Here is a 72,089-nt window from a genome sequence, read left to right as displayed (position 1 = left end):
TCTTTCACCTCCTCTTCCGAAAGTTCCAAATGTAAAAGCAGTGAGTCGTCAGTGGCTGCTCACGGTCAGGAACAAGTCGCTTCCTTGTGTCCTTCACCCAAAGCAAAAGTGAAGGGTGCGGCAGGCGACGCTACAGTTTACTCCATGGAGCTCTTTACACATACCGTGCCAGGGTTAGAAAGGGAAATAGTTCACAGCCCATTACAAGATGAATCGGACATGGAGTGCACAGATGCACAGCCACAGCTAGACTATTATGCTGTTCCATTGACTCAGATCACAACATTGCCCTCGCAGTGTACTGAGCCAGAATCTGACCCTGATGAGATTATGGTGCCCCGTCCCGAACGCTATAGCACCTTACAGGGTGTCACAGAGGACGGTGCACAGAGCATTGAAGAGGAGGTGATAGATGACCCAGTTGTTGACCCCGATTGGCAGCCATTGGGGGAACAGGGTGCCGCTGGCAGTAGCTCTGAAGCGGAGGAGGATGAGCCGCAGCAGGCATCAACATTGCAACAGCTTTCATCTGGCAGGCCCGCCTCAGGCCCAAAACGTGTGTAAAAAACCACAAAAGGTGTAGGACAGCATTGCAATCTGGTGACAGTAGCACGGCGTGCAAAGCCTGAAAAGGTATTCCATAGTAGGACGAGTGCAGTGTGGCAATTTTTTAACCAAGATCCGAATGATCAGTCCAAAGTTATATGTAAGAAATGCTCCAAGACCTTTAGCAGAGGGAAGAATCTACAAAGTTTAAATACAACGTGCATGTGTAGACATCTAACCAGCAGGCACTTGGAAGCATGGACTAACTACCAAACTTCCCGTACCAATGATGCATCTGCTCATATTGAAGTTAGTCAGCAACGCAACATTGCTTCCCTCACTGGAAGCCCACCGGTTATGACACCACCAGTAACAAATGTGGAGGTATTGTCGCAAGGCCAAAGCAGTCAGGGAATCACAAGGTTCTTGGTTGGAAACACTGTAGGTAGGCCCACATCAAAAATACCATCACCAAGCCTCTCTCAATCTGCCATGTCCACCACCACCCCCGCTAGCTCCACCATATGCAGCTCTCCAGTCCAGCTCAGCCTACAAGAGACTCTCGATAGGAAAAGAAAGTACTCTTCCTCTCATCCGCGTACACAGGGTTTGAACGGCTACATTGCTCGACTAATCTCGTTAGAGATGATGCCGTACCGGTTGGTTGAAAGCAAAGCTTTCAATGCCCTGATGGCCTACGCAGTACCACGCTATGACCTACCCAGTCAACACTTCTTTGCGAGAAAAGTCATCCAAGTACTCCACCAACATGTCAAAGAACGCATTGTACATGCACTGAGGCAATCGGTCAGTAGAAAGGCGCACCTCACAACTGATGCATGGACCAGTAGGCATGGCCAGGGATGTTACGTGTCCATCATGGCACACTGGGTTAATGTGGTTGATGCAGGGTCCACAGGGGACAGCCATAGTGGCACAGTTCTGCCTAGCCCACGGTCTAGGAAACAGTTGGCTGTAGGCGTTTGTACCTCCTCCTCCAGAAGCGAAAGCTCGTCCACAGAGCTCAGTCACACGAACACTCCATCCGCAGCTGCCAGTGTTGCACCCGTGGTGTCCCATTATGGAACAGCTAGTGGTAGGCTGTGTTGGAAATGAAGTGTTTGGGCGACAACAGACACACCGCGGAAGTTCTGGCCGAGTTCTTGCAGCAAGAAACTCATTCATGGCTGGGCAGTGTACATCTTGAGGCAGGCAAGGTAGTCAGTGATGACGGAAGGAACTTTATGGCTGCCATAGCCCTTTCCGAAATGAAACATATACCTTGCCTGGCTCACACCTTGAACCTTGTGGTGCAGTGCTTCCTCAAGAATTACCATGATTTACCAGCCCTGCTCCTGAAGGTGCGCAGACTTTGCTCGCACATCCGCCTGTCGCCCCTACACTCCAGCCGTATGCTGAACCATCAGCGATCGCTGAAGCTTCCCCAGCACTGCCTAATAATCGACGTTGCAACAAGGTGGAACTCAACACTGCACATGCTTCAGAGGCTGTGCGAACAGAGGCGTGCTGTAATGTATTTGTGGGAGGATACACATACACGGGCAGGCAGTTGGATGGCAGACATGGAGTTGTCAGGTGTGCAGTGGTCGAAGCTCCAAGACCTCTGTCAAGTCCTTCAGTGTTTTGAGGAATGCACATGGCTGGTCAGTGCGGACGACGCCATCATAAGCATGAGCATCCCACTAATGCGTCTGCTGGTGCAAAGTTTGATGCACATCAAGGAGCAGGCGTCTGCGGCCGAGGAGGAGGGAAGCCTTGATGACAGTCAGCCATTGTCTGGTCAGGGAATTCTCCGGGACGAGGTGGCGGATGAAGAGGAGGAGGACGATGATGGGGCTGAATATCTATGGGAGGAGGATGCTTCTCACGGGGCAATAGAAACTGGTGGCTGTTGTGAATTCCGCTCTTGGGCTCCCTCCGGTGGTTGTAAGTAGCACTTTTGTGAATTCTGCTCTTGGGCTCCCTCCTGTGGTTTTAAGTGGTATAGCTGCTTCTGGGATTTAGTATCAGCAGCTGCTTCCACTGATCTTCTTTCTGCTCGGCTATTTTAATCTGGCTTTATCCCTCAATCAATGCCAGTTGCCAATTGTTCTTGCCTGGAGGCACGGCTCTTGGATTTCCCTGACACTCTGACCCGTTCAGCAAAGCTAAGTCCTTGCTTGTCCTTTTGCAGTCCACTTTTGTGGACTTATTGTTCAGCACATTTATGTTTTGTTCATTTGTCCAGCTTATCAGTATGTATCTATTTAGCTAAGCTGGAAGCTCTGGGCTGCAGATTTTGCCCTCCACACCTTTAGTCAGGTGTGGAGATTTTTGCATATCTCTGCGGTGGACTTTTTCTAGTTTTTATTACTGACCTCACAGTGTTTCTTTCCTTACTGTCTATCTAGCTAGAATTGGCCTCCTTTGCTAAATCTTGTTTCATACTACGTATGTCATTTCCTTCTCCTCTCACAGCCAATATTTGTGGGGGGCTGTCCTATCCTTTGGGAATTTTCTCTGAGGCAAGATAGCTTTCTGTTTCTACCTTTAGGGGTAGCTAGTTCTCCGGCTGTGACGAGATGTCCAGGGAGTGACAGGAACATTCCACGGCTACTGCTAGTGTTGTGTTAAGATCAGGGACTGCGGTCTGTATAGTTACCACCTGCCCAGAGCTAGTCGCATGTCGCTCCTAAATTACCAGTCTATAACAGGTGGCATTGCAAGGTCAGGTACAGGGTTTTTGCGGGCCACAAGTGAGGTAGATTTTCAAAAAAGTGCTCCTCAACCCAGCACAAGCAGTGAATTGACACCTGGAACTTTGGCCCACATGGCAGAGTATGCCTTGCGTACCCTAAAACGGGACCCCCGCATTATCAAAATGATGACCGATGACGATTACTGGTTGGCCTGCCTCCTGGATCCACGATACAAAGGCAAATTACAAAATATCATGCCACATGACAACCTTGAGCAAATATTGGCTACTAGGGTTGAGCGAAACGGGTCGATCATTTTCAAAAGTCGCCGACTTTTGGCTAAGTCGGCGTCTCATGAAACCCGATCCGACCCCTGTGCTTGTCGGCCATGCGGTACGCGACTTTCGCGCCAAAGTCGCGTTTCAATGACGCGAAAAGCGCCATTTCTCAGCCAATGAAGGTGAACGCAGAGTGTGGGCAGCGTGATGACATAGATCCTGGTCCCCACCATCTTAGAGAAGGGCATTGCAGTGATTGGCTTGCTGTCTGCGGCGTCACAGGGGCTATAAAGGGGCGTTCCCGCCGACCGCCATCTTACTGCTGCTGATCTGAGCTTAGGGACAGGTTGCTGCCGCTTCGTCAGAAGCAGGGAGAGCGTTAGGCAGGGTCCACTAACCACCAAACCGCTTGTGCTGCAGCGATTTCCACTGTCCAACACCACCTTCGGTGTGCAGGGACTGTGGAAGCTATTTTTTTTTTTTTTTCCCCTCAGCGCTGTAGCTCATTGGGCTGCCCTAGAAGGCTCCGTGATAGCTGTATTGCTGTGTGTACGCCACTGTGGAAACCAACTGCTTTTTTCAAAGCACATATCCTCTTGTTCCTTCCTTTCTGCACAGCTATCTTTTTTGTTTGTCCACACTTTTTATTTAATTTGTGCATCAGTCCACTCCTATTGCTGCCTGCCATACCTGGCTTACATTACTGCAGGGAGATAGTAATTGTAGGACAGTTTTTTTTTTGTTTTTGTTTTTTTTTTGTGGGAGATTAAGATTGGCATTTCTGCTACAGTGCCATCCCTGTGTGTGCCATCTCTCACTGAGTGGGCCATAGAAAGCCTATTTATTTTTTCCGTGATTTGTGTTCTAAAATCTACCTCAACACAAAAACACTACATCAATCAGTGGGAGAAAAATATTGGCCTCAGTCAGGGCTTGTGTGCCACTGCTGTGTGTGCTATCTCTCATTCAGTGGGCTATAGCAAGCCTATTTTTTTTTTTTTTTTTTAATATTATTTGGTTTCTAAAGTCTCCCTGAAAAAAAAAAAAAACCTAAAAAAACAGTGGGAGAGTAATATTGCCCTTTCAGCTTGTGTGCCAGTCTTGACTCCTGGGTGTGCCACCTCTCTCCCTCTCATTCAGTGGGCCATAGAAAGCCTATTTATTTTTTTTTTTAAATATTATTGGGTTTCTAAAGTCTCCCTGAAAAAACAAAAAATACATAAAAAAACAGTGGGAGAGTAATATTGCCCTTTCAGCTTGTGTGCCAGTCTTGACTCCTGGGTGTGCCACCTCTCTCCCTTTCATTCAGTGGGCCATAGAAAGCCTATTTATTTTTTCCGTGATTTGTGTTCTAAATTCTACCTCAACACAAAAACACTACATCAATCAGTGGGAGAAAAATATTGGCCTCAGTCAGGGCTTGTGTGCCACTGCTGTGTGTGCTATCTCTCATTCAGTGGGCTATAGCAAGCCTATTTTTTTTATTTTTTTATTTTTTTAATATTATTTGGTTTCTAAAGTCTCCCTGAAAAAAAAAAACAAACCTAAAAAAACAGTGGGAGAGTAATATTGCCCTTTCAGCTTGTGTGCCAGTCTTGACTCCTGGGTGTGCCACCTCTCTCCCTCTCATTCAGTGGGCCATAGAAAGCCTATTTATTTATTTTTTTTAATATTATTTGGTTTCTAATTCTCCCTGAAAAAAAAAAAAAAAACCTAAAAAAACAGTGGGAGAATAATATTGCCCTTTCAGCTTGTGTGCCAGTCTTGACTCCTGGGTGTGCCACCTCTCTCCCTCTCATTCAGTGGGCCATAGAAAGCCTATTTATTTTTTTTTTTAAATATTATTGGGTTTCTAAAGTCTCCCTGAAAAAACAAAAAATACATAAAAAAACAGTGGGAGAGTAATATTGCCCTTTCAGCTTGTGTGCCAGTCTTGACTCCTGGGTGTGCCACCTCTCTCCCTTTCATTCAGTGGGCCATAGAAAGCCTATTTATTTTTTCCGTGATTTGTGTTCTAAATTCTACCTCAACACAAAAACACTACATCAATCAGTGGGAGAAAAATATTGGCCTCAGTCAGGGCTTGTGTGCCACTGCTGTGTGTGCTATCTCTCATTCAGTGGGCTATAGCAAGCCTATTTTTTTTTTTTTATTTTTTTTTTAATATTATTTGGTTTCTAAAGTCTCCCTGAAAAAAAAAAAAAAACCTAAAAAAACAGTGGGAGAGTAATATTGCCCTTTCAGCTTGTGTGCCAGTCTTGACTCCTGGGTGTGCCACCTCTCTCCCTCTCATTCAGTGGGCCATAGAAAGCCTTTTTTTTTTTTGGTTTTTTTAATATTATTTGGTTTCTAAAGTCTCCCTGAAAAAAAAAAAAAAAACCTAAAAAAACAGTGGGAGAGTAATATTGCCCTTTCAGCTTGTGCGCCAGTCTTGACTCCTGGTTGTGCCACCTCTCTCTCTCTAATTGTGGGCCATAGAAAGCCTTTTTTTTTTTTTTTTTTTTAATATTATTTGGTTTCTAAAGTCTCCCTGAGAAAAAAAAATAAATAAATTAGGTGGGAGATTAATATTGACATTAGTGCTTGAGTGACAGTCCTGCGTGTGTGTCATCTCTGTGATTTTGTGCCACAGAAAACAGAGTGTGTAACATTGTGCCTGATTTTCCTTGTGGTCTCACCAACCTGTTAAGGGATATTGAAATCATACTGAAGTTATAGCTCACCGTGTAAGTTGTTTGACAGCAACAAATAAAGTTACTTTGGTTAAGATTTTAAAACAATGAGGAAGTCTGGTGCAAGAGGTCGTCGTGGGCGTTCATTGTCAGCTGGTAATGATGGTAGTGGTAGTGGAGCATCAGGTGGTCGTGGGGATAAAAATATTCCACCTAAGTCTGGAGCTGTGGAGCCAGTTTCGTCGTCAGGCTACACAAGGCCTCGAACGCTCTCTTTTCTGGGAGTAGGAAAACCGCTTTTAAAGGCGGAGCAGCAACAGCAAGTTTTGGCTTACATTGCAGACTCAGCCTCTAGCTCTTTTGCCTCCTCTTCCGAAACTGGTAAATGTAAAAGCAGCGCGTCGCTTGTGGATGTTCACGGTCAGGGACAAGTCGCTTCCTTGTCCTCCTCAGCAAAAACTACAACAAGAGAGAAGGATGCAGCAGGCGACACAACGGGTCACTCCATGGAGCTCTTTACACATACCGTCCCTGGCTTAGAAAGTGAAACATTTAACAGGCCATGCCCATTACAAGTATATTCTGACATGGAGTGCACTGATGCACAGCCACAGCCAGAGTACTATGCTGCTCCTTTGACTCAGACCACCACATTGCCCTCTCAGGGTACAGATCCACAATCAGACCCTGATGAGACTATGTTGCCCCGCCACGAACGCTATACCACCGACCGACACAGTGACACAGACGAAGTTGCACACGAGCTCGAAGAGGAGGTAATAGATGACCCAGTTATTGACCCCGATTGGCAGCCATTGGGGGAACAGGGTGCAGGCGGCAGTAGTTCAGAAGCGGAGGTGGAGGAGGGGCCGCAGCAGGCATCAACATCGCAACAGGTTCCATCTGCCGGGCCCGTATCTGGACCAAAACGCGTGTCAAAGCCAAAACCTGTTGGAGCACAGCGTTGCCATCCGGTTAAAGCTCAGTCTGCAATCCCTGAAAAGGGATCCGAGTCTAGGAAGAGTGCAGTCTGGCATTTTTTTAAACAACATCCAACTGATCAGCGCAAAGTCATCTGTCAAAAATGTTCAACTAGCTTAAGCAGAGGTCAGAATCTGAAAAGTCTAAATACTAGTTGCATGCATAGACACTTAACCACCATGCATTTTCAAGCCTGGACTAACTACCAAACGTCCCTCAAGGTTGTAGCACCCTCGGCCAATGAAGCTAGTCAGCAACGCAACATCCCTTCCGTCACTGTAAGGCCACCATTTTCCGCACCACCGGCAGTATCTGTGCAGGTTTCTTTGCCAGCCAAAAGCAGTCAGGGTCAGGGAATCACCAGTTTTGTAGGAGGAAATATTGCATCTAGGGCACCGGCGGAAACAATACCGTCTCCAACCGTCTCTCAGTCTGCCATGTACACCGGCACACCCGAAAGTTCCACGATCTCCAGCTCTCCAGTCCAGCTCACCCTACATGAGACTCTGGTTAGAAAAAGGAAGTACTTATCCTCGCATCTGCGTACACAGGGTTTTAACGCCCACATAGCTAGACTAATCTCGTTAGAGATGATGCCCTACCGGTTAGTTGAAAGCGAAGCTTTCAAAGCCCTGATGGAGTACGCTGAACCACGATACGAGCTACCCAGTCGACACTTTTTTTCCAGAAAAGCCATCCCAGCCCTGCACCAGCATGTTAAACAGCGCATCGTCCATGCACTCAGGCAATCTGTGAGTACAAAGGTGCACCTGACTACAGATGCATGGACCAGTAGGCATGGCCAGGGACGTTATGTGTCCATCACGGCACACTGGGTGAATGTGGTGGATGCAGGGTCCACAGGCGACATCAATTTAGGGACAGTTGTGCCTAGCCCACGGTCTAGGAAACAGTTGGCTGTAGGCGTTCGCACCCCCTCCTCCTCCTCCTCCTCGTCCTCCTGCAGAAGCTACAGCTCTTCCACAGAACGCAGTCTGCCAACCACTCCATCGGCAGATGACACTGTTGCACACCAGTTGTCCCATTATGGGCCAGCTACTGCCAAGCGTCAGCAGGCTGTATTGGCTATGAAGTGCTTGGGCGACAATAGACACACCGCGGAAGTTCTGTCCGAGTTCTTGCAACAAGAAACGCAGTCGTGGCTGGGCACAGTAGATCTTGAGGCAGGCAAGGTAGTGAGTGATAACGGAAGGAATTTCATGGCTGCCATCTCCCTTTCCCAACTGAAACACATTCCTTGCCTGGCTCACACCTTAAACCTGGTGGTGCAGTGCTTATTGAAAACTTATCCTGGGTTCTCCGACCTGCTCCTCAAAGTGCGTGCACTTTGCTCACATATCCGACGTTCGCCTGTACACGCCAGCCGTATGCAGACCTATCAGCGGTCTTTGAACCTTCCCCAGCATCGCCTAATCATAGACGTTGCAACAAGGTGGAACTCAACACTGCACATGCTTCAGAGACTGTGCGAACAGAGGCGTGCTGTTATTTATTTGTGGGAGGATACACGGGCAGGCAGTAGGATGGCAGACATGGAGTTGTCAGGTGTGCAGTGGTCTAAGATACAAGACATGTGTCAAGTCCTTCAGTGCTTTGAGGAATGCACACGGCTGGTTAGTGCAGACAACGCCGTAATAAGCATGAGCATCCCCCTAATGCGTCTGCTGATGCAAAGTTTGACGCACATAAAGGAGCAGGCGTCTGCACCAGAGGAAGAGGAAAGCCTTGATGACAGTCAGCCATTGTCTGGTCAGGGCAGTGTACAGGACGAGGTAGCGGGTGAAGAGGAGGTGGAGGACGAGGAGGATGATGGGGATGAGTATATTTTTAATGCCGAACCTTTCCCGGGGGCACAGGAATTTGGTTGCGTGTCACGGCCGGGTTCTGGTTTTTTGAGGGACACAAGTGACGTAGATTTGCCTGCAACTGCCCCTCAACCAATCACAACCGGAGATTTGACAACTGGAACTTTGGCCCACATGGCGGATTATGCCTTACGTATCCTAAAAAGGGACACACGCATTACGAAAATGATGAACGATGACGATTACTGGTTGGCCTGCCTCCTTGATCCACGCTATAAAGGCAAATTGCAAAATATTATGCCACATGAGAACTTGGAACTAATATTAGCAACCAAACAATCAACTCTTGTTGACCGTTTGCTTCAGGCATTCCCAGCACACAGCGCACGTGATCGTTCTCACACGAGCTCCAGGGGGCAGCAGACTAGGAGTGTTAGGGGTGCACACATCAGAAGTGGCGTTGGACAGAGGGGTTTTCTGACCAGGTTGTGGAGTGATTTTGCTATGACCGCAGACAGGACAGGTACTGCTGCATCAATTGAAAGTGACAGGAGACAACATTTGTCCAGTATGGTTACTAACTATTTTTCATCCCTTATCGATGTTCTCCCTCAACCGTCATTCCCATTTGATTACTGGGCCTCCAAATTAGACACCTGGCCAGAATTGGCAGAATATGCATTGCAGGAGCTTGCTTGCCCGGCAGCAAGTGTCCTATCAGAAAGAGTATTCAGTGCTGCAGGTTCAATATTAACCGAAAAAAGGACTCGTCTGGCTACCCAAAATGTTGACGATCTAACATTCATTAAAATGAACCACAACTGGATTTCGAAATCTTTTGCCCCACCTTGCCCGGCCGACACCTAGCTTTCCTATGAAAAGCTCTTGCCTGTGAATTACTTTTCTAATGTCTAATTTGCTGCAGCTGATTGTACAGCATACGACATGTTTACACCTCCCTAAATGGCAAAACTCCCCACACGGGGCCGTGGTATCGCGACTTGGCGCAAGCACCCGTGAGACTGCTGTTTGTCTGAAGAGGTGGGTGTGCTCGCTTTTGGTTGACGGCATTGCTACTGGGTCCCTCATAGTACAATGTAGTGTCTCTGGCGGTGGTGGTGCGCACCCAACGTCAGACACACCGTTGTAACATGAGGGGCCCTGGGGCGGTCCCGCCGGCCTCAAGAGAGTTCCCCCCTACCCCAGCTCAAAATGTGCTCTACCACGTGCAAAATTATGTCGCACAGCTCCACCAATCTTTAGTCTATTCGCTGACATCATTCAATGTCTGGCACTGACAATACAAATTTGTAGACATCTATGATGCAACTTAAAGTAGTCTGTGTCTGTGTCCTATATTGGCACCATTAAATAGTTACTGCCAAATTACTATGTCAGAAACTCAGTAGATGAGCCCACCCCTGTACCTAAGTATGCCACCTTTTTTTTTTGTTTTGGTTGTTTTGCGAGACATTAACATCTATTTATATTTTGGGAGTACTGGGACAGACACTCCTTGCACTACTCCTCCACTCACCACCAAGCTGCCTGTGTATCCATGTAACCGCTGTAAAACTGCCATGAGCCTATTGTTTGTTATTTTAGGCCTTTGATAGCCTGTCTGCGGCCCCTACTTGCAATACTCCTCCACTGACCACCAAGCTGCCTGCCCGTGTATCCATGTAACCGCTGTAAAACTGCCATGAGCCTATTGTTTGTTATTTTAGGCCTTTGATAGCCTGTCTGCGGTCCCTACTTTAAATACTCCTCCACTGACCACCAAGCTGCCTGCCCGTGTATCCATGTAACCGCTGTGAAACTGCCATGAGCCTATTGTTTGTTATGTTAGGCCTTTGATAGCCTGTCTGCGGTCCCTACTTTAAATACTCCTCCACTGACCAGACCACTGCTGCCCGTGTACCCCTGGAACCAATTATAAAGTGCCTACAGCCAGCCCATTTTCTTATGTTAGGCCTTTGAAGCCTGTCTGCGGTCCCTACTTTAAATACTCCTCCACTGACCAGACCACTGCTGCCCGTGTACCCCTGGAACCAATTATAAAGTGCCTACAGCCAGCCCATTTTCTTATGTTAGGCCTTTGAAGCCTGTCTGCGGTCCCTACTTTAAATACTCCTCCACTCACCACCACCAAGCTGCCTGCCCGTGTATCCATGTAACCGCTGTGAAACTGCCATGAGCCTATTGTTTGTTATGTTAGGCCTTTGATAGCCTGTCTGCGGTCCCTACTTTAAATACTCCTCCACTGACCAGACCACTGCTGCCCGTGTACCCCTGGAACCAATTATAAAGTGCCTACAGCCAGCCCATTTTCTTATGTTAGGCCTTTGAAGCCTGTCTGCGGTCCCTACTTTAAATACTCCTCCACTGACCAGACCACTGCTGCCCGTGTACCCCTGGAACCAATTATAAAGTGCCTACAGCCAGCCCATTTTCTTATGTTAGGCCTTTGAAGCCTGTCTGCGGTCCCTACTTTAAATACTCCTCCACTCACCACCACCAAGCTGCCTGCCCGTGTATCCATGTAACCGCTGTGAAACTGCCATGAGCCTATTGTTTGTTATGTTAGGCCTTTGATAGCCTGTCTGCGGTCCCTACTTTAAATACTCCTCCACTGACCAGACCACTGCTGCCCGTGTACCCCTGGAACCAATTATAAAGTGCCTACAGCCAGCCCATTTTCTTATGTTAGGCCTTTGAAGCCTGTCTGCGGTCCCTACTTTAAATACTCCTCCACTGACCAGACCACTGCTGCCCGTGTACCCCTGGAACCAATTATAAAGTGCCTACAGCCAGCCCATTTTCTTATGTTAGGCCTTTGAAGCCTGTCTGCGGTCCCTACTTTAAATACTCCTCCACTGACCAGACCACTGCTGCCCGTGTACCCCTGGAACCAATTATAAAGTGCCTACAGCCAGCCCATTTTCTTATGTTAGGCCTTTGAAGCCTGTCTGCGGTCCCTACTTTAAATACTCCTCCACTCACCACCACCAAGCTGCCTGCCCGTGTATCCATGTAACCGCTGTGAAACTGCCATGAGCCTATTGTTTGTTATGTTAGGCCTTTGATAGCCTGTCTGCGGTCCCTACTTTAAATACTCCTCCACTGACCAGACCACTGCTGCCCGTGTACCCCTGGAACCAATTATAAAGTGCCTACAGCCAGCCCATTTTCTTATGTTAGGCCTTTGAAGCCTGTCTGCGGTCCCTACTTTAAATACTCCTCCACTGACCAGACCACTGCTGCCCGTGTACCCCTGGAACCAATTATAAAGTGCCTACAGCCAGCCCATTTTCTTATGTTAGGCCTTTGAAGCCTGTCTGCGGTCCCTACTTTAAATACTCCTCCACTCACCACCACCAAGCTGCCTGCCCGTGTATCCATGTAACCGCTGTGAAACTGCCATGAGCCTATTGTTTGTTATGTTAGGCCTTTGATAGCCTGTCTGCGGTCCCTACTTTAAATACTCCTCCACTGACCAGACCACTGCTGCCCGTGTACCCCTGGAACCAATTATAAAGTGCCTACAGCCAGCCCATTTTCTTATGTTAGGCCTTTGAAGCCTGTCTGCGGTCCCTACTTTAAATACTCCTCCACTGACCAGACCACTGCTGCCCGTGTACCCCTGGAACCAATTATAAAGTGCCTACAGCCAGCCCATTTTCTTATGTTAGGCCTTTGAAGCCTGTCTGCGGTCCCTACTTTAAATACTCCTCCACTCACCACCACCAAGCTGCCTGCCCGTGTATCCATGTAACCGCTGTGAAACTGCCATGAGCCTATTGTTTGTTATGTTAGGCCTTTGATAGCCTGTCTGCGGTCCCTACTTTAAATACTCCTCCACTGACCAGACCACTGCTGCCCGTGTACCCCTGGAACCAATTATAAAGTGCCTACAGCCAGCCCATTTTCTTATGTTAGGCCTTTGAAGCCTGTCTGCGGTCCCTACTTTAAATACTCCTCCACTGACCACCAAGCTGCCTGCCCGTGTATCCATGTAACCGCTGTAAAACTGCCATGAGCCTATTGTTTGTTATTTTAGGCCTTTGATAGCCTGTCTGCGGTCCCTACTTTAAATACTCCTCCACTGACCACCAAGCTGCCTGCCCGTGTATCCATGTAACCGCTGTAAAACTGCCATGAGCCTATTGTTTGTTATTTTAGGCCTTTGATAGCCTGTCTGCGGCCCCTACTTGCAATACTCCTCCACTGACCACAATGCTGCCTGGAGTGCCTGCCTGTGTATCCATGTAACCGATGTAAAACTGCCATGACTGCCTACTGTTTGTTATTTTAGGCCTTTGATAGCCTGTCTGCAGCCCCTACTTGCAATACTCCTCCACTGACCACACCAATGCTGCCCGTGTACCCCTGGAACCTATTTAAAAGTTCATAGAGCCTAGTTATATATTTTATTTACTATTAATAAGGCCATGATGGACTACGCTGTACCACGCTACAAGCTAACCAGTCGACACTTCTTTTGCGAGAAAAGCCATCCCAACCCTCCACCAGCATGTAGAAGACCGCATTGTCCATGCACTCTGGCAATCTGTGAGTACAAAGGTGCACCTGACAACAGACGCATGGACCTGTAGGCATGGCCACGGAAGATTACGTGTCCATTACGGCGCAATGGGTTAATGTGGTGGATGCATGGTCCACAGGGGACAGCCTACTAAGTCTGTCTGCAGTCCCTAATTCAAATTGTCCTCCACTGTCTAAATCGGAACTTCCACCTTCTGGCTTTCGGCCTATAGTATCAGAAATTAAACTGCATTTGGCCTTCAACTTTGGTTAGGGCCTACTAACGGCTTCTGCCCCTCCCTGGTGTTGCCCTCAACTAAATAAAGCTGAGCTTCAACCTTCTGCTCCAAATTACCATTTTGAAAAATGCAATAGGCTTTTCAGGCCTACTAAAGGTGTCTGTCTGTGTGCCCCTGCCTGGTGTTGTCCTCAACTAAATAAAGCTGAGCTTCAACCTTCCGGCTCTCATTAAGTGGTTTAAAAAAAAAAAAATGGTGGTTAGGGCCTACTAACGGCTTCTGCCCCTCCCTGGTGTTGCCCTCAACTAAATAAAGCTGAGCTTCAACCTTCTGCTCCAAATTACCATTTTGAAAAATGCAATAGGCTTTTCCGGCCTACTAAAGGTGTCTGTCTGTGTGCCCCTCCCTGGTGTTGTCCTCAACTAAATAAAGCTGAGCTTCAACCTTCCGGCTCTCATTATGTGGTTTTAAAAAAAAAATGGTGGTTAGGGCCTACTAACGGCTTCTGCCCCTCCCTGGTGTTGTCCTCAACTAAATAAAGCTGAGCTTCAACCTTCCGGCTCTCATTATGTGGTTTTAAAAAAAAAAATGGTGGTTAGGGCCTACTAACGGCTTCTGCCCCTCCCTGGTGTTGCCCTCAACTAAATAAAGCTGAGCTTCAACCTTCTGCTCCAAATTACCATTTTGAAAAATGCAATAGGCTTTTCCGGCCTACTAAAGGTGTCTGTCTGTGTGCCCCTCCCTGGTGTTGTCCTCAACTAAATAAAGCTGAGCTTCAACCTTCCGGCTCTCATTATGTGGTTTTAAAAAAAAAAAATGGTGGTTAGGGCCTACTAACGGCTTCTGCCCCTCCCTGGTGTTGTCCTCAACTAAATAAAGCTGAGCTTCAACCTTCCGGCTCTCATTATGTGGTTTTAAAAAAAAAAATGGTGGTTAGGGCCTACTAACGGCTTCTGCCCCTCCCTGGTGTTGCCCTCAACTAAATAAAGCTGAGCTTCAACCTTCTGCTCCAAATTACCATTTTGAAAAATGCAATAGGCTTTTCCGGCCTACTAAAGGTGTCTGTCTGTGTGCCCCTCCCTGGTGTTGTCCTCAACTAAATAAAGCTGAGCTTCAACCTTCCGGCTCTCATTATGTGGTTTTAAAAAAAAAAATGGTGGTTAGGGCCTACTAACGGCTTCTGCCCCTCCCTGGTGTTGTCCTCAACTAAATAAAGCTGAGCTTCAACCTTCCGGCTCTCATTATGTGGTTTTAAAAAAAAAAATGGTGGTTAGGGCCTACTAACGGCTTCTGCCCCTCCCTGGTGTTGCCCTCAACTAAATAAAGCTGAGCTTCAACCTTCTGCTCCAAATTACCATTTTGAAAAATGCAATAGGCTTTTCCGGCCTACTAAAGGTGTCTGTCTGTGTGCCCCTCCCTGGTGTTGTCCTCAACTAAATAAAGCTGAGCTTCAACCTTCCGGCTCTCATTATGTGGTTTTAAAAAAAAAAATGGTGGTTAGGGCCTACTAACGGCTTCTGCCCCTCCCTGGTGTTGTCCTCAACTAAATAAAGCTGAGCTTCAACCTTCCGGCTCTCATTATGTGGTTTTAAAAAAAAAAATGGTGGTTAGGGCCTACTAACGGCTTCTGCCCCTCCCTGGTGTTGCCCTCAACTAAATAAAGCTGAGCTTCAACCTTCTGCTCCAAATTACCATTTTGAAAAATGCAATAGGCTTTTCCGGCCTACTAAAGGTGTCTGTCTGTGTGCCCCTCCCTGGTGTTGTCCTCAACTAAATAAAGCTGAGCTTCAACCTTCCGGCTCTCATTATGTGGTTTTAAAAAAAAAAATGGTGGTTAGGGCCTACTAACGGCTTCTGCCCCTCCCTGGTGTTGTCCTCAACTAAATAAAGCTGAGCTTCAACCTTCCGGCTCTCATTATGTGGTTTTAAAAAAAAAAATGGTGGTTAGGGCCTACTAACGGCTTCTGCCCCTCCCTGGTGTTGCCCTCAACTAAATAAAGCTGAGCTTCAACCTTCTGCTCCAAATTACCATTTTGAAAAATGCAATAGGCTTTTCCGGCCTACTAAAGGTGTCTGTCTGTGTGCCCCTCCCTGGTGTTGTCCTCAACTAAATAAAGCTGAGCTTCAACCTTCCGGCTCTCATTATGTGGTTTTAAAAAAAAAAATGGTGGTTAGGGCCTACTAACGGCTTCTGCCCCTCCCTGGTGTTGTCCTCAACTAAATAAAGCTGAGCTTCAACCTTCCGGCTCTCATTATGTGGTTTTAAAAAAAAAAATGGTGGTTAGGGCCTACTAACGGCTTCTGCCCCTCCCTGGTGTTGCCCTCAACTAAATAAAGCTGAGCTTCAACCTTCTGCTCCAAATTACCATTTTGAAAAATGCAATAGGCTTTTCAGGCCTACAAAAGGTGTCTGTCTGTGTGCCCCTCCCTGGTGTTGTCCTCAACTAAATAAAGCTGAGCTTCAACCTTCCGGCTCTCATTATGTGGTTTTAAAAAAAAAAATGGTGGTTAGGGCCTACTAACGGCTTCTGCCCCTCCCTGGTGTTGTCCTCAACTAAATAAAGCTGAGCTTCAACCTTCCGGCTCTCATTATGTGGTTTTAAAAAAAAAAATGGTGGTTAGGGCCTACTAACGGCTTCTGCCCCTCCCTGGTGTTGCCCTCAACTAAATAAAGCTGAGCTTCAACCTTCTGCTCCAAATTACCATTTTGAAAAATGCAATAGGCTTTTCAGGCCTACTAAAGGTGTCTGTCTGTGTGCCCCTGCCTGGTGTTGTCCTCAACTAAATAAAGCTGAGCTTCAACCTTCCGGCTCTCATTAAGTGGTTTTAAAAAAAAAAAATGGTGGTTAGGGCCTACTAACGGCTTCTGCCCCTCCCTGGTGTTGTCCTCAACTAAATAAAGCTGAGCTTCAACCTTCCGGCTCTCATTATGTGGTTTTAAAAAAAAAAATGGTGGTTAGGGCCTACTAACGGCTTCTGCCCCTCCCTGGTGTTGTCCTCAACTAAATAAAGCTGAGCTTCAACCTTCCGGCTCTCATTATGTGGTTTTAAAAAAAAAAATGGTGGTTAGGGCCTACTAACGGCTTCTGCCCCTCCCTGGTGTTGTCCTCAACTAAATAAAGCTGAGCTTCAACCTTCCGGCTCTCATTATGTGGTTTAAAAAAAAAAAATGGTGGTTAGGGCCTACTAACGGCTTCTGCCCCTCCCTGGTGTTGTCCTCAACTAAATAAAGCTGAGCTTCAACCTTCCGGCTCTCATTAAGTGGTTTTAAAAAAAAAAATGGTGGTTAGGGCCTACTAACGGCTTCTGCCCCTCCCTGGTGTTGTCCTCAACTAAATAAAGCTGAGCTTCAACCTTCCGGCTCTCATTAAGTGGTTTTAAAAAAAAAATGGTGGTTAGGGCCTACTAACGGCTTCTGCCCCTCCCTGGTGTTGCCCTCAACTAAATAAAGCTGAGCTTCAACCTTCTGCTCCAAATTACCATTTTGAAAAATGCAATAGGCTTTTCCGGCCTACTAAAGGTGTCTGTCTGTGTGCCCCTGCCTGGTGTTGCCCTCAACTAAATAAAGCTGAGCTTCAACCTTCTGCTCCAAATTACCATTTTAAAAAATGCAATAGGCTTTTCCGGCCTACTAAAGGTGTCTGCCCCTCCCTGGTGTTGTCCTCAACTGAACAAAGCTGAGCTTCCACATTCTGGCTTTCGCCCTATACTATCAGATATTAAACTGCATTTGGCCTACTAGTGTGGTTAGGCCCTTGAAACAGTGTCTGCTGCTCTTGGGTTTGCTACTCCACTGAACAAAGCAATGCCGCCTGTTTAGTCCTGTTACCAATTTTGAACTGCATGTAGCCTACTTTATTCTTTGGCCCTATATCTGTTTCCTCCTCATCCTGCCCATTGCCCAGCCACTGCTAAATGAGTCTGCTGGTACATTGACCTAGACCACTACATTCCCCTTGTACTCTACACAGCCAGAATCTGTCCCTGCTGAAAGTAAGGTTCCCCTTCCCGCATGTTATACCACCTTACACAGGGACAAAGAGGAAGGTGCAGATGAAAGTGCAGGTTCCTTCATCAGGTGGGGGGGCATACTCGTTGGCGACGTCACTGGCACAGGGCCCCTCAGAGTACGCAAAAGTGTCGCTGCTGGTGGGAGGCGCCCCCGCCATGCAAACACACCGCCGTACTTTGAGGGGCCCTGTGCCAGTGGCAATGCGAACGAGTGGGCCCCCCCCCTGCTTGCTCAGGATCACAGCACTTGCAACTTTTAAATACTTACCTTTCCCTGCAACACCGCCGTGACGTAGTCCGCATTTCCTGGGCCCACGAAAAACTTGAGCCAGCCCTACTCCCCCCACAACTTTCCCCCAATTCCCTATGCCCAACTATTATTATACAGTTAATTAAGATTGGCAAGCTTCAGAAACAAGAATGGATGTTTTTGGCATTAAAATGGGCACTGTAGGTGTTTTCCTGGCCTCCACTCACTGCCGACTATGCTTCCCCATTGACTTGCATTGGGTTTCGTGTTTCGGTCGATCCCCGACTTTTAGCGATAATCGGCCGACTGCACTCGACTCGACTCTGGACAAAATCGGGTTTCCCAAAACCCTACTCGATCTTAAAAAAATGAAAGTCGCTCAACCCTATTGGCTACCAAACAAGCAACTCTTGTAGACCGTTTGGTTCAGGCATTCCCAGCACACAGCGGCTCTAATGGTTCTCGCATGAGCTGTAGGAGGCAACATGGCAGAGGTGCTAGAGGTGCACAAAGCCGAAGTGGCATTGGACAGAGGGGATTTCTCACCAGGTTGTGAAGTGATTTTGCAATGACAGCAGACACGACAGGTACTGCTGTATCGATTCAAAGTGACAGGAGACAGCATTTGTCCAGTATGGTTACCAACTATTTTTCCGCCAATATCGATGTTCTCCCTCACAGGTCATTCCCCTTTGATTACTGGGCATCTAAACTAGACACCTGGCCCGAATTGGCAGAATATGCATTACAGGAGCTCGCTTGCCCAGCTGCTAGTGTGCTCTCAGAAAGAGTCTTCAGTGCTGCTGGTTCAATATTGACCGAAAAAAGGACACGTCTGGCTCCCCGAAATGTTGATGATCTAACCTTCATTAAAATGAACCAATCATGGATTTTGAATTATTTTACCCCACCTTCCCCTGCTGACACGTAGCTTGCCAGAAAAATTTCTTGTTTTTGGCCTCCTCTTACTGACTGCTCCAATTCCGCCATTTGCAGGTGCCGAATGTCCACCATAGGCCATTTGTATACCTCCCTAAATGGGCTGACTCCCCCCACAGGGCCGTGGTCACAACGTGGCGCAAGCACCCGTGCGAGTGCCGTTTGCCTGGACAGGTGGGTGTGCCCACTCTTGGGCCACGGCACTGGCACAGGGTCCCTCATAGTACAATGAAGTGTCTCTGACGGTGGTGGTGCACAACCAATGTCAGACACACCATCGTAATATGAGGGGCCCTGGGCCAGTACCGCCGCCCACGAGAGAGTGTTTCCCCCCAGCTCGAACTGTGCTCTAACACTTGCAAAACTTACCTCTCCCTGCCCCACCACTGTGTAGTCTGTGCTGTTAAATCCTTAAATGCCACTGCCATAACAAATTTGTTGCAATGATAGATGATAGTAAAAAAATACAGGGGCCGTGGTGTTGTGAATTAGACTTTTTGGCTCCCTCTTGTGGTTACTTGTGATATTACTCTGGGATTGTCTTTCCTCAGTTTGGCACCCACCTGGGTCGTTAGTCCAGGGGTGTTGCTATATAAGCTTCCTGGATCCTTAGTCCAGTGCCTGGCATCGTTGTAATCAGATCCTTTCTGTTTGCTCCTGTCTGCTGGTCTTGGTTCGTGCTAAATTAAGCTAAGTCCTGCTTCTTTGTTTTTTGGTTAATTGCTTTGCTCTTATTTTTGTCCAGCTTGTACTAAATGTGATTCCTGACTTTGCAGGAAGCTCTAGGGGGCTGGTGTTCTCCCCCCGGGCCGTTAGACGGTTCGGGGGTTCTTGAATATCCAGCGTGGATATTTTGATAGGGTTTTTGCTGACCATATAAGTCATCTTACTTATTCTGCTATTAGCTAGTGGGCCTCTCTTTGCTAAATACCTAGCTCATTCTTACGTTTGTCTTTTCCTCTTACCTCACCGTTATTATTTGTTGGGGGCTTGTATCCTACTTTTTGGGGTCTTTTCTCTGGAGGCAAGAAAGGTCTTTCTTTTCCCTTCTAGGGTTAGTTAGTTCTCCGGCTGGCGCGAGACGTCTAGAACCAACGTAGGCACGTTCCCCGGCTGCTGCTATTTGTGGTGCTAGGATTAGATATATGGTCAGCTCAGTTACCACTGCCCTATGAGCTGGTTTTCTGTGTTTGCAGACTTAGTAATTATTTCTGAGACCCTCTGCCATTGGGGTCATAACACCGTGGCCTCCATTTAGACCCCTTAATACTTTGCGCCAACAACCCCTGTCTGCAACTCTGCAGAGGAGCCCACCCCTGTACCTCGCTATGCCACCAGTTTATTTATGACCAATTCCTTGGCTGACATTTAGCCCACTTTAGTATTTTGGCCTACTAACTGTGTCAGCCACTTATAACAGTTGACCTCCGCTGAACAAAGCTATGCCACCTCTGTACTCCTGTTACCGATTGTGAACTGCATGTAGCCTACTTACTTATTTGTGCCTAGTAACTGTGTCAGCCTCTCATAACAGTTGTCCTCCCACGCTGAAACAAGCTAGGCCGCCTGCTTATTCCTGCTAGCAGTTTTGAACTGCATTTAGCCACCTTTTTTTAGGTTAGGCCTCTGTTTGTCTGTCTGTCCAAACATTACAACTGTCCCCCCCTGAAACAAGCTAGGCCACCTGGTTAGTCCTGCTAGCAGTTTTGAACTGCATTTAGACACCTTTTTTTAGGTTAGGCCTCTGTCTGTCTGTCTTCGCCACACATTACAACTGTCCCCCCCCCCCCCTGAAAAAAGCTAGGCCGCCTGGTTAGTCCTGCTAGCAGTTTTGAACTGCATTTAGCCACCTTTTTTTAGGTTAGGCCTCTGTCTGTCTGTCTGTCCAAACATTACAACTGTCCCCCCTGAAACAAGCTAGGCCGCCTGCTTAGTCCTGGTAGCAGTTTTGAACTGCATTTAGCCACCTTTTTTTAGGTTAGGCCTCTGTCTGTCTGTCTGTCCAAACATTACAACTGTCCCCCCCTGAAACAAGCTAGGCCGCCTGGTTAGTCCTGCTAGCAGTTTTGAACTGCATTTAGCCACCTTTTTTTAGGTTAGGCCTCTGTCTGTCTGTCTGTCCAAACATTACAACTGTCCCCCCCTGAAACAAGCTAGGCTGCCTGCTTAGTCCTGCTAGCAGTTTTGAACTGCATTTAGCCACCTTTTTTTTAGGTTAGGCCTCTGTCTGTCTGTCTGTCCAAACATTACAACTGTCCCCCCCTGAAACAAGCTAGGCCGCCTGGTTAGTCCTGCTAGCAGTTTTGAACTGCATTTAGACACCTTTTTTTAGGTTAGGCCTCTGTCTGTCTGTCTGTCTTCGCCACACATTACAACTGTCCCCCCCCCCTGAAAAAAGCTAGGCCGCCTGGTTAGTCCTGCTAGCAGTTTTGAACTGCATTTAGCCACCTTTTTTTAGGTTAGGCCTCTGTCTGTCTGTCTGTCCAAAAATTACAACTGTCCCCCCCTGAAACAAGCTAGGCCACCTGGTTAGTCCTGCTAGCAGTTTTGAACTGCATTTAGACACCTTTTTGTAGGTTAGGCCTCTGTCTGTCTGTCTTCGCAACACATTACAACTGTCCCCCCCCCCCCCCCCGAAACAAGCTAGGCCGCCCGGTTAGTCCTGCTAGCAGTTTTGAACTGCATTTAGACACCTTTTTGTAGGTTAGGCCTCTGTCTGTCTGTCTGTCTGTCTTCGCCACACATTACAACTGTTCCCCCCCCTGAAACAAGCTAGGCCGCTCGGTTAGTCCTGCTAGCAGTTGTGAACTGCATTTAGACACCTTTTTTTAGGTTAGGCCTCTGTCTGTCTGTCTGTCTTCGCCACACATTACAACTGTCCCCCCCGACACAAGCTAGGCCGCCTGGTTAGTCCTGCTAGCAGTTTTGAACTGCATTTAGACACCTTTTTGTAGGTTAGGCCTCTGTCTGTCTTCGCCACACATTACAACTGTCCCCCCCCCCCCGAAACAAGCTAGGCCGCCCGGTTAGTCCTGCTAGCAGTTGTGAACTGTATTTAGACACCTTTTTTTAGGTTAGGCCTCTGTCTGTCTGTCTTCGCCACACATTACAACTGTCCCCCCCTGAAACAAGCTAGGCCGCCCGGTTAGTCCTGCTAGCAGTTTTGAACTGCATTTAGACACCTTTTTTTAAGTTAGGCCTCTGTCTGTCTGTCTGTCTTCGCCACACATTACAACGGTCCCCCCCCCTGAAACAAGCTAGGCCACCTGGTTAGTCCTGCTAGCAGTTTTGAAGTACATTTAGACACCTTTTTTTAGGTTAGGCCTCTGTCTGTCTGTCTGTCTGTCTGAGCCACTCATTACAGTAGTCCTCCGCTGAACCCAGCTATGCCGCCTGTGTACTCCTCTTACCAATCTAGAACAGCATTTAGCCAACTTATTTATTTTGTCCTAGTAACTGTGTCAGACTCTCATAACAGTTGTCCTCCACCGCTGAACCCAGCAAGGCCACTTGTGTACTCCTCTTACCAATTGTGAACTGTATATAGTCTTCTGTTTTATTTTACGCCTACTCAGTGTGTCAGAGCCACTAATTACACTTGTCCTCCTCCGCTGAACCACGCTATGCCAACTGTGTACTCCTATTACAAATTTTGAACTGCAATTTGCCACCGTTTTTAATTGTAGGCCTACTCTGTCTGTCTGAGCCACTTATTACAGTTGTCCTCCGCTGAACAAAGCTATGCCGCCTGTGTACTCCACTAACCAATTTTGAACTGCATTTTGCCTACTTTCTTAGTTATGCCTACAAACTGTGTCTGCCTCCCATTACAGTTGTCCTCCACTCAACAAAGCAGAGCCTCAGTTTTCATCTGATATCAGATATTAAACTGCATTTGGCCTACTTGTTTGGTTTGGCCCTACTAATGGTGTCTGCTGCTCCTTGGTGTTCTCCTCCACTGAATATAGATGAGCTTCAATCTTCAGGCTTTCGGCCTAAAGGAATTTTTAAAATGCATGTGACCTACTAGTTTGGTTGGGCCCTAGTAACGGTGTCTGCCGCTCCTTGCTTTTCTCCTCCACTAAACAAAGCTGAGCTTCAATCTTCAGGCTTTCGGCCTATAGGAATTTTTAAACTGCATTTGGCCTACTAGTTTGGTTGGGCCCTAGTAACGGTGTCTGCTACTCCTTGGTGTTCTCCTCCACTGAATATAGCTGAGCTTCAATCTTCAGGCTTTTGGCCTATAGGAATTTTTAAATTGCATTTGGCCTACTAGTTTGGTTGGGCCCTAGTAACGGTGTCTGTCGCTCCTTGCTTTTCTCCTCCACTGAACAAAGCTGAGCTTCAATCTTCAGGCTTTCGGCCTATAGGAATTTTTTAACTGCATTTGGCCTACTAGTTTGGTTGGGCCCTAGTAACGGTGTCTGCCGATCCTTGGTGTTCTCCTCCACTGAATATAGCTGAGCTTCTATCTTCAGGCTTTCGGCCTACAGGAATTTTTAAATTGCATTTGGCCTACTAGTTTGGTTGGGCCCTAGTAACGGTGTCTGCCGCTCCTTGGTGTTATCCTCCACTGAATATAGCTGAGCTTCAATCTTCAGGCTTTCGGCCTATAGGAATTTTTAAACTGCATTTGGCCTAAGAGTTTGGTTGGGCCCTAGTAATGGTGTCTGCCGCTCCTTGCTTTTCTCCTCCACTGAACAAAGCTGAGCTTCAATCTTCAGGCTTTCGGCCTATAGGATTTTTTAACTGCATTTGGCCTACTAGTTTGGTTGGGCCCTAGTAACAGTGTCTGCCGCTCCTTGGTGTTCTCCTCCACTGAATATAGCTGAGCTTCAATCTTCAGGCTTTCGGCCTATAGGAATTTTTAAACTGCATTTGGCCTACTAGTTTGGTTGGGCCCTAGTAACGGTGTCTGACGCTCCTTGGTGTTCTCCTCCACTGAATATAGCAGAGCTTCAATCTTCAGGCTTTCGGCCTATAGGAATTTTTAAACTGCATTTGGTCTACTAGTTTGGTTGGGCCTACTAACGGTGTCTGCCGCTGCTTGGTGTTCTCCTCCACTGAACATAGCTGAGCTTCAATTTTCAGGCTATATCAGATATTACACTGCATTTGGCCTACTTGTTTGGTTGGGCCTACTAATGGTGTCTGCCGCTGCTTGGTGTTCTCCTCCACTGAACAAAGCTGATCTTCAATTTTCAGGCTATATCAGATATTACACTGCATTTGGCCTACTTGTTTGGTTGGGCCTACTAACGGTGTCTGCCGCTGCTTGGTGTTCTCCTCCACTGAACACAGCTGAGCTTCAATTTTCAGGCTATATCAGATATTAAACTGCATTTGGCCTACTTGTTTGGTTGGGCCTAGTAACGGTGTCTGCCGCTGCTTGGTGTTCTCCTCCACTGAATACAGCTGAGCTTCAATTTTCAGGCTATATCAGAAATTAAACTGCATTTGGCCTACTTGTTTGGTTGGGCCTACTAACGGTGTCTGCCGCTGCTTGGTGTTCTCCTCCACTGAACAAAGAAGTGCCGCCTGTTTACTCCTGTTACCAATTTTGAACTTTATTTGGCTCACTTTATTACTTGGGCCTACTAACTGTGTCTGCCACTCATTACAGTTTTCCTCCACTGAACAAAACAATGGCGCCTGTTTAGTCCTGTTACCAATTTTGAACTGCATTTAGCATACTTTATTCTTTGGGCCTATATCTGTGTTTCCTCCTCATCCTGCCCATTGCCCAGCCACTGCTAGATGAGTCTGCTGGTACATTGACCCAGACCACTACATTCCCCTTGCACTCTGCACAGCCAGTACCTGACCCTGCTGAAAGTCTGGTTCCCCTTCCCGCATACTATACCACCTTACACGGGGACAAAGAGGAAGGTGCAGATGACAGTGCAGGTTCCTTCAACAGGTGGGGGGGCATACTCGTTGGTGACGTCACTGGCACAGGGCCCCTCATAGTACGCAAAAGTGTCTCTGCCGGTGGGAGGCGCCCCCGCCATCAAACACACCGCTGTACTTTGAGGGGCCCTGTGCCAGTGCCAATGCGAACGAGTGGGCCCCCCCTGCTTGCTTGGGATCACAGCACTTGCAAAGTTTTAATACTCACCTCTGCCGGCTCCACCGCCGTGACGTAGTCCACGTTTCCTGGGCCCACAAAAAACTTGAGCCAGCCCTACCCCCCTCACCACATCTTTAGCCAAATTACCCCCAATTTTCAATGCCTAACTATTATTATAAGGTAAATTAAGATTCACAAGCTTAAGTGACAAGAATTGATGTTTTTGACATTTAAATGGGCACTGTAGGTGTTTTCCTGTCCTCCACTCACTGCCGACTTTGATTCCCCATTGACTTATATTGGGTTTCGTGTTTCGGTCGATCCCCGACTTTTCGCGATAATCGGCCAATTTCACTCGACCCGACTTTTGACAAAGTCGGGTTTCGCGAAACCCGACTCGATCCTAAAAAAGTAAAAGTCGCTCAACCCTAGTCACGAACACTACTACCAAAGACTTTATTCCCATATACTTTTCCCCTTTTATTGGACGCCCAGGGCCACAGCCCCGGTCACTGCCACTGTGACACATTCCTTTAAGAACCGGCCCAGTTTCGAGTACCCCAGAGTCCTAGTGGGGCGCTCCACAGGCGCTGCAGAACCTGATGGACTTTTCTCTTTGTAGGTAAATCATTAGAGAAAATCAGGGGGCTTGTCAAGGTAAGGAGGCTTACTCGCCGTGCAATGCTCCTCTGGGAATTTAAATATGCAAATTGCCTCTGCTGAAAAAAGAGGACTTAACTCTATAGCGCCACCTATTGGAAGTAGCGATCCTACAAGTCACAATCAACCCTTTAACGAGTCGTGCAATATGACTTAGGATAAAAGCCAAATCAGTATCTCAATTCGCAGACACGGTGTTTCGGGCTGTTGGCCCTCGTCAGTGCGAAGCATGAGAACTGATTTGGCTAGGTGAGAGGCTCTGGAGTGGGGTCTAAGGGGTAACGTTTCTCCTTATGGAGAGTGACATACCAGCTGGCTTGTCAAGGTAAGGAGGCTTATTTGCCGTGCAATGCTCCTCTGGGAATTTAAATATGCAAATTGCCTCTGCTGAAAAAAGAGGACTTAACTCTATAGCGCCACCTATTTAAACGTTACCCCTTAGACCCCACTCCAGAGCCTCTCACCTAGCCAAATCAGTTCTCATGCTTCGCACTGACGAGGGCCAACAGCCCGAAACACCGTGTCTGCGAATTGAGATACTGATTTGGCTTTTATCCTAAGTCATATTACACGACTCGTTAAAGGGTTGATTGTAACTTGTAGGATCGCTACTTCCAATAGGTGGCGCTATAGAGTTAAGTCCTCTTTTTTCAGCAGAGGCAATTTGCATATTTAAATTCCCAGAGGAGCATTGCACGGCGAATAAGCCTCCTTACCTTGACAAGCCAGCTGGTATGTCACTCTCCATAAGGAGAAACGTTACCCCTTAGACCCCACTCCAGAGCCTCTCACCTAGCCAAATCAGTTCTCATGCTTCGCACTGACGAGGGCCAACAGCCCGAAAAACCGTGTCTGCGAATTGAGATACTGATTTGGCTTTTATCCTAAGTCATATTGCACGACTCGTTAAAGGGTTGATTGTGACTTGTAGGATCGCTACTTCCAATAGGTGGCGCTATAGAGTTAAGTCCTCTTTTTTCAGCAGAGGCAATTTGCATATTTAAATTCCCAGAGGAGCATTGCACGGCGAATAAGCCTCCTTACCTTGACAAGCCAGCTGGTATGTCACTCTCCATAAGGAGAAACGTTACCCCTTAGACCCCACTCCAGAGCCTCTCACCTAGCCAAATCAGTTCTCATGCTTCGCACTGACGAGGGCCAACAGCCCGAAACACCGTGTCTGCGAATTGAGATACTGATTTGGCTTTTATCCTAAGTCATATTGCACGACTCGTTAAAGGGTTGATTGTGACTTGTAGGATCGCTACTTCCAATAGGTGGCGCTATAGAGTTAAGTCCTCTTTTTTCAGCAGAGGCAATTTGCATATTTAAATTCCCAGAGGAGCATTGCACGGCGAATAAACCTCCTTACCTTGACAAGCCAGCTGGTATGTCACTCTCCATAAGGAGAAACGTTACCCCTTAGACCCCACTCCAGAGCCTCTCACCTAGCCAAATCAGTTCTCATGCTTCGCACTGACGAGGGCCAACAGCCTGAAACACCGTGTCTGCGAATTGAGATGCTGATTTGGCTTTTATCCTAAGTCATATTGCACGACTCGTTAAAGGGTTGATTGTGACTTGTAGGATCGCTACTTCCAATAGGTGGCGCTATAGAGTTAAGTCCTCTTTTTTCAGCAGAGGCAATTTGCATATATAGAGAAAATCAAGATGTCATCCAAATACATGACCACAGAATCAAAGAAGATGCTTACCAATTCCTGTGCGCATTGCACAGACCAAAAAGGCATGATGAGATACTCATATTTGCTTGTCCTCACTGCTTCTCCTTGTCTCAGATCGTCTCCCTGCGGTTGCCTCTTGCAGCACTCCCCAGTACTGCTGCATTCTCCTGCTGTTTCCATCTGGCTATAGGGAGGTGCAGCCAGTGTCTGGAGGAATTTAACTCTGCTGTGTCCTGCAGAAATCCCTGGCCTATCTGCTGCCAGCAAAGGATATACTAGGAAACTCCTCCCTCCACTTCTTGCCTGAGCTTTGCTGATAGTTTGTTTAGCATCTAGTTCCCAGTCAAGGCATTTTCTTGTTTTTCTCTCTCATTAGTGACCCAATTGGTGTTATCACCCTGTTTGATCTCTTCACTGCTGACCTTGGCTTCATACTTTGACCCTGTGCTGCCTTCCCTGACCACAGACTGTCTGACTACATCTCTCTCTGTGCCCTCTGTACCGTATATACCTGCCTTGACCCGTTGGTCACCTGTTTCAACCCCGGGCACTGCTCTGGAGTGGCACCTGCTAGATATCCTGTGGCCCAAGCCTATCCAGGGGTTCTAGTGAAGATTAGGTAGAAACTTAGTCATGCCCCTCCAGGGTAAGCCTGCCAGTGGTACAGTGGGTCTACACCCATTCCAATCACTTGTTCCCCCACAGAACCCTTATAGTATGATGGTTCCCACAGCCCCCATATAGTATGATGTTCACAAACAGCCCCCATATAGTATGATGTTCCCAAACAGCACCAATATAGTATGATGGTCCCCCACAGCCCACAAAAAAACACTATACTCACCTAATCCAGCTGCATCCTCCATGTCTTCTTCTATCCTATCTTGCTTGCAGTAGGCATGGGTGGCACAATGCAGTAACTTATTTCTCCAATGGACTATGTGGAAAAACCCTCCGGCAGGCTGCAGGCCAGAATTGCCCTGTGGCATCCCAAAATTAAGTCTATGCTCCATGACAGTTGACAACAGTATTGTCATCTTTGGGATGCAGATACTGTTAATAGCATTGCAATTGATGCAGCCCATAGCTAGATCAACCCATCTGGCATTTCCTAGATTTGACTGAAGGCAAGTTTGGCACAGTTTCTCACACATCATCAACTATTATCAGTATATTAGAAAAATCCAAAGGTTCTCTGTATCAAATAATGACCTGCTGGCACTTAAACAATACAGCCCTAACCTTTGCCCTGTGCAGTGGATTGCAGGTTTTCCATTTTTATGCTATTTGTAGCTCAGATATATTTCTATTGCAAGGATATGTAAAAATGAAATTAATCCACTAAGGTCCTGTACACAGCAAAGCACTCAGGATCTCTACAGCTCTGTATTATGAAGTCACAGGCTGCTGCCATATGGTGTCTTCACACTTCTAGAGGAGAATACCTCAACAAGAAGCCACAATTATTTTCTCATCTGTTTAACACACTCATTTATGTACGTGCTAACAACTCACATAATGTCTGTAATAAAAACTATATTTACTAGAAATTGATTTCAATAGAAACTTTCTATCGACTAGAATTACAAGTAAAAGTTAAAGTAAGTCTAATAAACATATTAGGCCCTGGAAATAGTTTGATAACCTTTTTATCAAACCTTTTCACGTGTTTGTTATTTTCCAATGGTGATACACTGTTTGAATTAAAATATTTATACTATTTGCCCTTGGGAAAAATTGGAGACGTTTTTTCACATTTTTGCCAACTTTTTAATCTACAACACCTGGTAATATTCTCACTGCTAATGGGCACTTTTCAATGTTATATAAAGGAAAACACTGCTGGTAATTTTTGTAAAGGAGATTCTTGTGAGATTATATCACCATGCTCAGGCTTCTTGTTCTTGCTACTCTTGTCCTATGTGGTAAGTAACTAACCAATAAAGATTCATGTGCAATAATTTATCAACATAGGGATAGAAAAATTAACTGGATGGCAAAATAATTATATATGTAGAGCTGATCAGTGCTTTATGCATCTTATATACGGAAAGTAAACCCTCAATGTCTGTGTTATTCTACATGAAGGCTACTGTCATGATGATGACATCCGCTATTTTGAAGACAATGAAAATGCACGTGTAGTAGGAGGAACTAATGCTGGAAAAAATTCCTGGCCCTGGCAGGTTAGTAATAAGACTCAAAACGTGATTAAATGTAATCAACTATAATTTAATACACTGTATATATTAAAGGGGTTGTCCCGGACTTTAACACTGATGGCGTATCCATATATAGAATAGGCCATCAATGTGGAGGTGCGACAGCCAGTACCCCCAACAATCAGCTGTTCCCGGCGGTTGACGGAACTATTCAGTTGCGGAGCTGCACAATACAGCTTCATCTAGTATAAAGTGGTCACGGCTGGGTAATGCATCTTTGCCCCCTAATCAAATCAATAGGGGTCATTTGTGCAATACCTGGCCGTGGTCACTATTCTGTTGACAGAGCTGTGCTGTGCAGTGCAACTCGGCGGTTCCAGCCACCGCCGGAACAAACATTGATGATCTATCCCAGGGTTAGGTCATCAATATTAAAGTCCCAAACAACACCTTTTATGACAGAATTTCAACATTCATTCAGCATATTTTTCCACTGTATGTTTTTCTATGGTGAATGTTGTTTTAATCACAAGATAATACAGACTGGTTATTTTTTTAAGCGCTTTCAAAATTGGGAACAAAATGGGGAAAATAGCAAAACATAAAGGAGTTATTACTAACTTAATACATTCTCTTTATCAGCTATGGTAGTCGCTGATTAATGCTGCGCAGCACCAATGATGTGCCTGTCTATCCCCAATACTAAAGAGGCCAGGGATTGTCTCCAAACAACATTTGTTTTTCAGAAAAAGTGTTATCAACTATATTTTCACTGCATATTTGCATGGACAAAAAGTTGTTGCGTATTAGGGTATGTGTCCACGTTCAGGATTGCATCAGGATTTGGTCAGGATTTTTCATCAGTATTTGTAAGCCAAAACCAGGACTGGAACAATTAGAGGAAAAGTATAACAGAAACATATGCACCACTTTTGCATTTATCACCCACTCCTGGTTTTGGCTTACAAATACTGATGAAAAATCCTGACCAAATCCTGATGCAATCCTGAACGTGGACACATACCCTTACAGTACCAGCAAAGTGGATGACATCTCATTTACACACTGCAGAAAAAAAATAATCACTACAGAAATTGCAGTTCCCATTGCAATGAGTTACATCCATGGACACAGCACAGTACATTGGCATGCTTTATTGAACAGATAAAATGAGAGTTGGAAAAGTATTTAAATATAAATACGCCAATCTTTTTTTCGGTAGAAGTGTTGGCACAATGTTCATAAGAATACATCAACTGTCTACTTTTGTCTATATAAGAACCTAGTTTATTTAACGGCTACATTAGAAGTTATTTTCTTAGCCAAAAGAGGGAATTTATTATTTGTATTGCCTTTTTCTAGGTTTCTCTTCAGTATTTGTCTGGTGGTTATTGGTACCACACTTGTGGGGCCTCCTTGATCCGCGCTAATCGAGTGATGACAGCTGCTCATTGTGTGGACAGGTAAAAAGGGTTTAACCCTTAAATTTTATATGAATTTTAAATGTTTATTTTACACTTCGAATAAAAAAAAATGTCATCTGTGTGATTGTATGTTTTCCATCCATTGTACATCCTTATGCCTGTTTTAACCTGTTTTTTTCCTACCCAAATAATATCGGATGGAGGTTACCAAAGCGTCTCTTAGCAATCTATCTTTAATTTTTAAAATGTGACTATAAAAGTGTAACTGACAAAATATAATTCTTCTTCTTCAACAGAAATGTTTCTTTCCGAGTGGTCCTGGGAGATCACAATATTAATAGTAATGATGGCACTGAACAGTATATTTCAGTTTCTTCCATCAGAAAACACTCAAACTGGAACACCAACAATGTTGCTGCTGGGTAAGCCAACGTCATCTAGCATTTTTGGAGTTTTGCTTTTATGGCATTCATTGTGCTGTAAAAATGACCTGGCACCATGATTTTCTAGGTCAGAAAGATTACTATGGCACCAAGTAATTTTTTTCATTATTATTTAAAGGGGTAAATGTTCATTGATTTTGGAATAAAATAAGTTCTACTATTATGTGTGTTTAAAAAATATTCCCATGCTGAAATAATAATATAAAAGTGTCCCTGCTTTGTACTGTTTTATGTATGCAGACAACACATGGGGCTTGCAGCTTCTCCTTTCTGTGAGGAAGAATACATTTCCCTGCTTGTTTTATCAAAGGAGGGAACGTTTCTGCTGTATCATGAGTAAATCAGCCTGCTAAACTCCTACATCACTGACTTGATTCATGATGAGCTGCAGATTTGTTGGAAATACCCACCTTAGAAGATTACAGTGATGCCATAGAAGCTAGTGCCAATCAGCTCAGTTACTAAGTAACTCAGACACTGTCGGGTGCTGGATACATAAAATAGCAGGTAACCTTGCATGGAGCGGGTTCAGCTCCTGAGCCCGATCCATACATTGATAGTGCACAGCTGCTGTACGTGTATGGTGGTCGTCTCTAAGTGGGTATTTAAGAGACATTGTTTTAAATAAGCAGAGATGTATTAAAAAATGAACTACCTCACAAAAATTCAGTACAGTCATTTAAGGCTTGGTTTAATATTATGGGTCGTTGCTCTATGACTAAGTCAAACAATTTTTCTACCCGTCTCCCATTTACTTTAAACAGATTTTTCGACCACCAAACAAAACAGCAGTTCTCTCATAGGCACCATACAATAGACTTTGCATTCAGGTGGAATTCAATTGCCTGATCCTTGTGTTCAGTGGGGGAATAAAATATTCTTCAACTACATAAAAAAGTATGGGTGAAATGTTAGAAGAGGATGAGGGAAAGGCAAATCTACTAAATGTCTTCTTCTCTAAGGTACTTGGACTTAGAATTCACAGCAAAACGGGGTTTAAATATATTAAAATCACCTGTCAATTTCCACTTCCACCAATAAAAATGTTTAAAAAAGAGCGCCAAGAAACTGGTTAATACCGGTTTACACAGATCGTGGCAGGTGCCACAGCTAACTTGCTGACCTTTATTTGACCCCAATTTCTCTCAGTGCTTAAACGCTATGCAACTTGAATAAGAACCATTTATTTCAGGCCTATGATGCCATGAGACCCCCTCCCCTTTATTATTTTATTTTTTTTAGTTAATGTCATTACTCATATAATTCTTAAAATAATTACATCCCTATTGTCCTGGTTTCTATCTCAATTCAACATAAAAACTACTCACTACCATATAATACTATTTTTTACCTATCATGGACCCCTGCAGCTGTTCCGATTAACCTTTATGGACTCCATCCATACCTACTAATGTCACTGATGTCATACTAGGTCTCCTCTCTGAGTAAAGCTCCCAGACCTGCCTCATTAGCTGCAAAGTTAGCTGACTACAGTTTGTCCAAGATATCTGCTAGGTCTAACATGGCTGTTCAACAAGTTATGACTAATAATTCTATTACAATACCCATAGTATTTTTATATATTTTACTCACTTATATAGCACCATTAATTTTCACATCTCTTTACGGATATCATCACTGTCCCCATTAGGGCTCACAATCTAAATTTCCTATCAGTATGTTTTTGGAGTGTGGGAGGGATCCAAGAAGTATCATTTCTCCTTGCGGAGAGTGACATGTTAAGCATGTCGAGGTGAGGAGACTTAAAGCCGCAATGCTCCTCTGGGAAATATGCAAATTGTCTCTTCAGAGAGGAAGAGAACTAGAACTCTAGTGCCACCTATTGGAAGTAGCAATCCTAACAGTCAATGTCCACCCTTTAACGAGCCTTGTCACATGACTTAGGATAAAAGCCAAACCAGAATCTCAATTTGCAGACACTGTGTTTCGGGGTACTGCCCCTGGAGTGTGGGAGGAAACCCAAGCAAACATGAGAACATGCAAACTCTTTGCAGATGTTGTCCTTGGTTGGATTTGAACTGGGGACCTCAATACTGCAAGGCTACAGTGCTATCACAAGATATGACATTGTCTGTAAACTTTCTTTCTTTTCTATAACAAGTGTAATTTAGTTACCAGAACTCTCATAAATTACTACGGTCCTAAATATATTTATTTTCTTTCTATACAGGTATGATATTGCTATCCTATGGCTGGCCTCCAGTGCTTCCCTGAACAGTTACGTGAAAGTGGCTGCACTGCCAGCAAGTGGCGCTACCCTGGCCCACAACTACAACTGTGTTGTTACCGGATGGGGAAGACTCAGCAGTAAGTTCTACCTGTGAAATCTCTTCCAGAAAGTTTAATTCTGCTGTACCAAATAATCTGATAATGAATACTAACTGATGTGTTGTATACAAAAGGACACCTTTACTAAATGCAACATCATATCATGAACAACATGTAGTAGGTTTGCTAAATGGACTTAGAGCGCCAAACACTTTGCAAATTTCTGCATGAATTTACATTACAAAGTTTGCATTGCATGCTAATGGGGATAGTAATAGATTCATATACTGTATAGGCAATACCTGACTTGCGAACATAGTATCATAAAATGTTAGAGTTGGAAGAGACCTCCAGAGTCATTGTGTCCATCCCCCTGCTCAATGCAGGATTCACTAAACCATCTCAGTCTGTCCAACCTCTGTTTAAAGACTTCCATTGAAGGAGAACTCACCACCTCTCAGCCTGTTCTACTCATTGATCAACCTCACTATCAAAAAGTTTTTTCTAATATATAATCTGTATCTTCTTCCTTTTAGTTTCATCCCATTGCTTCTCGCTTGTCCATGTGCAAATGAGAATAAGCATGATCCCTCTACATGGTGATATCCCTTCAGACATTTGTAGACAGCCATTAAGTCTTAACCTTCTCTTTTGAAAGCTAAACATTCCCAGCTCTTTCAACCGTTCCTCGTAGAACATAGTTTGCAGTCCACTCACTATCCTGGTAGCTCTTCTCTGAACTTGCTCCAGTTTTTCAACATCTTTTTTAAAATGTGGCCCCCTGAACTGGACACAGTATTCCAGATGAGGTCTGAACTACGGCCACCCCTCTGCTCGCTGTCCACCATCCAGTCCTCCTTTTTCCCAACGTTGCGCAGTGCATCCCTGGCCTCTTCACTATAGACCAGGACTTTCAATCGCATTGAGGTCTCAGAGGTCACAAACATCGTAGAGTCACCCCCATTTTTGGCAACCAGCTGGGGCTGGTATTCTCAGACTGGGAAGGGGCAATGGATATTAGCCGTCTTCCAGCATAAAAATAGCAGCCCGCATCCGCCCCAGAAAAGGCACATCTATTTGATGCGCCAATTCTGATATTTTTCCCAGCTCTTCCCACTCGCCCTGGTGCTGTGGCAAGTGGGGTAATAGCTGTGAGGTTGATGCCAGCTTTGTAATGTCAGCTGACATGAAGTCCACAGGTTAGTAATGGAGAGGCACCTATAAGAAACCCCCATTACTAACCCCATAGTAAGATTGTAGTAAAGACACGGTAAGATAAAATTCATTATTTAAAAAAAAAACACCATATTGCTCAACTGTAAGACGAAAAGATAATCCATATCTGCCCCACGATGATCCAGATGGTTTGGAGATTAATCACATCAGTGATGATGTGACCATTCTCCACACCAGACGGAATGCACACAGCAAAAAACCTCAGCAGTTGCCACAAGACAAAAAAAAAAAGTGACTTAAAAATAAACATCTAAACTGATGAACTGGTCTTTAAATAATTTACCACTACTTGGACAACCTCTTCTCATACCCCACACTTGGCCCCGATAAAAATCAAAAAGCTTATACTCCCCTCTCATGCAGGCTGAATTTCACCGGTGTCCACACTCATGTTCCCTGGGCTCTCGTGTGATTTTTATGACACATGAGCCCAATATAAGACAATATGAGACCTAACCGTTAACCCCATCAGCAGACTAACTAAGTGCTGCAGGCCACGGAGCAGATAAAACAAGACACAACATACAGTATGTTAATGCATTATACTACAAAAAGATCCTCAAGGGGGTGGTGTAAACAGCTCCTCCACTCCTTTACACTTTCACAAACTGTTACCTGCTCCCTGAATGTGGGTTTCAACATCTGGGTTAAATCTGATGATAGGGCATCCTGGAAGGGTAGTTGTGAGAGGCTTTGGGAGTCATTTGTGACCAGGGAGAATTGCAAATTTTTTTGGAAAGCCATCTCTTAGGCCTGTTTCACACGACAGTGGCTCCAGAACGTGTGGTGACAGTTTCCTCACGTACCGGAGACACTGACACACGTAGACACATTAAAATCAATGTGTCTCTGCACATGACAGTGATTTTTCGCGGACCGTGTGTCCGTGTGCAAAACACGGAGACATGTCCATTTTTCTCTGGCAGCACGGTCCGCAAAGCGTCCCGCACACGTGCACACGGAGAACAGTGTGCACTCTTCTCCGTGTGCACGTACCGCCGCAGGAGAAACAGCGCTACAGTAAGCGCTGTCCCCCCTGCGTGTGGTGCTGAAGCCGGCATTCATTCCTTCTCCCCAGCAGCGTTCGCTGGAGAGAAGGAATGAAAAATCAAGTTTTTTTAATTTTCTTGTGTTTAAAATAAGGTTCCAGGTCACCTATAGGGGTGGAGCCGCATATTCATCACTGTAATGAGCGGTACCACGTGACCGCTCACACAGGACAAGCTGCCAGCGCTGAGAGGAAGCATCGTGGGAGCTGGGTGAGTATTTTAATGCAAGCGGGCGGGCGCACAGGGGGTGGGAGGCGGTAGGTGACCAGGAACTTTATTTTAAACACACAAAAAATTAAAAAAAACCTTGATTCATTCCTTCTCTCTAGCGAACGCTGCTGGGGAGAAGGAATGAATGCCGGCTTCAGCACCACACGCAGGAGGGACAGCGCTTAACTCTAGCGCTGTCTCCTGCACGGTCCGTGTGGTCCTCAGTCGGCACACGGGCAGCACACGGCTGCCGCACGTGTGCCACACTGATGTGCCACGTGAGCACATTGACACACAGACACGGATAACTCCGGTACCGATTTTTCCGGTACCGAAATTATCTGGACGTGTGAGACTGGCCTTATACTGAGAGCCTCCAAGGACATTAGGGGAGAGTTATCAAGTATGGTGCCGCTCTAAAATGTCAATTGCATGTAGTATCAACAGTGTTTATAGTGATTATAATAAAAGCCTACCCATCTAATAATGCTACTTTTTTCAGCTGGTGGATCTCTTGCTGCTATTCTCCAGCAAGCTACTCTGCCTGTTGTTGGCCACTCAACCTGCTCTCTCAGCAATTGGTGGGGCAGCACTGTCAAGACCAGCATGGTCTGCGCTGGTGGAGACGGAGTCAAGTCTTCCTGCAATGTAAGTTGTATCTTCTTACAATGTTTGACATCACTCTCATATCATTTTTCCCATCATTCTAAACATAAAATTAAATACATGACTGACATGAGGACACATGCAGTCATATATTGTGCTTTGTTTAAATGTATTTATAGATAGTCCATCAGAGCAGACATTGATGGTATCACATACTTTGTAATCTGTGTTATAATTTATATATCAGGGTGATTCTGGTGGACCCCTCAACTGTGCTGTCGGTGGTGTCTACGAGGTCCATGGTATTGTCAGCTTTGGATCTTCTCTCGGGTGCAATTACTACCAGAAACCATCCGTATTTACCAAAGTCTCTTCTTATATTTCCTGGATCAACAGCGTAAGTGTTGGAAATGAATGTTTCTAATTATATTACCCAGGATTTGCAGGTGAATTTAAAATAACGTAAACTACAAATGTGATCACAAGACATAGGTGGAATTAACCTCATATATTCAAGAATATCAGTATATGCATATATTGTGAAAAATAAGTATTTAATACACTGCTGATTTTGCAAGTTTTACCTCCTACAAAGAATGGAGAGGTCTGTGATTTTTATAATAGGTATGCAGCACCCCAGGTGGCCGGTTGCTGCAGTGATGTTGCTTTTCTTTCGGGGAAGGTAATTTCATACTCAGAGGCAATGGAGTTCTCTTCACCAGGTAAGGCACACACATGCAGGGCCGTATTTAGAGTTTCTGCTGCCCTAGGCACTTTTAGTGCTGCCTCCCCCATTGGTGAGTATGACTCTATCAGCAGTGACTTTGTAAAAAAAACGCTGATGTGAAAGTAGTCTTTTGCAGCTGATCTGTCAGTTTTTCCGCATCTGCCGTGTAATGGATCACATACAGCAACACTGCATTTGGCCTCATTCATTCACTATGGGACTTGCAGACATGTGCGGCACTTGAGATTTTGCCGCGATCCGGAAAATGCGGTACTTACAGCAATGGAAAAAAATGCTGCTAGCAGTGTTTTTTTGTCTCACCACATGTGCAAAACCGCAAGTGCTGCACATGTCCGCAAGTAGCCATCAGTACCTGTCCCTGCACCTTGCTAGCTCATCCCTAACCATCCCTCTCTGACCTAAAGCTACACTATAAAGCTTTAGAAAAACAATTTATTAACTAACATATTCCTAAGATAATGAGGGTTCCAGGCTATGGCGTAGACTGAGATGGGCAGTATCCGGGTCTCCATTCTCTCTCTGCGCACACCCTCAGTCCCTGCCTCACTGCCTGTGCTGCACTGTGCCCAGACATGCCTCCACCGGGCCCGGTAATCGCCTCTCGCAGTAGCATACCGGCAGAGGTGTATCTAGGGTTTCTGGGACCCAGTCCTAGAATTCAGTTTGGCGCCCCCCCTCCCAAGGACATATGTGATTTGGACACTTAGTCATGTACCCACAAGCTCCACTCCCTAATACTCTCAATGTTTAGTGAAAAACTGAGAGAAGCAGGAAGAGAAGCTTGTTGTCACAGGACCACAAGTATGAAAATCGCATATGAGTGAAGTGTCCATGTGACGACTACTGGAACCTGCAGAGCTGAATCCTGGCATCGCAGGCTTCTGAATTCTCACAAGTTACTAATGCACTGCACACTTTTAGGATTCTCCCTTGCTGGTGGACAGTCATGTCAGCACAAGCATGTGAATTGTATACTTCTGACTACACTCCGACTAGACGTGCCCGGCCTCACCCAGTTCATTTTCATTGAGTGAGGCCACGTGAGAGGATCCTGACAGTGTGCAGTGCGCACTGTGAGAATTCAGAAGTCTGCAGTCAAAAAGACTGCAGACTCATTGCAAACCTGGACATTTCCTTTTATTGCTCCTAACGAGACCCCTAATTTTGCCACAAAAAAAATGGGAAAACTTATTGACTCAAGTATAAGCCTAGGGTGGGAAATGCAGCAGCTACTGGTAAATTTCAAAAATAAAAATAGATACCAATAAAAGTAAAATTAATGGAGACATCAGTAGGTTTAATGTTTTTGAATATCCATATTGAATCAGGAGCCCCATAAGATGCTCCATACAAAATACGCCCCATATAATGCTCCATAAAGTTCATGATGGGCCCCATAAGATGCTCCATACAAAATACACCCCATATAATACTCCATGAAGTTCATGGTGGGCCCATAAGATACTCCATAGAAAAAAATAAGATGCTCCATGTTAAAATATGCCCCATATAATGCTGCATTAAAGATTAATGATGGCCCCATAAGATGCTCCATAGAATAATATACCCCGTATGCTGCTGCTGCTGAGATTTAAAAAATATAACATACTCACCTGGCCAGGTGTCAGTGTCCTGAGCAGGTGGGAATACCGGCGCGCTATGGGGGCCAGATGCTGGCTAAGGCCCCTGACACTTGCGATATTCACCTGTCCCTATTCCACCGCTGCGCGCCGCTGTGTCTTCCGGGTCTCTGCAGTGACTGTTCAGGCAAGGGCATGCAGTAAACACATCATCACGCTCTCTGACCTTAACGTCACAGCCAGAGGATGCGGGAGACACAGCGCAGCGATGGAACAGGGACAGGTGAATATCGCAAGGCTCACCCTCCCCCATTATACTCCTCCTGGCGCGGTCTCTGCACTTCCCCGCTTCGTCCCGGGGCCTGCAGCTCCTTCCAGTGTTGTGCGGTCACATGGTACCACTCATTAAAGTAATGAATATGCGCTTCACACCTATGGGAGTGGAGTCGCGTCCATTTTCATCACCTTAATGAGTGGTACCACATGACCACTAAGAACAGGAAGAGCTGCCGGCACAGAGACCATCGGAGTTGCAGGCACCACTGGAGGAGGGTGAGTATGATGTCTTCAAGAAGGTGAGGACCCCGGACTTAAAAAAAAAAAGAAAAAAACTTGCTCAGGTGCCTCCCCCCCAAACATCCTGGCACCCTAGGCACATGCCCTCAAGTGCCTAGTGGCAAATATGGCCCTGCACAAATGCAACACATTCTGAATCCAAGCCAGGAGGGGGAGCTCAGGACCTGGATTCAGGGGAGTTTCTCGGCTTTATGTGTCCTGACCTGCAGGAAGAGCGAGTTAGTTGTTCAGAGACACTGAAGTAGAAGGAAGTCTGGAACTGAGTGCAGACAGAGAGGCCTGGCAGCCATGAGGGAGCTACAGCCTCTGGAAGGACAGATAACCTGGAAGGGTTGTATGTGGAGTAGCCGGAAGGGAAGGAGCATAGGAGAGGAACAGAGCTCAGAGGGTAACTGTGGCAGGGCACCCTCAGAGCTGAAGCACAGTAGCCAGGAACCGGGAGCCCGATGCTTTTGTGGGACTCTAAGACACAGAGCAGAACCAGAGGGCACGACACTACACATTACCTGCGCGCACCACGCCCGAGACGCAGCAGCACCTGAGGAGCCCGGGGCATGTTAGAGTCCCTGTAAAAAGGCTCAAGCGGCCTGTCATGCAGGTACCTATCCCAGGACGGGGGGAAACTGGAGGACCCTGTAGGAAGCGTCAGGCAGCAGGGACCTCACCTTTAATGGCGCTAGTTGAAAAAGCTCACGGACCTCTACTGGAGAAGGGAACCCTCTTTTGCCTCTGAGCCGGCCAGATCACCCGTGCCTGGTACCCTGGACTGTGGCCAGCAACCTACAGTAAACCAGGTAAAGACTTACAACTTGTCTCCTCCATTTATTCACCGGCACATACCATCATTTCTGCCACACACTATAGGACCCCAGGGGACCCCGCTTCACCTGTGGGAAGTGTGACACCTGTGCTGCCGCAACATCCCCCTGTGGACCCCTTTAATGCAGCGACAGTCCCACTATTGTCCGAACTCCAGAGGTGGCGTCACAACAAACATTTGAACATTTCCCCTTTAAAGACCGTACCCTTTAACGTTGGGGCCCAGGGCCACGGACCGGGTCGCAGCCACTGTGACATCCCCATACCTCCCAACTTTTGAAGATGGGAAAAAGGGAGAAAGTTTGCGGCGCGCGAAGCGCGCCGCGACAAATTTTAGGCCACGCCTCTGACCACACCCATTCATAATTAGTCACACCCATATCCACGTCCCAAGCACACCCATTTAGCACTGCTGATCACACTGTTTCATATACAATAGTTATAAACAAAAAAATATGGCCACACAGTGCTCCATACTGTATAATGACCACACATGATGCCCCATACTGTATAATGGCCACACATGACGCTCCATACTGTATAATGAACACACATGACGCTCCATACTGTATAATGACCGCATGCATACTGTATAATGGCCGCACATGATGCTCCATACTGTATAATGACCGCACATGATGCTCCATACTGTATAATGACCGCACATGATGCTCCATACTGTATAATGGCCGCACATGATGCTCCATACTGTATAATGACCGCATGCATACTGTATAATGGCCGCACATGATGCTCCATACTGTATAATGAACGCACATGATGCTCCATACTGTATAATGACCGCACATGATGCTCCATATTGTATAATGACCGCACATGATGCTCCATACTGTATACTGGCTGCACATGATGCTCCATACTGTATAATGACTGCACATGATGCTCCATATTGTATAATGACCGCACATGATGCTCCATACTGTATACTGGCTGCACATGATGCTCCATACTGTATAATGAACACACATGATGCTCCATACTGTATAATGGCCACACATGATGCTCCATATTGTATAATGACCGCACATGATGCTCCATACTGTATAATGACCGCACATGATGCTCCATACTGTATACTGGCCGCACATGATGCTCCATACTGTATAATGACCGCACATGATGCTCCATACTGTATAATGACTGCACATGATGCTCCATACTGTATAATGGCCGCACATGATGCTCCATACTGTATAATGACCGCACATGATGCTCCATACTGTATAATGACCACACATGATGCTCCATATTGTATAATGACCGCACATGATGCTCCATACTGTATACTGGCTGCACATGATGCTCCATACTGTATAATGACTGCACATGATGCTCCATATTGTATAATGACCACACATGATGCTCCATACTGTATACTGGCTGCACATGATGCTCCATATTGTATAATGACCGCACATGATCCTCCATACTGTATAATGACTGCACATGATGCTCCATACTGTATAATGACCCCACATGATGCTCCATACTGTATTATGGCCACAGTTCTCCATACTGTATAATGACATACAGGCACGCAGCTCACACACATGCAGCATCACACACACAGTATCACACATACACACGCAGCATCACAAACGCAGCTCACAAACACATGCAGCTTTGACACAAATGCATCACACATGCAGCCATCACACACACACACAGCCATCACACACACACGCAGTCATCACACACACACGCAGCCATCACACACACACACACAGCCATCACACACACACGCAGTCATCACACACACACGCAGTCATCACACACACACACCCAGCCATCACACACACACACCCAGCCATCACACACACCAGATACCTCATACACACATGACACACACACAAATGCAGCATCACACATCTCACACACACACACACATCACACACACATCACACACACACAATCTCCTCTGTGGTGCAGGGGCGGCTGATCTGTCCATGTGCAGCTCTTCAGTTTCTCCGGCTGCTCACAGCTCTGCACTGTCCCGGCACCTCCCCCGTCTCTCCTTCTCTGCCGGGATAGCAGCTAAGAGCAGGAGACGCCGGAGCTCCGTGCACACACAGGAGGAAGTGAGTCGCTGACCTCTCATCTTGATCGCTGCTGGCTCTCTTCCTCAGCGTGGCAGCGCCGCACACACAGGGGGCGGGGGGGGGGTGGGGGCGGGATCGGTCGGGAGGAGACCCAGCATGTATAAGAAAAAAAAAAAACAGCCACAAACCTAAGCTACTCAGGTGCTGCCCCCTGCATTGTCCCTGCCCTAGGCACGGGACATTAGTGTCCCGCCCGGGATCCCGGGGCTGGCTGTCAAAATCAGGACAGTCCCGCGGGATCCGGGACGGTTGGGAGGTATGCATCCCCCTTGCGACCGGACCCGGTACCGAGTACCCCACTGCCCTGCGGGCGACTCAGGTACACTTCAACTGTGGGAGACAGAATGCAAAAAATATATAAAAAATCCAGAAAACCACATTGTATGATTTTTACTAGTGATGAGCGAGTGCACTCGTTGCTCGGGTTTTCCTGAGCACGCTTGGGTGACCTCCGAATATTTCTTATTGCTCGGAGATATAGTTTTCATCCCCTCAGTTGAAGCATGATTTACGGCTTCCAGATACGCTGAATACATGTGGGAATTCCCTAACAAACAGGTATTCCTCACATGTATTCAGCGTATCTGGAAGCCGTAAATCATGCAACTGAGGGGAGAAAAATTAAATCTCCGAGCAAGTTACAAATACTCGGAGGTCACCCGAGCGTGCTCGGGAAAACCCGAGAAACGAGTACACTCACTCATCACTAATTTTTACATAATTGATTTGCATTTTATTGCATGAAATAAGTATTTTATACAATACAAAAACAGAACTTAATATTTGGTACAGAATCCTTTGTTTTCAATTACAAAGGTCAGATGTTTCCTCTAGTATTTGACCAAGTTTGCACACACTGCGCAGGGATTTTATCCCACTCCTCCATTCAGGTTTCGGGGCTGTTGCTGGGCAACACTGATTTTCAGCTCTCTCCAAAGATTTTCTAGTGGGTTAGGGGTCTGGAGACTGGCTAGGCCTGTCCAGGACCTTGAAATGCTTCTTACAGAGCCACTCCTTAGTTGCCATCGCTGTGTGTTTCACGTCAAGTCGTGGCTGGTTCTTCCAGCATGACAATATCGTCAATGCTCTTAGAGGAAAGGAGGTGTTGGCAAAAATAAATGACACCATCCTTCCTCCCTTTAATACGGTGCAGTGGTCTTGTCTAGTGATGAGCGAATATACTCGTTACTCGAGATTTCTCGAGCATGCTCAGGGGTCCTCCGAGTATTTTTTTAGTGCTCGGAGATTTAGTTTTTCTTGCCGCAGCTGAATGATTTACATCTGTTAGCCAGCATAAGTACATGTGGGGGTTGCCTGGTTGCTAGGGACTCCCCACATGTACTTGTGCTGGCTAACAGATGTAAATCATTCAGCTGCGGCAATAAAAACTAAATTTCCGAGCAGTAAAAAATACTCGGCGGATCCTCGAGCATGTTCGAGAAATCTCGAGTGACGAGTAGTGTTGAGCGATACCGTCCGATACTTGAAAGTATCGGTATCGGAAAGTATCGGCCGATACCGGCAAAGTATCGGATCCAATCCGATACCGATACCCGATACCAATACAAGTCAATGGGACTCAAGTATCGGACGGTATTCCTGATGGTTCTCAGGGTCTGAAGGAGAGGAAACTCTCCTTCAGGCCCTGGGATCCATATTAATGTGTAAAAGAGAGAATTAAAATAAAAAATATTGCTATACTCACCTCTCCGACGCAGCCTGCACCTTACCGAGGGAAGCGGCAGCGTTCTTTGTTTAAAATTCGCGCTTTTCTTTCCTTACGTGAAGTCCCGGCTTTGTGATTGGTTGCGTTGCAGTCACATGGGGGACGCAACCAATCACAGCAAGCCGTGACGTAATTTCAGGTCCTTAAGGATTTTAAAATTACGTCCCGGCTTTGTGATTGGTTGCGTCGCAGTCACATGGGCGACGCAACCAATCACAAGCCATGACGTCACGGGAGGCTGGACACGCGCGCATTTTAAAATGCGCGCGTGTCCAGCCTCCCGGCTTGTGATTGGTTGATCGCGAAGCAACCAATCACAAGCCGGGACGTCACGGGAGGTTGGACAAGCGCGCATTTTAAAATGCGCGCGTGTCCAGCCTCCCGGCTTGTGATTGGTTGATCGCGACGCAACCAATCACAAGCCGGGACGTCACGGGAGGCTGGACAAGCGCGCATTTTAAAATGCGCGCGTGTCCAGCCTCCCGTGACGTCACGGCTTGTGATTGGTTGCGTTGCCCATGTGACTGCGACGCAACCAATCACAAAGCCGGGACGTAATTTTAAAATCCTTAAGGACCTGAAATTATGTCACGGCTTGCTGTGATTGGTTGCGTCGCCCATGTGACTGCGACGCAACCAATCACAAAGCCGGGACTTCACGTAAGGAAAGAAAAGCGCGAATTTTAAACAAAGAACGCTGCCGCTTCCCTCGGTAAGGTGCAGGCTGCGTCGGAGAGGTGAGTATAGCAATATTTTTTATTTTAATTCTCTCTTTTACACATTTTTACATTAATGTTGTTTCGATACCGATACCCGATACCACAAAAGTATCGGATCTCGGTATCGGAATTCCGATACAGCAAATATCGGCCGATACCTGATACTTGCGGTATCGGAATGCTCAACACTAGTGCCGAGTATATTTGCTCATCACTAGTCTTGTCCCCTTTGCAGAAAAGCACCCCCAACGTATTATGCTTCACAGGTTGGACGGTGTTCTTGGGGTTGTACTCATCCGTCTTCTTCCTCCAAACACAGCAAGTAGAGTTGATACCAGAAAGTTCTATTTTGTTCTCATCTGACCACATGACCTTCTCCCATGCCTCCTCTGGATCATCCAGATGGTCATTCGCAAATTTCAAATGGGCCCGGACATGTCCAGAGTGCTAAAAACTCGATTTACATATATATTAAATCTCAAATTTCTTGAAAAATCCAACAAGAGATAGAACATATAAAAGTGTAGACGGATTTACATTACAAAAACCTTTATACCCATGTGTGCGGTTTGGGGGTATGTGGAGGGTGATCTTACTGACAAATTCCTTTTAAAGTACTCTATCACCTGAATTTGGAGGGAACAATTTTCAGCCATAGAGGCGGGGTTTTCGGGTGTTTGATTCACCCTTTCCTTACCCGCTGGCTGCATGCTGGCTGCAATTTTGGATTGAAGTTCATTCTCTGTCCTCCGTAGTACATGCCTGCACAATCCAATCTTGTCCTTTAAGGACTATTCATGTAGACCAATAAATAGAAAACTTAAAGGGGTAGTCAAAAACCAAATAGCCAACTTAATACTAAATGTCATATATGTACTGTAATTCTAAAAATGAAGAAGTTTTGTAATATACATACACTCTACACCTACTACTCCCTCTCTACACCTACTTCATGTTTTAAAATTTTCAATGGCGGTTCACGTGAGTCATAGGCTACTTTCACATTAGCGTCGTGCACTGCACGTCGCAATGCAACGTTGCGGCGCACCGACGCATAATGTGGAAGCGCCGCACAATGGGGGCAGCGGATGCTGTTTTTCAACGCATCCGCTGCCCCATTGTGAGGTGCGGGGAGGCGGGGCGGAGTTCCGGCCGCGCATGCGCGGTCGGAAATGCTGCAGACAACGCACCAAAAAACGTTACATGCAACGTTTTTTGGTGGCAACGGTCCGACGCAACACGACGCAACCGTCGCACGACGGTTGCGACGTGTAGCAATGCGTCGCACTGCGTCGCTAATAAAAGTCTATGGAGAAAAAACGCATCCTGCAAGCAATTTTGCAGGATGCGTTTTTTCTGCAAAACGACGCATAGCGACGTGCAGTGCACGACGCTAGTGTGAAAGAGGCCTTAGGGTATGTGCACACGATCAGGAATGGCTTGCTATTTACTCAGGATTTGACGCAGGTGAAATCTGCACCAAATCTGAATCTGAGGTCACTGGCAGGTCACCTGCTTTTTTTATGTGTTTTTTATACATTTTTCCGCATGCGTTTTATATGCGTTTTTTCATTGCATGCATTTTTTTGTCACTTGAAATAAAGCTAATTGAAAGTTGGCTTCTGTGATGGAAAAAAAGTGATTTCCTGTTTGCAAATATATTGGAGTATGTTCCCACAGTCAGTAAACACTGCGGGTTCAATGCTGCGTCTGCAGCGTTCAACCTGCAGCATCCAGCTGTTACAGCATAGTGGATGGGATTTCGAGAAATCGCATGCCCACTATGCGTGCATCAATGCCCACGGCTCACTCGCAGAGACGGACATGTGGCGCATCTTTCCAGACCGCAGCATGTCTATTTATGTAGCTGTAATTTACCCATTCACTATCATTAGATGCGGTAAAACCGCATTATCTTCCTAATCACATGCGTATTACCATATTGTTCGGACTACAAGACGCACTTTTTCCCCCCAAAAAAAGGGGGGAAAATGGGGGGTGCGTCTAATAGTCGCAATGCAGGCTTACCGTGGCGGCAGAGGTGAGGTGGCAGAGGTGCGGCGGCAGAGGTGTGGCGGCAGAGGAGGCGCAGTGAGCGGGGTCCCTTTCCCCGGTGAGGTGATGCAGCAGCCCGGTAAGCAGCGGAGCCGGGTGAATCCTGTTGTTATCGGTGGTGGCGGCCATCTTCCTGAGGCCGCGCGTGCGCAGATGGAGCGCTCTGCTTCCCGGGGCTTCAGGAAAATGGCCGCGGGAGGCCGCACGTGCGCAGATGGAGATCGCGGCGGCCATTTTCCTGAAGCCAAGATCTAAATCTGCGAACTCGGCTTCATGAAAATGGCCACCGCGATCTCCATCTGCGCACGCGCGGCCTCCCACGGCCATTTTCCTGAAGCCCCGGGAAGCAGAGCGCTTCATCTGCGCACGCGCGGCCTCAGGAAGATGGCTGCCACCACCGATAACAACAGGATTCACCCGGCTCTGCTGCTTACCGGGCTGCTGCATCACCTCACCGGGGAAAGGGACCCCTCTCACGCCATACCTCTCACTGCGCCTCCTCATCCCAGCACCTCTGCCGGTAACCACTGCTGCAACCCTCCCATGGACACCAGGCCGTGGCGTCGCCCACCTAAGCAGGAAGGGACCCTGCTCAGGTGCACGCCGTACCGCATCACCCCACCTCTGCCGACACCATGCCTCCTGTGACCCTGCTCTGCCACCGCCAGCCCTCAGGTAAGATACTGTAAATTCGGACAATAAGACGGACCCCCATCTTATAAAAAATCTTTTTTTCTGCAATTTTCACCCCAAATTTGGGGTGCGCCTTATGGTCCGGTGCGTCTTATAGTCCGAAAAATACGGTAAGTGCAGGAGTGCAGCTTACTACGCATGTGTACCAATTTAAATAATGGTGACTCTTGTGACACAGACCGAAAAACATGACACAGGAAGTGAAGGGAAGCACAGAGAGAGGTACTCTCCTTTTTTAATAAATAAATAATTAAAAAAAAAAATAGTGTGGGGTCCCGCTATGTTTGTTCACTAGCCAGAGTGAAGCAGACTACTGGGACTGGTATTTCAGGCTGGTAAGGATCCAATATACATGAACCTAACCAGCCTCATAATTCCAGGCCGCAGCAGTCAGCTTACCTTGGATGGTTAGCAAAAATAGCAGGATCCGCTCCCAAAAAAAACCCAGCGTGGGGTAATATTTGTGGGGTTGATGTCACCTTGGTATTGTCCAGTGACATCAAGCCCACGGCTTAGTAATGGAGAGGTGTCTATAAGACATCTCTCCATTGCTAATCCTATAGTTACATGGTAAATAAAGATATGGCCAGAATAAAGTTGTTTAATTGAAATAACCACACAGACTTCATTAATAAGCTTCATTAATCCATACTTACTGCATCTCCTGTTCCACCAATGCCCTAATTCTCCTGTAAGAGAAATAAAACTAAAAAAGCAGTAGAATACCATATCTGTCCGCCGACGAGTCCAGCTCTCCTACACCTGGATGCCTTGGCTGAACGGTGGCATTATGCCATCATTCAGCCTGACATTCAGACACAGCGGAGATCATCACCGGAGATAACTCGTGACCGCTGGGGACCGTGCACTGCAGTTGTCGCGGTCAGCTGACCGTGAGAACTTGGCTAGTGACCAGAGATAACCCCGGTGGTCATGTGCACGGCAGTTCTCACGGTCAGCTCAGCTCATCGCAAGAACTGCAGTGTACACGAACTTCCGGCTGAAACAAGGTAAGACATTATTTAAATTAGTACACATGCTTAGTAAGCTGTGTTTTTGCACTTAATACACATGTGACTAAGAAGATAATGCGGTTTTAACGCATCTAATGATAGTGAATGGGTAATTTATGCAGTGGAGACGGAGTGTCTCCGCTACATAAATTTACATGCTGTGGTCTGGAAAGACGCGCAACATGTCCGTTTCTACAGGGCAGCCGGAGGCTTCTCGGGACGCATAGTGGAGATGAGATTTCATGTAATCCCATCCACTATGCTGTAACATCTGGCCGCTGCGGGTTTGATGCTGCGGATGTACATAGCATCCAACCCGCAGAGTTTACTGACCATGGGAACGTACCCTTACAGTATGCATTGTGGAACTTCAAAAAGAATGACCCAATGGGCTGGGACGGGGGCAGTCACTCACCCTATTCTTTCCTCACCATGAAGCAGAGTGTCATCAAGAGGATAATGGTGGGTCATTCTCCACATGATCATCTGCTTTTTCTGCATCAGTGATATCCAATTCAAGGGTTGTTCTGGTCTCTTGTTGTACTGAGCATGTGCGGGTTGCATGCTCAGTATCCTCTCCTTGCTCTCTCCTTTTCAATGTGCACTGGTCACCGCTAGAGATGGGCAAACTCGAACAGTAAATTTTGGGGTCCGTACCGAACATCTACTGTTCAGGCACGGACCTCGAATATGGACTTCACCAGGAATGCACATGACAGAGCAAGAAACACACGGTCCAGAACATTAACACTGCCTCTGATCAGGGGTTAGATCATTACCGCTGGTCAGACAGCCGCAGTTCCCATGTGGGTTGCAACTCTCAGTTGTCAGCTTTAGCAAAGCTAGTTATCAAGAATAGAGGGGTCCCCAGGCCGTTTATTAAAATTATTTAAATAAATAATTAATTATAAACAACGGTGTGATGTCCTTTCCATTTTTGACAACCAGCCAAGCTAAAGCAGACAGCTGGGGGTGGGGCCTTGTTTTCTTAGGCTGGTAAAGGGCCCACGCCGTTTTTTTCTTTGAATGATTTATTTAGAGCATAGGCATCGACTGACGAATACTCCTATAAGCCGTCACCAGATCTCGCTGTGTAGTAGTAATTCCATCAGCCGATGCCAGTGACCACAGGTAAACTTTTATCCTCCGGTCACAGCTGCAGGCTCACTCTGTCATTTGACAGCTTGGGAACCGCAGCTGTCTGAGCGGCGGTAATGATTTTACTGCCAATCAGAGGCAAGTACTGGATGTTTTGGGCCTCCATTCCAGTGAATGGGGTCAGAGTTTGGGTTCGGATACTGTTCTGGAATCCAAAGCAGAGCAAACTTTTATTTAACAGTTCGGCTGAACCCACTGGACCCGAACATCCAGGGGTTCACCCATTTCTAAAGAGAAGTGAGAAAGTAGCAATGGAGCATGCTATCACTGCACATTGAAAGGGAAAAAGCGTTAGTGGGAAGAGCGTACTGACCATCTGTTGGAAGTAACAACCCGCACATGGTTAGTACAACAGATAACCGACTAGCCTTTGAAACTGAAGTCACTGATGATGTTGTCCCATTTCAAGGCAGAAAAAGCAGCTGGGGGAATAACCACAGCGCCATACACTTGATGACATACTATTTTAGAGTGGGGTAATCGCAGCCCCTTGACGATGTTCTGTCTGAGGTACAACAGAGCATTCTGGGAGACTTAAACAAAACATCTTTGAAAGTGTAAAAACAGGAAGTTAGTATAGAGAAGTAATAGTAGGATATTTTTAATTCTTGTAAAATACAAAAGCGCTTATCTCTTAGAATTAGATAGTTAGACAGTACATGTTCTGTTGGCTATTAGATTTCGGAAAACCACTTTAAGTCTGTGTGCACACGATGCAGATTTAGTGCAGATTTAGTGCAGATCTGCAGCATTTTTTTCTGCTGCAGAAACGCTGCAGATCTGCACTGTGATTTACAGTACAATGTAAATCAATGTAAAATAAAAAAAAAGCTGTGCACATAGTGCATAAAAATCCGCGCAGAAACTCTGCCGATTTCAAAGAAGTGCATGTCACTTCTTTTGTGCGTTTCTGCAGCATTTCTGCACCCCTCCATTAATAGAAATCCGCAGTGGCAAAAACTGCATAAAATCAGCACAAAAAACGCATCAAAACCGCGCAAAAAACTAATCAAAAACGCAGCTGTGGATTCTGCCAGGAGATGCAGATTTGGTGCAGAAAATTCTGCACCCAAATCTGCAACATGTGCACATAGCCTTAAAGCTATGTAATTAAAGTATTTATCTTTACATATTTCCTAACTTTTTTTTCTTTAAGAACATCTAATTGGAGAGCATCATTCAGTCTTGTCTTCAGAGCAAAACCTACCATCAACAGCAAAACATATTTACCTGTATTGATTTGAATCAAAACAACATGCTAATAAAGAACCAGCAAAAAAAATGAGTTTTATTCATTTATGTGTAGTACATAGTCTATTATTTCAAGCTTCAGGGGGTACCTTTAAGCTGTCTCTTAAACAGCTCATAGAGGTTTCTGCGCAGCTCAGATGCTGTATCTGTACACTCTCCTTACTTCCTGGTTTTCACAGTGCAGGCTCCCATTCATGAGTGGTAGTTCTGGTGACCAGGAAAACTGTAATAGTTATATACTAATATAATTAGTAGAACTGGAAACTTAAGCACAAGCTGTGCCGTAACACATTCAGCTATCAGTAGTTTGTTCTGGAATATACAGTGCATTCCAGTGGCATAACTTCAAAGTTATGGGTCCTGGTGCGAACTTTCAAATGCCCCCCCCATGCCAAAATAATGGTGGACAGGAGCTTGTAGGTTGCCTGTCCACCATTAACACCTGAAGGCACTGTTACACATAGAGCCCGGAGTCATCACGAGAGACACCTGTAAAAAGGCTCGAGTTTCCTGCCATGCTGGTAGTGTCCTACCTAAAGGGGACAGAAAGAAAAAGTGAGGACATTGTGTGAGGCCTAAGGCAGCAAAGGACTACAACGCAGAGTAGAGAGGAAGGCTTCCATTCAACCTGGCTAGGGGGGATTCCTGAATCGCTTCCAAGCCAGCCGGACCACACCAGCACCAGTGATCCGTACCCTCGACTGTGGCTGCCTTACACCAGTAAAAAGGTAAAGAGACTGCAACCTTGTGTTCTTTCTGGCATTACACCATTTTTATCTATTACATCGGGAGCCCTGGGGACCCAGCTTCACCTGTGGGAAGCCATGCCATCTTTGCTGCAGTGCCATCACTCCCCAGAGGACCCCTTTAAGCAGCGGTCACCCCTGACCGAATACCACAGTTGGCGTCACGAACATTCTTATTTCTAACAACCCCTTAAAGACCTTCCCTTTAATTTGGATGCCCAGGGCCACGGACTGGGGCACTGCCAATGTGACACATCCCCTTAAGAACCGGACCCGGTACCGAGTATCCACTAGGCCCTGGCGGGCGCTCAAAATCTTGGCGTCACAAACAGGATGGACCGACCCATTAAAATGGGTCTTGTGCACCTATGAGACTATGCTTTATTGAGAGACTATTGAACTGTTAATTGCCACCAAAACTGCCGCCATTACCGCAGTATGTGGCGCGCAGGAGGAGAAGGGCATGTTGTCGTGGGTGGAGCCTGGAGGAACAGCTATGGCCGCCCCTCAGCAATACTACTATGTGAGAGAACCATGCCCATCAACGAGAGAAGTCCGTCCTGGTCGGGGATGGCGGGAAGAAGAGAAAGAACCGCCCACGAAGACAAGGGTGGTGGAGAGAAATCGCGGGAAACCAGACCGAGGAGGAAGTGCCGGAAAGCAGCATGGCGGAGGGAGGTGAGCAAGCAGCGGAGCATGGGGTGGAGCAGGAGGACTCCCCCAGCCGGGACTCGCAAGGACTGTACCAGCCACCGACATAGGATCCGGACCTCCTGCGTAAGGAAGTGGAGGAACTTACCCGGCAGCTCGTGCGGATGCAGCTGGAGGCTGTGGCCGGGTGGAAAGAGGCGAAACCTTACCGGGCGAGCACCAGCAACCTTGTCCGGAGCGGGAAAGAAGATCCGGCACTCTGGAAGAAAAGTTGAGGGGTGCTACCCTGACCCTGGCAGTGGAAGGCCCAACGGCTAGGCCTAGGTCACTCCCACCGCTGTACACACCCGACCAGGGTTTTGGGTCCATTGGTGAAATGTCACCGTACACCGAGAGTACCCCGGCCTCAAGTCCCACAGCAACCCCTGCGCCAGACGACACCCTGGTGGGCCCCTTACCGACCCCGCCAACTCCAAGGTCCGGAGGAGCAGGTCGTCAACTACACTGGGATCGGAGGGATGGCAGCTTGGACCAGATGACAGCCCTGCTAGTTCCAACCAGTGGGTTCCGGGATAGCTATACTGAACCCATGGTGTTTGAAGAAGGACCCGCGGAGGAGGACATGATAGTGCTCCAAGGGGAAATCCCCATCATGACATGGCGGGAGCACTGCAGATGGTGAGAGGAGCAGGAGAAACAGCAATCCCTGGCTCGGCAGGCAGAATATGAGGAGAGGAACCTGCAGGCAGAGGCCCGAACTCACAAAATCCCTCGGGCAGAAAGGGGACCACTACGGCAGGGGGAAGTAGTGGTCTTCAAACGAAAGAGAGGCTTGGGTTTCATTAAAGAATCCGGGATGATAAACAAGATCTTTGTCAACCGGAGAGACATTGAATCCCACTTAATGGAAGGACACCCTGACAGAGACCTTTACCCGGGAGATAGAGTGACATATACCGCCATATCGGTGACAAAAGGTGGTATGCTCTGGATTGCAAAAAGTGTGTTAAAGTGCAGAAACAGTTAAATCATGCAGACAAGGCTGCAGCATCAGCTTTCGGAGGAGCAGCAGCAGGCCAGGCCAGTTACTAAATGCCACCAGTCCACCCAGACCCCCTGGTGGAACCAGCCAATGTGCCCTAGTATGCCATACAAATTGAGAGGTACGATCCTGAGTTTTCCCGGTCAGGGAGTAGCAACCACCAGGAGCTACCCTGGCAGAGGAAATAGACAGTTTCTGAATGTTACGATAATTGCTGAAAGTTTAAAAAGACTACTGAAGTTTAAAAGTTAATTTGTTTGAAAAGACACTGAGGCCATGGACAGTGAATGGTTCACAAACTTTCCATTGTAAATAGTTAGCACTTCTTAAGGTGCTTTCTACTGGTTTTACATGAAACCGATGAAGAAACTCTTTATTGTTTTTTGCACTAAAGAGTTTGTCTTAAAGTGACCGAGAAGAAAAACCCATTTGGCTTAGCCAAAAAAGCGGTCCAGAGAGGAGGCCACTTAAAGGGAACCTGTCACCCCATCAGGCGTTTGTAACTAAAAGAGCCACCTTGTGCAGCACCAATGCTGCATTCTGACAAGGTGGCTCTTTTAGTTATGATCCCTGCACACGCTGAAATAATCACTTATAAAATGTGCCCCCTCATACCCTGAAATCGCCAGGGAGGCGGGTCTTTCCTTCCTAATCAGATGCAGCACAGCCGTCACTCCGGGCCTGTGCGCGCCGGGCGCCACCTCCTCTATCTTCATTATCGTCCCCGGCGCCTGCGCATTAAGTTTTTTTTTTTCGGGCGTACGCAGTTGCGCTGCCCTTTGTACTTACAACACAGGCCCCGGGGACGATTATGGCTCTTTTAGTTACAAACGCCTGAGGGGGGTGACAGGTTCCCTTTAAGCCTTGTATTCAGCACATGCAACACTGTTCTGACTCATGGCCAGAAGGGGAGGCTCTGAACCCGGTTTCAGTGGAGCTTCCCTAGATATATATTCTGGCTTGGAGGAGGAGTTAGTCAGTCTGTCAGAGGGACAGAGGAGAGAGGAGTCAGACAGAGAAAGTCAGAGAGGAAAGCTGAGGCCATGCAGACCCGTGGTTCTGCAGCTCCTGGAATGAGAGAAAGACAGAGCAGTCTGTAGGAAACTGACAGGGAAGAGAAGCAAAGGAGAGTAAAAAGCTGGAGGGAAGCTGCGACTGAGCTTCCTCCACGCTGAAGCGCAGAAATCGGTGACCTGAAGACCACGGTTGTGGCGGTAACTTTATGCCCCACGGCAGAAATCGGCAGACAGGAGATTGCAGGTCACCTGTCCATCTTTAACACCAGGAAGGCACAGTAACACAGAGTCAGCAGTCATCACGAGAGACACCTGTAAAAAGGCTCATGTTACCTGCCATGCGGGTAGTGTCCTGTTATGACCCCAATGGCGAGGGTCTCAGAGATATCAGCAAGTCTGCGAAGCACAAAAATCGAGCTCATAGGGCAGTGGTAACTGGGTTGACCATATATCTACTCCTAACGCCAACACTAGAAGTAGCCGGGGAACATGCCTACGTTGGTCGCTAGATGTCTCGCGCCAGCCGGAGAGCTAACTACCCCTAGAAGAGGAAAACAAAGACCTCTCTTGCCTCCAGAGAAAATACCCCAAAAGTAGGATACAAGCCCCCCACAAATAATAACGGTGAGGTAAGAGGAAATGACAAACACAGAGATGAACTAGGTTTTAGCAAAGAGAGGCCCACTTACTAATAGCAGAATGTAGTAAGATAACTTATATGGTCAACAAAAACCCTATCAAAATCCACGCTGGAGATTCAAGAACCCCCGAACCGTCTAACGGCCCGGGGGGAGAACACCAGCCGCCCTAGAGCTTCCAGCAAGGTCAGGAAACAGATTATATACAAGCTGGACAAAAATGCAAACAAAAACAAATAGCAAAAAGCAAGAAAGCAGACTTAGCTTAATCAAGCAGGAACCAGGATCAGTAGACAAGAGCACTACAGATTAGCTCTGATATCAACGTTGCCAGGCATTGAACTGAAGGTCCAGGGAGCTTATATAGCAACACCCCTGACCTAACGACCCAGGTGAGCATACAAGGGATGAATGACATACCCAGAGTCAAATCACTAGTAGCCACTAGAGGGAGCCAAAAGGTAAATTCACAACAGTACCCCCCCCCCTTAGTGAGGGGTCACCGAACCCTCACCAAGACCACCAGGGCGATCAGGATGAGCGGTGTGAAAGGCACAAACCAAATCGGCCGCATGCACATCAGAGGCGACCACCCAGGAGTTATCCTCCTGACCATAGCCCTTCCACTTGACCAGGTACTGAAGCCTCCGCCTGGAGAGACGAGAATCTAAGATCTTCTCCACCACGTACTCCAACTCGCCCTCAACCAACACCGGAGCAGGAGGCTCAGCAGAAGGAACCACAGGCACAACGTACCGCCGCAACAAGGACCTATGAAATACGTTGTGGATGGCAAACGACACCGGAAGATCCAGGCGAAAGGATACAGGATTAATGATTTCCAATATCTTGTAAGGACCAATGAAGCGAGGCTTAAATTTGGGAGAGGAGACCTTCATAGGAACAAATCGAGAAGACAGCCATACCAAATCCCCAACGCGAAGTCGGGGACCCACACCGCGGCGGCGGTTGGCAAAACGCTGAGCCTTCTCCTGTGACAACTTCAAGTTGTCCACCACATGACTCCAGATCCGCTGCAACCTATCCACCACGGAATCCACCCCAGGACAGTCAGAAGGCTCCACATGTCCCGAGGAAAAGCGAGGATGGAAACCAGAGTTGCAGAAAAATGGCGAAACCAAGGTGGCGGAACTAGCCCGATTATTAAGGGCAAACTCAGCCAACGGCAAGAAGGTCACCCAATCATCCTGATCAGAAGAGACAAAACACCTCAAATAAGCCTCCAGAGTCTGATTAGTTCGCTCCGTTTGTCCGTTAGTCTGGGGATGGAAAGCGGATGAAAACGACAACTCAATGCCCATCCTACCACAAAAGGATCGCCAGAACCTGGAAACAAACTGGGATCCTCTGTCCGACACAATATTCTCAGGAATGCCGTGCAAACGAACCACGTTCTGGAAGAACACAGGAACCAGATCAGAAGAGGAGGGCAGCTTAGGCAAAGGAACCAAATGGACCATCTTGGAGAAACGATCACATATCACCCAGATGACAGACATGCCCTGAGACACCGGAAGATCAGAAATGAAATCCATAGAGATGTGTGTCCAAGGTCTCTTCGGGACAGGCAAGGGCAAGAGCAACCCGCTGGCACGAGAGCAGCAAGGCTTAGCTCGAGCACAAGTACCACAGGACTGCACAAATGACCGCACATCCCTTGACAAGGAAGGCCACCAAAAGGACCTGGCCACCAGATCTCTGGTGCCAAAAATTCCCGGGTGCCCTGCCAACACCGAGGAATGAACCTCGGAAATGACTCTGCTGGTCCATCTAACAGGCACAAACAATCTGTCAGGTGGACAAGAGTCAGGCCTACCAGCCTGAAATCTCTGTAACACACGTCGCAGATCTGGAGAAATAGCAGACACGATAACTCCTTCCTTAAGAATACCCACAGGTTCAGTGACTCCAGGAGCATCAGGCACAAAGCTCCTAGACAGAGCATCGGCCTTCACATTCTTAGAACCTGGTAAATACGAGACCACAAAGTCAAAACGGGAGAAAAACAATGACCAGCGGGCCTGTCTAGGATTCAGGCGTTTAGCAGACTCGAGATACATCAGATTTTTGTGATCAGTCAAGACCACCACACGATGCTTAGCACCCTCGAGCCAATGACGCCACTCCTCAAATGCCCACTTCATGGCCAACAACTCCCGATTGCCCACATCATAATTTCGCTCTGCCGGCGAAAACTTCCTAGAGAAAAAGGCACAAGGCCTCATAGTAGAGCAACCAGGGCCTCTCTGTGACAAAACGGCCCCTGCCCCAATCTCCGAAGCATCCACCTCAACCTGAAAGGGAAGTGAGACGTCAGGCTGGCACAAAACAGGCGCCGAAGTAAACCGGCGTTTCAACTCCTGGAAAGCCTCCACGGCAGCAGGAGCCCAGTTAGCTACATCAGAGCCTTTCTTGGTCATATCCGTCAGCGGTTTAACAACGCTAGAGAAATTTGCGATAAAACGACGGTAGAAGTTAGCAAAACCCAAGAACTTCTGAAGACTCTTAAGTGACGAGGGTTGAGTCCAATCATGAATAGCTCGGACCTTGACTGGATCCATCTCCACAGCAGAAGGGGAAAAAATGAACCCCAAAAAGGGAACCTTCTGTACACCAAAGAGGCACTTTGAGCCTTTTACAAACAAAGAATTTTCACGCAGAATCTCAAAAACCATCCTGACCTGCTCCACATGTGAGTCCCAATCATCAGAAAAAACCAGAATATCATCCAGATAAACAATCAAAAATTTATCCAGATACTTCCGGAAAATGTCATGCATGAAGGACTGAAAAACTGAAGGGGCATTAGAGAGCCCAAATGGCATCACCAAGTACTCAAAATGACCTTCGGGCGTATTGAATGCGGTTTTCCATTCATCGCCCTGCGTAATGCGCACAAGGTTGTACGCACCACGAAGGTCTATCTTGGTGAACCACTTGGCACCTTTAATCCGGGCAAACAAATCTGACAACAGCGGCAAAGGATACTGAAATTTGACAGTGATCTTATTTAAAAGCCGATAGTCAATACAAGGCCTCAAAGATCCGTCCTTTTTGGCCACAAAAAAGAATCCCGCACCAAGAGGGGAAGAAGAAGGACGGATATGCCCCTTCTCAAGAGACTCCTTGATATATGAACGCATCGCGGTATGTTCAGGTACCGACAGATTAAACAGTCTCCCCTTAGGAAACTTACTGCCAGGAATCAAATCTATTGCACAGTCACATTCCCTATGAGGAGGCAGTGCACTGGACTTAGACTCGCTGAAGACATCCTGATAATCAGACAAATACGCCGGAACTTCCGAAGGCGTAGAAGAAGCAATAGACAAGGGCAGGGAATCTCCATGAATTCCATGGCAGCCCCAACTTGACACTGACATAGCCTTCCAGTCCAAGACTGGATTATGGGTCTGTAACCATGGCAAACCCAAAACAACCAAATCATGCATTTTATGCAGAACAAGAAAACGTATTACCTCCCGATGTTCGGGAGTCATGCACATGGTAACCTGTGTCCAAAACTGCGGTTTATTTTTTGCCAATGGCGTAGAATCAATACCCCTAAGAGGGATAGGATTTTCCAATGGCTCAAGAACAAATCCGCAGCGCTTAGCAAATGACAGATCCATAAGGCTCAGGGCAGCACCTGAGTCCACAAACGCCATGACAGGATACGATGACAGTGAGCAAATCAAAGTTACAGATAGAATAAATTTAGGTTGCAAATTACCAATGGCGACCGGACTAACAACCTTAGTAAGACGTTTAGAGCATGCTGAGATAACATGTGTAGAATCACCACAGTAGTAACACAAGCCATTCTGGCGTCTATGAATTTTCCGCTCATTTCTAGTCAGGATTCTATCACATTGCATTAAATCAGGTGCCTGTTCAGACAACACCATGAGGGGATTTGCGGTTTTGCGCTCCCGCAACCGCCGGTCGATTTGAATAGCCAGGGCCATAGAATCATTCAGACCTGTGGGAATGGGAAAACCCACCATCACATTCTTAATGGCTTCAGAAAGGCCATTTCTAAAATTTGCAGCCAATGCACACTCGTTCCACTGGGTCAGCACGGACCATTTCCGAAATTTTTGGCAATACACTTCAGCCTCGTCCTGGCCCTGAGACATCGCCAGCAAGGCTTTTTCTGCCTGAATCTCAAGATTGGGTTCCTCATAAAGCAAACCGAGCGCCAGAAAAAACGCATCAATGTCAGCCAATGCCGGATCTCCTGGCGCCAGCGAGAAGGCCCAATCCTGAGGGTCGCCCCGTAAAAAAGAAATAACAATTTTTACTTGCTGAGCGGAGTCTCCAGATGAACAGGGTCTCAGGGACAAAAACAATTTACAATTATTCCTGAAATTTCTAAATTTAAATCGGTCTCCGGAAAACGGTTCAGGAATCGATATCTTAGGTTCTGACACAGGATTTCTGATAACATAATCTTGTATGCCCTGCACACGAGCAGCAAGCTGGTCCACACTTGTAATCAAGGTCTGGACATTCATGTCTGCAGCAAACACAAGCCACTCAGAGGTAAAGGGGAAAAGAAAAAATAAAATGAGAGAGAGAGAAAAAAACAACTCAGAACTTTCTTTCTTATAATCCCGCTTCTGCAATGCATTTAACTTTTTATACGGGCCTGGCAAACTGTTATGACCCCAATGGCGAGGGTCTCAGAGATATCAGCAAGTCTGCGAAGCACAAAAATCGAGCTCATAGGGCAGTGGTAACTGGGTTGACCATATATCTACTCCTAACGCCAACACTAGAAGTAGCCGGGGAACATGCCTACGTTGGTCGCTAGATGTCTCGCGCCAGCCGGAGAGCTAACTACCCCTAGAAGAGGAAAACAAAGACCTCTCTTGCCTCCAGAGAAAAGACCCCAAAAGTAGGATACAAGCCCCCCACAAATAATAACGGTGAGGTAAGAGGAAATGACAAACACAGAGATGAACTAGGTTTTAGCAAAGAGAGGCCCACTTACTAATAGCAGAATGTAGTAAGATAACTTATATGGTCAACAAAAACCCTATCAAAATCCACGCTGGAGATTCAAGAACCCCCGAACCGTCTAACGGCCCGGGGGGAGAACACCAGCCGCCCTAGAGCTTCCAGCAAGGTCAGGAAACAGATTATATACAAGCTGGACAAAAATGCAAACAAAAACAAATAGCAAAAAGCAAGAAAGCAGACTTAGCTTAATCAAGCAGGAACCAGGATCAGTAGACAAGAGCACTACAGATTAGCTCTGATATCAACGTTGCCAGGCATTGAACTGAAGGTCCAGGGAGCTTATATAGCAACACCCCTGACCTAACGACCCAGGTGAGCATACAAGGGATGAATGACATACCCAGAGTCAAATCACTAGTAGCCACTAGAGGGAGCCAAAAGGTAAATTCACAACAGTGTCCTACCTAAAGGGAGACAGAGAGAAAGTGAGGACTTTGTGTGAGGCCTAAGGCAGCCAGGGACTACAACGCAGCGCAGAGAAGAAGGCTCCCATTCGCACCTGGCTAGGGGGATTCCTGAATCGCTTCCAAGCTGGCCCAACCACATCAGCACCTGTGATCCGGTACCCTGGACTGTGGCTGCCTTACACCAGTAAAAAGGTAAAGAGACTGCAACTTTGTGTCCTCTAGTTCTTTCTGGCATTACATACACCATCTTTATCTACTACACCGTTAGCCCTGGGGACCAAGCTTCACCTGTGGGAAGCCATACCATCTTTGCTGCAGTGCCATCACTCCCCAGAGGACCCCTTTAAGCAGGGTCGGTCACCCCTGACCGAATACCACAGGTGGTGTCACGAACATTCTTATTCCTAAAAATCCCTTTAAAGACCTTCCCTTTAATTTGGACACCCAGGGTCACGGACCGGGCCATTGCCACCGTGACACATCCCCTTAAGAACCGGGCCCGGTACGGCGTATCCCCTAGGCCCTGGCGGGCGCTCCACATGCAATTTGCACACTTAGTCATGTACTAACGAGCTGCTCTCCTTAATGCTCACAATGATCAGTGAAAAACAGAGAAGCAGGAAGAGAAGCTTGTTGTCACAGGACCATAAGTGTTAGGGACTGGTAATTTAGGAGCGACATGCGACTAGCTCTGGGCAGGTGGTAACTATACAGACCGCAGTCCCTGATCTTAACACAACACTAGCAGTAGCCGTGGAATGTTCCTGTCACTCCCTGGACATCTCGTCACAGCCGGAGAACTAGCTACCCCTAAAGGTAGAAATAGGAAAGCTATCTTGCCTCAGAGAAAATCCCCAAAGGATAGGACAGCCCCCCACAAATATTGGCTGTGAGAGGAGAAGGAAATGACATACATAGTATGAAACAAGATTTAGCAAAGGAGGCCAATTCTAGCTAGATAGACAGTAAGGAAAGAAACACTGTGCGGTCAGTAATAAAAACTAGAAAAAGTCCACCGCAGAGATATGCAAAAATCTCCACACCTGACTAAAGGTGTGGAGGGCAAAATCTGCAGCCCAGAGCTTCCAGCTTAGCTAAATAGATACATACTGATAAGCTGGACAAATGAACAAAACATAAATGTGCTGAACAATAAGTCCACAACAAGTGGACTGCAAAAGGACAAGCAAGGACTTAACTTTGCTGAATGGGTCAGAGAGTCAGGGAAATCCAAGAGCCGTGCCTCCAGGCAAGAACAATTGGCAACTGGCATTGATTGAGGGATAAAGCCAGACTAAAACAGCCGAGCAGAAAGAAGATCAGTGGAAGCAGCTGCTGATACTAAATCCAAGAAGCAGCTATACCACTCAAAACCACAGGAGGGAGCCCAAGAGCAGAATTCACAGAAGTGCTACTTACAACCACCGGAGGGAGCCCAAGAGCGGAATTCACAACACATACGTATGAAAATCACGTCTGAGTGACGTGTCCATGTGACGACTACTGGAACCTGCAGAGCTGAATCCTGACATTGCAGTCTTCTGAATTCTCACAACTAATGCACTGCATACTTTTAGGTTTCTCAGCACAAGTGTGTGATTTGTATACTTCTGGTCACATTCCGACTAGACATGCCCAGCCTCGCTCAGTTCATTTTCATGTAAATCACTGATACGAGACGATCATAACAGCGTGCAGTGTGCACTGTGAGAATTCAGAAGTCTACAGTTACATAGAATGACTGCAGACTCATCACAAACCTGGACAACCCTTTTAACCCCTTCCCGACCTGTGACGCCACGTAGGCGTCATGAAAGTCGGTGCCAATCCGACCTGTGATGCCTATGTGGCGTCATGGAGGGATCGCGTCCCTGCAGATCAGGTGAAAGGGTTAACTCCAATTTCACCTAATCTGCAGGGACAGGGGGACTGGTACTTTAGCCCAGGGGGGGTGGCTTTGCCCCCACGTGGCTACAATTGCTCTGATTGGCTGTTGAAAGTGCAACAGCCAATAAGAGCAATTTGTAATATTTCACATATGAAATTTGGTGAAATATTACAATCCAGCCATGGCCGATGCTGCAGTTAGGGCTAGGGTTAGGGCTAGGGTTAGGGTTGCGATTAGTGTTAGAATTAGCACTAATTAATGCAGTGCGTTTTACCTGCGGATTTTTAAAAAACGGTGCAGAAAAATCCGCACACGAATCCATAACGTGGGCACATAGCCTTAGGGTTAGGGCTAGAAATAGAGTTAGGGTTGGAATTAGGGTTAGGGTTGGAATTAGGGTTAAAATTAGGGTTAGGGGTGTGTTGAGGTTAGGGTTAGGATTGTGGTTAGGGTTATGGTTGGGATTAGGGTTGGTTGTGTGTTGGGGTTAGGGTTGGGATTAGGGTTATGGTTGGGATTAGGGTTGGTTGTGTGTTGGGGTTAGGGGTGTGTTGGGGTTAGGGTTGTGATTACGGTTATGGTTAGAGTTGGGATTAGAGTTAGGGGTGTGTTGGCCCTAACAACGGTGAGCCCTGTCGGTAGGGAACGGGGAATGAACACCTCCTGCACTCACCTAAGGATGAGCCCTACTCTTACTACTGTCCCTATACAGGTTCTTTCAACCCGTCGCTGACCAGGATACCTAGTCCCTCACTTGCCCTGCACCTATCCCTAAGTAGGGAACTGGCAGGTGAGAGCACTGGTCCCACCATTGCACTAATACAACATGAGGTAAGGTAAGACAAACACCAGGGGAAAAGGAGACACAAAACAACACTTAGCTTTGTCTGCTGCAATGCACCGCACAGCAGAGTAAGGCACCAAATGACAGAATTCAACAGAAGCACCACAGAACCCAGCAAGCTCTTTCTCCAACTTGGTTGATCTCCAGAAGGACATGTATAGCCAGGGCCGGACTGGCCATTGGGCAGTTCTGGCATTTGCCAGAGGGGCCGCCCCCTGCCGTGGGCCGCTCCCTCTGCAGAAGCCCCTTTGATGTGGTGACAGGAGCCGCTCAGAAGCAGGGAAGGAGGCGTGGCCTCAAATGGTCTTTTCATGTGAGCAGGAGCAGTGCTCGGGGATAATTTACATACATACCTCTCCTGGAGGCCATGCAAGATCCACATCTTCACCACTGCTGCTGTCTGTAGCACCCAGCCAATGAAATCAAGCAGGGGAGCTACAGAAACCAATGAGAGGAGGTGGGCGGGGCCAGTGCTCTGAGGAGAAAAAGACTATGGAAGATTCCAGCACTGAGCGCCTCCAGTAGCAGCTGCAGCGTTCCCTCCTCTGCTGTATCAGTGCTGGAGGATGCAGGGCTGAGAGAGCGTCAGTGCTGGAGGATGCAGGGCTTAGAGAGGATCAGTGCTAGAGGATGCAGGGCTTAGAGAGGGTCAGTGCTAGAGGATGCAGGGCTTAGAGAGGGTCAGTGCTGGAGGATGCAGGGCTTAGAGAGGATCAGTGCTAGAGGATGCAGGGCTTAGAGAGGGTCAGTGCTGGAGGATGCAGGGCTTAGAGAGGGTCAGTGCTGGAGGATGCAGGGCTTAGAGAGGGTCAGTGCTGGAGGACGCAGGGCTTAGAGAGGGTCAGTTCTGGAGGATGCAGGGCTTAGAGAGGGTCAGTGCTGGAGGATGCAGGGCTTAGAGAGGGTCAGTGCTAGAGGATGCAGGGCTTAGAGAGGGTCAGTGCTGTAGGATGCAGGGCTTAGAGAGGGTCAGTGCTGGAGGATGCAGGGCTTAGAGAGGGTCAGTGCTGGAGGACACAGGGCTTAGAGAGGGTCAGTTCTGGAGGATGCAGGGCTTAGAGAGGATCAGTGCTGGAGGATGCAGGGCTTAGAGAGGGTCAGTGCTGGAGGATGCAGGGCTTAGAGAGGGTCAGTGCTAGAGGATGCAGGGCTTAGAGAGGGTCAGTTCTGGAGGATGCAGGGCTTAGAGAGGATCAGTGCTGGAGGATGCAGGGCTTAGAGAGGGTCAGTGCTGGAGGATGCAGGGCTTAGAGAGGGTCAGTGCTGGAGGATGCAGGGCTTAGAGAGGGTCAGTGCTGGAGGATGCAGGGCTTAGAGAGGGTCAGTGCTGGAGGATACAGGGCTTAGAGAGGGTCAGTGCTGGAGGATGCAGGGCTTAGAGAGGGTCAGTGCTGGAGGATGCAGGGCTTAGAGAGGAGGACTCAGGCCGATGTATGCAACCACTGCCCTAGCAACGGACCTGAAATCCCCTGCTCCTAGGAAGTATCGTCAGATGAAGAAATCCAGCTGCCTGCAGAAAGGAGTGAGTATATAGGTGTATGCTAAATGTGTAAAAGTGTGTATATGTGCAAGTCATGTGTCTGTAGTTTGAGTATATGTATATATATGTACTGTGTATATATATCTATATATGTATATATATGCACCTTATGTGTCTGTTTATGAAGTGTTTGTGTATGTATGTGTGTATATATATATATATATACATATATATATATATATATATATATATATATATATATATATATATATACATACATGCACTGTATGTTTGTGTATGTACTGTAACCCCCAGGTTGCCCACCCTTAATTTCTTTAACTTGCATTTTACTGCCCTGTGTTGCAGTTTTGTGTAAACCAAAGTCTTTTTTAAAGGGAACTTGTCACCAGTGTTTGAGTCTTTCAACAAATGCCACCACCTTTATCTCCTCTGTGCTGCATTACACCGTATATTGACTCCTGACCCCCTGTTTACCCCCAAACAAAACGTTTGAGTTGCTCCCACACTTTATTTAACTGAGGCTGGTCGGGCGTCATCTCTGTGGTCCGTGCTCCTCCTTTCTGCTCCTAAAGGTACCGTCACATTAAGCGACGCTGCAGCGATATAGACAACGATGCCGATCGCTGCAGCGTCGCTGTTTCGTCGTTGTGTGGTCGCTGGAGAGCTGTCACACAGACAGCTCTCCAGCGACCAACGATGCCGAAGTCCCCGCGTAACCAGGGTAAACATCGGGTTACTAAGCGCAGGGCCGCGCTTAGTAACCCGATGTTTACCCTGGTTTTACCAGTGTAAATGTAAAAAAAAACAAACACTACATACTTACATTCCCGTGTCTGTCGCGTCCCCCGGCGTCCGTTTCCCTGCACTGTGTAAGCGCCGGCCCTAAAGCAGAGCGGTGACGTCACCGCTGTGCTCTGCTTTATGGCCGGCCGGCGCTGACACAGTGCAGGGAAGCGGACGCCGGGGGACGCGACAGGCACGGGAATGAAAGTATGTAGTGTTTGGGTTTTTTTACATTTACACTGGTAACCAGGGTAAATATCGGGTTACTAAGCGCGGCCCTGCGCTTAGTAACCCGATGTTTACCTTGGTTACCAGTGAAGACATCGCTGAATCGGCGTCACACACGCCGACTCAGCGATGTCTGCGGGACATCCAGCGACGAAATAAGGTGCTGGCCTTCTAGCTCCGACCAACGATGTCACAGCAGGATCCTGATCGCTGCTGCGTGTCAAACACAACGAGATCGCTATCCAGGACGCTGCAACGTCACGGATCGCTATCGTTATCGTTCTTAAGTTGTTCAGTGTGAAGGTACCTTTAGTGTCGTCCTTCGGCTCTGATAAATATGGATGACTTGTCATCCACATAGCACAACAAAATCTTACGCCTGCACAGTAGCATCGCCTTCCCGCGCAGGCGCACTTTCACTGGTGCTAGAATTACATCTTTTGCCACATATCCAATAATGTGCCTTGCTCCACCCTCAGAGCAAAGTAGACTGGTCGGCGATGCTACTGCACAGGCGTAAGATTTCGTTGCACTATGTAGATGACGCAGGATGAGTCATCCACACCAATCAGACCCGGAGGACGGTGATTAGGAGCAGAGAGGAGGCGCATGGAGCGCCACCAACGTTAAGGCCAATGGGGTACTCGGTACCGGGTTCTTCTCAGTTCTGGAGATGTCACGGTGGCCTGACCCGGTCTGTGGCCCTTTTGAGGGACGTCCAATTAAAGGTGTAGTTTGTACGGTGTTCGTGACGCCACTTGTGGTATTTGGTCAGGGTGACCGACGCTGCTGAGGGGTCCGCTGGGGGTGATGTTATGGCAGCTAGATAGTGTACCTTCCCACAGGTGAAGTATGTCCCCAGGGCTTCCCAGAAGTGTAGATGGTGATGGCGTAAAGCGCGGTAAATAGCGAGGACACAAGGGTTGCAGTCTCTTTACCTTTTACTGAAGACTTCAGTGACCCCAGTCCAGAGTACCGTTCACAGGGCAGGTGGAATCCGGCCGGTCCGAAGGCACATTCAGAGTTCCCTTATCCAAGTGGAAATCAGTAGCCTTCCTACTAGCGCCTGCGTGTTGTAGTACCTCCCTGCTGAGCACCACGGGATAGTCCTCACCACTTTCGTAGATGTCTCTGATGTTATCTCTCTCTGTCCCCCAGATGGTATGGATAGGACAACCCGTATGACGGGGTAGGCCTGGAGCTATTTTATAGGGACCCTAGTGTCGCCCCTCTCCCACAATTTTGCCTGTTGTGAACTGTGTTTCTGGGCTCCCTCTGGTGGTCACTAACGGTATTGTGTTAGGTATGTCTTGTTGCAGGCCTGAGCTCCAGCTGTATCGTTACGCAGCGGGTGTTTCCTATTTGAGTCTCCTCTGGACTCAGTCTCTTGCCTGGCATCGTTGTATCCAGACCTATTTGGTCTCCTCCGGATTCCTTTCAGTCTGCCTCATGCAAGAAAAGCTAAGTCTGTTTTGTACAATTTGGATCGTTTGCATTATTCAGTGTTTTTGTCCAGCTTGCTTTACATTTGATTTTTGACTCGCTGGAAGCTCTAGGGGGCTGATATTCTCCCTCCACACCGTCAGTCGGTGTGGGGGTTCTTGAATGTTCAGCATGGATGTTTTGTAGGGTTTTCTGCTAACCGCATAGTCCACTATCTATTTTCTGCTATCTAGACTATTGGGCCTCACTTTGCTGAATCTAGTTCATCTCTACGTTTGTGTTTTCCTCTTGCCTCACCGTTATTATTTGTTGGGGGCTTTCTATATCTTTGGGGTTCAATTTCTCTGGAGGCAAGCGAGGTCTTATTTTTTCCCTCTAGGGGTAGTCAGTTCTCCGGCTGGCTCGAGACGTCTAGAACCAACGTAGGCACGTTCACCGGCTACTTTTAGTTGTTTGTGTCAGGATCAGGTATGCGGTTAGCCCAGTTTCCACCTCCCTAGAGCAGTATTTATATTTTTGCTATCTTGCCGGAATATCAGAGATCCTCTGCCATTGGGATCATAACAGAATGCCAGGCCTAAAAGAAAATGTTTAATGCATTGCCGAAGCGGGATTAAAAAGAAGTTCTGAGTTTTTTGGGGTTTTTTTGCTGCAGTTTGCCTAGCTTCTTCCATCCCCTTTTTCTCTGAGTGGCTGAAACTCTGCTGCAGATATGAATGTCCAGACTCTGACTTCTAGTGTGGATCAGCTTGCTGCTAGGGTGCAAAGCATTCAGGATTTTGTTATCCATAGCCCTATGTCTGAACCAAAAATACCTATTCCTGAGCCGTTTTTTGGAGATAGATCTAAATTCCTGAATTTTAGGAATAATTGTAAATTGTTTCTGTCTCTGAAACCTCGTTCCTCTGGTGATTCCGCTCAGCAAGTTAAGATTGTTATTTCCTTCTTGCGCGGCGACCCTCAGGATTGGGCCTTCTCTCTGGCGCCAGGAGATCCTGCATTGGTGAATGTTGATGCGTTTTTTCTGGCACTTGGTTTGCTTTATGAGGAGCCTAATCTTGAAAATCAGGCTGAAAAAATGTTGCTGGTTATCTCTCAGGGTCAGGACGAAGCTGAGGTATATTGCCAAAAATTTCGGAAATGGTCCGTGCTTACTCAATGGAATGAGTGTGCAGTGGCCGCAAATTTCAGAAATGGTCTTTCTGAAGCCATTAAAGATGTGATGGTGGGGTTTCCTATCCCTACAGGTCTAAATGATTCAATGGCTCTAGCTATTCAAATTGATCGACGTTTGCGGGAGCGCAAATCTGATAATCCTTTGGCGGTGCTGTCTGAACGGTCACCTGATTCTATGCAATGTGACAGAATTCTGACCAGAGCCGAGCGACAAAATCATAGACGTCAAAATGGGTTGTGTTTCTACTGTGGTGATTCAACACATGTTATCTCAGCATGCTCTAAACGTTTAAAGAAAAAAGTTAATCCTGTCGCCATTGGTACTTTTCAGCCTAAGTTTATTTTGTCTGTGACTTTAATTTGTCCATTATCTTCTTACTCAGTTATGGCTTTTGTGGATTCTGGTGCTGCTTTAAGTCTGATGGATTTTTCGTTTGCGAAGCGCTGCGGTTTTGTCCTGGAGCCTTTGGAAAATCCTATTCCTCTTAGAGGAATTGATTCTACGCCATTGGCGGAGAATAAACCTCAGTATTGGACGCAGGTGACCATGTGCATGACTCCTGTACATCAGGAGGTGATTCGTTTTCTGGTACTGCATAAAATGCATGATGTTGTCGTTTTGGGTCTGCCATGGTTACAGGCCCATAATCCAGTTTTAGATTGGAAAGCTATGACTGTGTCTAGTTGGGGGTGTCAGGGGATTCATGGCGATTCTCCATTGGTGTCTATTGCTTCTTCTACTCCTTCTGAGATCCCTGAGTTTTTGTCAGACTTTCAGGATGTATTTAATGAGGCCAGGTCCAGTGCCCTTCCTCCTCATAGGGACTGTGATTGTGCTATAGATTTGATTCCTGGTAGTAAGTTTCCTAAGGGACGACTCTTTAATTTATCTGTGCCAGAGCATGCCGCGATGCGGAGTTATATAAAGGAGTCTTTGGAGAAGGGACATATTCGCCCATCCTCGTCCCCTCTTGGTGCAGGATTCTTTTTTGTGGGCAAGAAAGACGGGTCTCTGAGACCTTGTATTGATTATCGTCTTCTGAATAAGATCACTGTTAAATTTCAGTATCCTTTGCCATTGTTGTCTGATTTGTTTGCTCGGATTAAGGGATCCAGTTGGTTCACCAAGATAGATCTTCGTGGTGCGTATAACCTTGTGCGCATAAAGCAGGGAGATGAATGGAAAACGGCATTTAATACACCTGATGGTCATTTTGAGTACCTGGTGATGCCTTTCGGATTATCTAATGATCCTTCTGTGTTTCAGTCCTTCATGCATGACATCTTCCGGAAATATCTGGATAAATTTATGATTATTTATCTGGATGATATTTTGGTTTTTTCTGATGATTGGGAGTCCCATGTGAACCAGGTCAGGATGGTGTTTCAGGTTTTGTGGGAGAATGCTCTATTTGTGAAGGGCTCAAAATGTATCTTTGGGGTACAGAAGGTTTCTTTTTTGGGTTTTATTTTTTCCCCTTCTACTATGGAGATGGACCCAGTTAAGGTCCGTGCCATTCATGACTGGACTCAGCCCACGTCTGTTAAGAGCCTGCAGAAGTTCTTGGGCTTTGCTAATTTTTACCGTCGTTTTATCGCTAATTTCTCTAGCGTGGTTAAACCTTTGACGGATATGACCAAGAAGGGTTCTGATGTTGCGAATTGGTCTCCCGCGGCCGTGGAGGCCTTTCGGGAGCTGAAGCGTCGGTTTACTTCAGCGCCAGTCTTGTGCCAGCCGGATGTCTCTCTTCCCTTCCAGGTTGAAGTTGATGCTTCTGAAATTGGTGCAGGGGCTGTTTTGTCGCAAAAAAGTTCTGATGGCTTCGTGATGAAGCCATGCGCCTTCTTTTCAAGGAAATTTTCGCCTGCTGAGCGGAACTACGATGTTGGTAATCGGGAGTTGTTGGCCATGAAGTGGGCATTTGAGGAGTGGCGACATTGGCTCGAGGGAGCTAGACATCGTGTGGTGGTCTTGACTGATCATAAAAATCTGATTTACCTCGAGTCTGCCAAGCGCCTGAATCCTAGACAGGCCCGTTGGTCGTTGTTTTTCTCCCGTTTTGACTTTGTGGTCTCGTACCTGCCTGGTTCGAAGAACGTGAAGGCTGATGCACTTTCTAGGAGTTTTGTGCCTGATTCTCTGGGAGTCTCTGAGCCGGCTGGTATTCTCAGAGAGGGAGTAATTTTGTCTGCCATTTCCCCAGATTTGCGACGAGGGCTGCAAAAATTTCAGGCTGATAGGCCTGATCGTTGTCCACCAGAGAGATTGTTTGTCCCTGATGGATGGACCAACAGAGTTATTTCTGAGGTTCATTCTTCGGTGTTGGCGGGACATCCTGGAATTTTTGGTACCAGAGATTTGGTGGCCAGGTCCTTTTGGTGGCCTTCCTTGTCGCGGGATGTGCGTTCTTTTGTGCAGTCCTGTGGGATTTGTGCTCGGGCTAAGCCTTGCTGTTCTCGTGCCAGCGGGTTGCTTTTGCCCTTGCCTATCCCAAAGAGGCCTTGGACGCACATTTCCATGGATTTCATTTCGGATCTTCCGGTGTCTCGGAAGATGTCTGTCATCTGGGTGGTGTGCGATCGTTTTTCTAAAATGGTCCATTTGGTGCCCTTGCCTAAGTTGCCTTCCTCCTCTGATTTGGTTCCTTTGTTCTTTCAGAATGTGGTTCGTTTGCATGGCATCCCTGAGAATATTGTATCTGACAGAGGATCCCAGTTTGTGTCCAGATTCTGGCGATCCTTTTGTGCTAAGATGGGTATTGATTTGTCTTTTTCGTCGGCTTTTCATCCTCAGACTAATGGCCAGACCGAGCGAACTAATCAGACGTTAGAGACTTATTTGAGATGTTTTGTTTCTGCTGATCAGGACGACTGGGTTACCTTTTTGCCACTGGCCGAGTTTGCCCTTAATAATCGGGCTAGTTCTGCCACCTTGGTTTCACCCTTTTTCTGCAACTCTGGTTTTCATCCTCGTTTCTCCTCGGGTCAGGTTGAACCTTCTGACTGTCCTGGGGTTGATTCTGTGGTGGATAGGTTGCAGCGGATTTGGAACCATGTGGTGGACAATTTGAAATTGTCACAAGACAAGGCCCAGCGGTTTGCCAACCGCCGCCGCGGTGTGGGTCCCCGACTTCGTGTTGGGGATTTGGTTTGGTTGTCTTCTCGGCATGTTCCTTTGAAAGTCTCCTCTCCTAAGTTCAAGCCTCGCTTTATCGGTCCTTATAAGATTTTGGAAATCCTTAACCCGGTGTCTTTTCGCTTGGACCTTCCAGCGTCTTTTGCTATTCATAATGTGTTCCATAGGTCCTTGTTGCGGCGGTACGTGGTGCCTATGGTTCCTGCTGTTGAGCCTCCTGCCCCGGTTTTGGTTGAGGGCGAGTTGGAGTACGTGGTGGAGAAGAT

At 47.0% G+C, this 72,089-nt stretch overlaps 1 protein-coding gene across 1 annotated transcript; it reads left to right on the top strand.

Moving 5' to 3' along the window:
• Positions 1-29,255: 29,255 nt before the first annotated feature.
• LOC143816883 (chymotrypsin-like elastase family member 1) lies at positions 29,256-51,306 on the top strand. The gene is made up of 8 exons (XM_077297829.1): positions 29,256-29,326; positions 29,490-29,587; positions 30,926-31,026; positions 31,284-31,409; positions 33,622-33,758; positions 36,717-36,862; positions 37,068-37,217; positions 51,184-51,306. Exons 1-8 carry the CDS (start codon positions 29,287-29,289, stop codon positions 51,190-51,192), a joined length of 807 nt encoding a protein of 268 aa, XP_077153944.1. The 5' UTR covers positions 29,256-29,286; the 3' UTR covers positions 51,193-51,306.
• The last annotated feature ends 20,783 nt before the right edge of the window (positions 51,307-72,089 follow it).

The sequence above is a fragment of the Ranitomeya variabilis genome, chromosome 3, assembly GCF_051348905.1.
Source record: "Ranitomeya variabilis isolate aRanVar5 chromosome 3, aRanVar5.hap1, whole genome shotgun sequence".
Lineage (NCBI taxonomy): Eukaryota > Metazoa > Chordata > Amphibia > Anura > Dendrobatidae > Ranitomeya > Ranitomeya variabilis.
Note: the sequence above shows the minus strand (reverse complement) of the source record. Positions and strands in the feature narration are given on the sequence as shown.

What these genes read in the sequence shown, in the direction of transcription:
- LOC143816883 (XM_077297829.1), top strand. Translation starts at nt 29,287, where the DNA reads ATGCTCAGGCTTCTTGTTCTTGCTACTCTTGTCCTATGTG. An exon ending in ACCAACAATGTTGCTGCTGG is followed by an intron (nt 31,410 to 33,621) that starts GTAAGCCAACGT and finishes CTTTCTATACAG; the next exon opens with GTATGATATTGCTATCCTAT. An exon ending in GAGTCAAGTCTTCCTGCAAT is followed by an intron (nt 36,863 to 37,067) that starts GTAAGTTGTATC and finishes TTTATATATCAG; the next exon opens with GGTGATTCTGGTGGACCCCT.